The following is a 72,089-nucleotide window of genomic DNA, read 5'->3' as shown; positions in this document are numbered from 1 at the left end:
CATGTTCTCAGATTGTCTGAGTACAACAATCGCTTGAATCAAGTGGGAGTTGCTCTTCCAGATGAGATAGTGATGGTTCTCTAAAGTCACTACCATTAAGCTGCTAAAGCTTCGTGATGAACTACAACATATCAAGGATAGATATGATGATTCTTGAGTGATTCGCAATGTTTGACACTGCGAAAGTAGAAATCAAGAAGGAGCATCAATTGTTGATGGTTAGTAAAACCCCTAGTTTCTAAAGGGGCAAGGGTTAGAAGGGATACTTCATGAAACGGCAAACCAGTTGCTGCTCTAATGAAGAAACCCAAGATTGAACCCAAACCTGAGACTAACTGCTTCTGTTACGAGGGGAACGGTCACTGAGGCGGAGCTACCCTAGATACTTGATAGATAAGAAGGCTGGCAAAGTCGACAGAAGTATATTTGATATACATGATATTGATGTGTGCTTTACTAGTACTCCCAGTAGCACGATGGTATTGGATACCGGTTCGGTTGCTAAGTGATTAGTAACTCGAAATAATAGCTATGGTATAAACGGAGACTAGCTAAAGGCGAGGTGACGATAAGTGTTGGAAGTGTTTCCAAGGTTGATGTGATCAAACATCGCACGGTCCCTCTATCATCGGGATTGGTGGTAAAACCTAAATAATTATTATTTGGTGTTTGCGTTGAGCATGAACATGATTGGATCGTGTTTATTACAATACGATTATTCATTTAAAGAGAATAAAAGTTATTTTATTTGCTTGAATAATTAGCCTCAATGGTTTATTGAATCTCAATCGTAGTGTTACACATGTTCATAATATTGGTGCCAAAGATACAAAGTAATAACGATAGTACCATTTAGTTGTGGCACTGCTACTTGAGTCATGTTGGTATAAAATGCATGAAGAAGCTCCATGCTGATGGATCTTTGTACTCACTCATTTTTGAAACGTTTGAGACATGCAAACCATACATGTTGGTATAAATGTATGAAGAAGCTCCATAGAAATGGATCGTTTGGACTCACTTGATTTTGAATCACTTGAGACATGCAAAACATGCCACATGAAACAAGAGAGTAACTTGTTGAGAGTAATGCATTTTTGATGTGTGCAGTCCAATGAGTGCTAAGGCACGCAGTGGATATCGTTATGTTCTTACTTCACTGATGATTTGAGTAGATACAGGAGTATTTACTTGATGAATCACAAGTCTGAAATATTGAAAAGTTCAAAGCAATTTCAGAGTGAAGATCGTCGTGACAAGAGGATAAACTGTTTACGATATGATCATAGAGATGAATATCTGAGTTACGAGTTTTTCGTACGCAGTTAAGACAAAGTGAAAATTGTTTCGCAGTTCATGCCACCTGGAACACCATAGTGTGATGATGTGTCTGGACGTCATAACCTATTTGATATGGTGCATACTATGATGTCTCTTATCTAATTACCACTATCGTTTATGGTTCTACATTAGAGACAATCGCATTCACTTTAAATAGGGCACCGCGTATTTCCGTTGAGATGACATAGTATAGACTATGGTTTAGAGAAGCCTAAGTTGTTGTTTCTTGAAAGTTTGGGGCTGCGATGCTTATGTGAAAAAGTTTCAGTCTGATAAGCTCAAACCCAAAGCGGATAAATGCATCTTCATAGGATATCCAAAACAGTTGGATACATCTCCTATCTTAGATCCGGAAGCAAAGTGTTTATTTCTAGAAACGGGTCCTTTCTCGAGGAAAGGTTTCCCTCGAAAGAATTGAGTGGGAGGGTGGTGGAACTTGATGAGGTTAGTGAACCATCACTTCAACCAGTGTGTAGCAGGGCGCAGGAAGATGTTCCTGTGGCGCCTACACCAATTGAAGTGGAAGCTGATGATGGTGATCATTAGAGCTTCGGATCAAGTTACTACAAACCTCGTAGGTCGACAAAGGTTGCATACTACTACAGAGTGGTACGGTAACCCTGTCTTGGAGGTCATGTTGTTGAACAATAATGAACCTACGAGTTATGGAGAAGCAATGGTGGGCCCGGATTCCGACAAATGGCTGGTGGCCATGAAATCCGAGAGAGGATCCATGTATATAACAAAGTGTAGACTTTGGAAGAACTACTTGATGGTAGTAAGACTATTAAGTAATGATGGATCTTTAAAAGAAAACAGACGATAATGGTAACTATTCACCATTAGAGAAAAGCTCGACTTGTCGCAAAGATGTTTTCGACAAGATCAAAGAGTTGACTATGATGAGACTTTCTCACTCGTAGCGATGCTAAAAGTCTGTTGGAATTATGTTAGTAGTTGCTGCATTATTTGTGAAATATTGCACATAGGAAGCCAAAACATTGTTTCCTCGACGGTTTCCTTGAGGAAAGATTGTATGTGATACAATCAGAAGGTTTTGTCGATCCTAAGGATACTAACAAGTATGCAAGCTCCAGCGATCCTTTTATGGACTGGTGCAAGCATCTCGGAGTTGGAATATACGCTTTGATGAGATGATCAAAGCTTTTGGGTTTGTGCAAGGTTTATGAGAAACTTGTATTTCCAAAGAAGTGAGTGGGAGCACTATAGAGTTTCTGATAAGTATATGTGGTTGACATATTGTTGAGCGGAAGTAATGTAGAATTTTTGTAATGCATAAAGGTTGTTTGAAAGGGTTTTTTCAAAAGAAGACATGGATAGAGCTACCTAAACATTGAGCGTCAACATCTATGGAGATAGATAAAAAATGCTAAACAGAACTTTCAAATGAAATGCGTGCCTTGACAAGTTTTTGAAGGAGTTCAAAATAGATCAGCAAAGAAGGAGTTCTTGGCTGTGTTGTAAGGTGTGAATATGAGTAAGACTCAGAAGCCCGACCACGACAGAAGAAAGAGAAAGGACGAAGGTCATCCCCTATGCCTTAGCCATAGACTATACGGTATGCCATGTTGTGTAGCGCACCTGATGTGTGCCTTGCCACAAGTCTGTTAAGAGGTACGGAGAGTGATCCAGGATTGAATCACTTAACAGCGGTCAAAGTTATCCTTAGTAACTAATAGACTAAGGAATTTTTCTCGATTATGGAGGTGGTTGAAGAGTTCGTCGTAAAGGGTTACGTTGATGCAAGCTTTGACATTAATCCGAATAACTATGAGTAGTAAAACGGATTCGTATAGTAGAGTATATATTTGGAGTATTTCCGAATAGCACGTAGTAGCAGCATCTATAAGATGACATAAAGATTTGTAAAGCACACACGGATCTGAAAGATTCAGAACCGTTGACTAAAACCTCTCTCACGAGCAAGACGTGTTCAGACCCCAGAACTATATGGGTGTTGGATTCGCTAAAATCAAAATGGTGATGTGAACTAGATTATTGACTCTAGTGCAAGTGGGAGACTGTTGAAATATGCCCTAGAGGCAATAATAAATTAGTTATTATTATATTTCCTTGTTCATAATAATCGTTTATTATCCATGCTAGAATTGTATTGATTGGAAACTCAAATACATGTGTGGATACATAGACAACACACTGTCCCTAGTGAGCCTCTAGTTGACTAGTTCCTTGATCGAAGATGGTCAAGGTTTCCTGGCCATAGGAAAGTGTTGTCACTTGATAACGGGACCACATCATTAGGAGAATCATGTGATGGACAAGACCCAAACTATGAACGTAGCATATTGATCGTGACGTTTTATTGCTATTTGTTTTCTGCGTGTCAAGTATTTGTTCCTATGACCATGAGATCATATAACCCACTGGCACCGGAGGAATACCTTGTGTGCATCAAACGTCGCAACGTAACTGGGTGACTATAAAGGTGCCCTACATGTATCTCCGAAGGTGTCCGTTGAGTTAATATGGATCAAGACTAGGATTTGTCACTCCGTTTGACGGAAAGGTATCTCGGGGCCCACTCGGTAATACAACATCACACACAAGCCTTGCAAGCAATGTGACTAAGTGTAAGTCACGGGATCTTGTATTACGGAACGAGTAAAGAGACTTGCCGGTAACGAGATTGAAATAGGTATGCGGATACCGACGATCAAATCTCGGGCAAGTAACATACCGAAGGACAAAGGGAATGACATACGGGATTATATAAACCCTTGACACTAAGGTTCAACCGATAAGATCTTCGGAGAATATGTAGGATCCTATATGGGCATCCAGGTCCCGCTATTGGATATTGACCGAGGAGTGTCTCGGGTCATGTCTACATAGTTCTCGAACACGCAGGGTCTGCACACTTAAGGTTCGGTGACGTTTCGGTATAGTTGAGTTATAGGTGTTGGTAACCGAAAGTTGTTCGGAGTCCCAGATGAGATCCAGGACGTCACGAGGAGCTCCGGAATGGTCCGGAGGTAAAGATTGATATATAGGAAGTCCTGTTTTGGTCACCGGAAAAGTTTCTCGCTCATCGGTAGTGTACCGGGAGTGCGGGAGGGGTGCCGGGGACCATCAGGAGGGGTGTCATGCCCCAAGGGGTCTCATGGGCTATGGGAAGAGATAAACCAGCCCCTAGTGGGCTGGAATAAGTTGCCACTAAGGCCCATAAGGTTTGAGAAGGAAAAAACACAAGGTGGAAAGAGTTTCCAAGTGGAAAGGTGGAATCCTACTCCAAGTAGGATTGGGGTAGGACTCCTTTACCTCCAATTTCGGCCAAACCTTGAGGGTTTGAGGCTGACTCCTCCCCTCCCTCCTTCCTATATATACTAAAGGTATTGAGGGTTTTTGAGACACAACTTTGCCACGTGCTGCTCGACCCTATACCACGCAATTTTTCCTCTAGATCATATATGTGCGGAGCTCGGGCGGAGCCCTGCAGGATTAGATCGTCACCACCACCGGAGCGCCGTCACGCTGCCGGAGAACTCTTCTACCTCTCTGCCCCCTATTGCTGGATCAAGAAGGTGGAGATCGTCATCGAACTGTACGTGTGTTGAACGCGGAGGTGCCGTCCGTTCGGCACTAGATCGGAACGGATCGTGAGATGGATCGCAAGACGGTTCGTGCAACGGATCGCGAGACGGTTCATGGGGCGGATCACGGGACGGATCGTGGGATAGATCGTGGGACGGTTCGTGGGGCGGTTCGTGGGGCGGTTCGAGGGACGTGAAGACGTTCCACTACATCAACCGCGTTTCTTAACGCTTCCTGCTGTGCGATCTACAAGGGTACGTAGATCCAAATCTCCTCTCGTAGATGGACATCACCATGATAGGTCTTCGTGCGCGTAGGGAATTTTTTGTTTCCCATGCGACGTTCCCCAACAATTTAGTCCCGGTTTCTATAACCAACCGAGACTAAATATGTCCCTATATAAGCCCTTCGTCCAGACCGATCCCATTTCTCTGTTTCTCCATTCCCCTCTCTGTTCTTCCCCTTAGCTCGAGCTTATCCTTCATTTTTTGCCAAGATTTCAAAGATTTGAGGCACCCCATCTCTCCAAGTGTTCACAAAGGTTAGCAACTTTGTCCTTTCATCCCTCATTTGTAGATTAGCTCGTGCAATGTTCTCTAAGTATAGTGATTTGTGGGTTTTAATTTTGGAGTAATTTTGTGGGAGTTTATTTGATTTATATGCAATCTGATCTCAAATTAACTTCTTAGTTTGCATATGTGTAGGTGTGGTTTACTTAGTACCTTCCCGTCCCCGTCCTAACCACCGTCGATCGCCCGGACCGTCCCATCGTCGGCACCACCTTGGTGAGCCTCTTGTTATTATCCTTTTTATAAAAAAAACTTATTTGTATGTTTTACATAGTTTTCTTACTTGTATGATTGTTTGTTATACATAGTGCCATGGTCTTGATATCCGCCCCCGTCGGTCCTCGTCCAGTTTATGATTCAGATGTGGTATAATCTCTTTTATAACTATTTGTTGCATTTCGTGTTTATGACAATTATGCCCATCAAGTTGACATAGATATTTTTATCTAGGAGGTATGTGAACCAGAAATTGCAACCGACCCTCTTATCGAGAAGTTAAATTTAGTTGAAAAAGAAAACAAGTATTTGAAAGAAAAAATGAAAAGAATTGAAGAAGAGAATATGAAATTGGAGTTCTATGTTGCCGATGTCGTCGATGATCACAAGATCAAGATGGATGCAATGCGCTTGAAGATTAGAAAGATTAGAAAATATGTCGTTAATAAAGAGACTTGGTATCACTATGATGTTGGATCAATTGTTACCTTAGTTGCAATCTTGATCACATTTGCTATTGCATTTAAATGCTTTAGCTAGGTACTCTTGTATGTTGTTTTATGAGAATAAGTGTGTATGAACTTTATGTATGAACTTGTACTAATTTGGTCTTTTCGGTCTTGTGTAATGAAGATGAACCATGAATGGATGTACGATGACCGACGCTCTCCCCGGTTTATTAATGGCGTGCAGGGTTTTCTACGTGCAACTGAGGCAAACTAGCGGGATGGTTTTATGTGATGTCTGTAAGAATGATAGCACTTACTCTAAGTCAAGAGTCATTCACGTCCACCTGTTTACATCTGGTTTCATGTCCGGCTATAACTGTTAGACCAAGCATGGAGAAAGAGGAGTTCTAATGGAAGAGAATGAAGAAGAAGAGGATGATGACAACTATCATGTGTTCCCTGAATATGATGGTACTACAGTGGGGGAAGAAGCTGAAGAAGAGGCACCAGTTGAGTCCGTTGATGATCTTGGTCGGGCCATTGTTGATACGAAGATAAACTGCGCAAGTGAAAAGGAGAAGTTGAAGTTGCAGCGCAGGTTAGAGGATCACAATAAATTGTTGTACCCAAATTGCGAAGATGACATGAAGAAGCTGGGTACCACACTGGAATTGCTCCAATGGAAGGCAGAGAATGGTTTATCTGACAAGGGATTTGAAAAGTTCCTGAAAATGTTAAAGAAGATGCTTCCAAAGAACAATGAATTGCCCGACAGTACGTACGAAGCAAAGAAGGCTACCTGCCCTCTAGGATTAGAGGTGTAGAAGATACATGCATGCCCTAATGACTGCATCCTCTACCGCGGTAAGGAGTATGAGAATTTGAATGCATGCCCGGGATGTGGTGCATTGTGCTATAAGATCAGTCGCGATGACCCTGGTGATGATGTTGAGGGTCAGCGCCCCAGGAAGACGATTCCTGTCAAGGTTATGTGGTATGCTTCTATAATACCACAGTTGAAACGTTTGTTCCAAAACAAAGAGCATGCCAAGTTGATGCGATGGCACAAAGAAGATCGTAAGAAAGACGAAAAGTTGAGAGTACCCGCTGATGGGTCGCAGTGAAGGAAAATTGAGAGAAAGTGGGGGACTTTTTAGATGACGCAAGGAACATATGGTTTGCCTTTAAGTGCAGATGGCATTAATCCTTTTGGGAAGAAGAGCGGCAATCATAGCACTTGGCATGTGACTCTATGCATCTATAACCTTCCTCCTTGGTTGTGCATGAAGTGGAAGTTCATTATGATGATAATGCTTATCCAAGGCCCCAAGCAACCAAGCAACGACATTGATGTGTACCTAAGGCCATTAGTTGAAGAACTTTTACAGTTGTGAGATAAAAAAAGGTGTACGTGTGCGGGATGAGCACAAACAACAGGAATTTGACCTACGAGCATTGTTGTTTGTAACCATCAGTGATTGGCTTACTCTTAGTAACCTTTCACGACAGACAAACAAGGGATACCACGCATGCACGCGCTGTTTAGATGATATCAAAAGTATATATTTGGATAAATGTAAGAAGAATGTGTATGTGAGACATCGTCGATTTCTTCCGATCAAGCATCTCTTAGAAAAGAGGGCAAGCATTTCAAAGGTGGGGCGGATCACCGGAAGAAGCCTGACCACCGTACTGGTGATCATATACTTCATATGGTCAAGTATATAAAAGTAATCTTTGGAAAGGGTCCTCATGGACAATCTGTTCCGAATGACGTTGACGGTCACGCACCCATGTGGAAGAAAAAAATCTATATTTTGGGTCCTACCTTATTGGACACACCTAGAGGTCCGTTGTGCAATCGACGTGATGCACGTGACGAAGAGCGTGAACCTTCTAGGCTTCTTAGGCGTGTATGGAAGACAGAAGATACACCGGAGGCACAGGAGGACCAGCAACATATGCACAAAAAAGACGACATGCATCCAAAGCAGTATGAAGATCCTCCTAGCTATTCTCTTACCAAAGAAGAGAAGGAAATCTTCTTTGAATGTTTGCTCGGTATGAAGGTCCCTGATATGTCTCCAACGTATCTATAATTTTTGATTGTTCCATGCTATTATATTATCAACTTTGGATGTTTTATATGCATCAATATGTTATTTTATATTATTTTTGGGACTAACCTATTGACCTAGAGCCTAGTGCCAGTTTCTGTTTTTTCCTTGTTTTTGACCTTTTTCAGATAGGAATATCAAAGGGAGTCCGAATGGAATAAAACTTTCGCGATGGTTTTTTTGGACCAAAAGAGACCCCCGAAGCTTTGGAAGAAGGCCAGAAGAGCCACGAGGGAATCACGAGCCCGGTAGGCGCGCCCTACCCCCCGGGAGGGCCTAGCAGGCTCGTGACCTCCTCGTGGGCCCAACTGACGTAATTCCACCGCCATAAATTCCTATAAATACAGAAACCCCCCAAAAGAAACCTAGATCGGGAGTTCCACCGCCGCAAGCCTCTGTAGAAACCAAAAACCAATAGGGAGCCCGTTCCGGCACCCTGCTGAAGGGGGAAACCATATCCGGTGGCCATCTTCATCATCCCGGCGATCTCCATGACGAGGAGGGAGTAGTTCACCCTCGGGGCTGAGGGTATGTATGTTGGAAATATGCCGTAGAGGCAATAATAAATTAGTTATTATTATATTTCTTTGTTCATGATAATCGTTTATTATCCATGCTATAATTGTATTGATTGGAAACACAGTGCATGTGTGGATACATAGACAAAACACTGTCCCTAGTAAGCCTCTAGTTGACTAGCTCATTGATCAAAGATGGTCAAGGTTTCCTGACCATAGGCAAGTGTTGTCACTTGATAATGGGATCACATCATTAGGAGAATCATGTGATGGACTAGACCCAAACTAATAGACATAGCATGTTGATCGTGTCATTTTGTTGCTACTGTTTTCTACGTGTCAAGTATTTGTTCCTATGACCATGAGATCATATAACTCACTAACACCGGAGGAATGCTTCGTGTGTATCAAACGTCGCAACGTAACTGGTTGACAATAAAGATGCTCTACAGGTATCTCCGAAGGTGTTCGTTGAGTTAGTATGGATCGAGACTGGGATTTGTCACTCCGTGTGACGGAGAGGTATCTCGGGGGCCACTCGGTAATACAACATCACACACAAGCCTTGCAAGCGATGTGACTTAGTGTAAGTTGCGGGATTTTGTATTACGGAACGAGTAAAGAGACTTGCCGGTAAACGAGATTGAAATAGGTATGCGGATACTGACGATCGAATCTCGGGCAAGTAACATACCGAAGGACAAAGGGAATGACATACGGGATTATATGAATCCTTGGCACTGAGGTTCAAACGATAAGATCTTCGTAGAATATGTAGGATCCAATATGGGCATCTAGGTCCCGCTATTGGATATTGACCGAGGAGTCACTCGGGTCATGTCTACATAGTTCTCGAACCCGCAGGGTCTGCACACTTAAGGTTCGACGTTGTTTTATGCGTATTTGAGTTATATGGTTGGTTACCAAATGTTGTTCGGAGTCCCGGATGAGATCACGGACGTCACGAGGGTTTCCAGAATGGTCCGGAAACGAAGATTGATATATAGGATGACTTCATTTGGTTACCGGAAGGTTTTCGGGCATTACCGGTAATGTACCGGGAATGACGAATGGGTTCCGGATCTTCACCGGGAGGGGGGACCACCCACCCGGGAGGGCCCAAGGACCTTGGGGGTGGCGCACCAAGTAGGTGGGGTCAGCCCAAGGCTGCCTTGCGCAAGAGAAAGAAAAACCAAAAGAAGAGAAAGAAAAAAAAAGGAAAGGTGGGAAAAGAGAGAAGGACTCCACCTTCCAATCCTAGTTGGACTAGGATTGGAGGAGGACTCCTCCTCCCCTTCGTGTGCAGCCCTTGGGGCTCCTTGAGCCTCAAGGTAAGCCTCCCCTCCCTCCTCCTATATATATGGAGCAATTAGGGCTGATTTGAGACAACTTTTCAAGGCAGCCCGACCACATACCTCCACGGTTTTACCTCTAGATCGCGTTTCTGCGGAGCTCGGGCGGAGCCCTGCTGAGATTAGATCACCACCAACCTCCGGAGCACCGTCACGCTGCCGGAGAACTCATCTACCTCTCCGTATCTCTTGCTGGATCAAGAAGGCCGAGATCATCATCGAGCTGTACGTGTGCTGACGCGGAGGTGCCGTCCGTTCGGCACTAGATCGTGGGACGGATCGCGGGACGGTTCGTGGGACGGTTCGCGGGGCGGATCGAGGGACGTGAGGACGTTCCACTACATCAACCGCATTCACTAACGCTTCTGTTGTGCGATCTACAAGGGTACGTAGATCGGAAATCCCCTCTCGTAGATGGACATCACCATGATAGGTCTTCGTGCGCGTAGGAAATTTTTTGTTTCCCATGCGACGTTCCCCAACAGTGGCATCATGAGCTACGTTCATGCGTAGATGTCTTCTCGAGTAGAACACAAAAGTTTTTGTGGGCGGTGATGTGCGTTTTGCTGCCCTCCTTAGTCTTTTCTTGATTCCGCGGTATTGTTGGATCGAAGCGGCTCGGGCCGACATTACTCGTACGCTTACGAGAGACTGGTTTCATCGCTACGAGTAACTCAGTTGCTCAAAGATGACCGGCGAGTGTCAGTTTCTCCAACTTTAGTTGAATCGGATTTGATCGAGGAGGTCCTTGGATGAGGTTAAATAGCAATTCATATATCTCCGTTGTGGTGTTTGCGTAAGTAAGATGCGATCCTACTAGATACCCATGGTCACCATGTAAAACATGCAACAACAATTAGAGGATGTCTAACTTGTTTTTGCAGGGTATGCTTGTGATGTGATATGGCCAACGATGTGATGTGATATATTGGATGTATGAGATGATCATGTTGTAATAGTTAATATCGACTTCCACGTCGATCGTATGGTAACCGGCAGGAGCCATAGGGTTGTCTTTAAACTAACGTTTGTGCTTGCAGATGCGTTTACTATATTGCTAGGACGTAGCTTTAGTAGTAATAGCATGAGTAGCACGACAACCCCGATGGCGACACGTTGATGGAGATCATGGTGTGACGCCGGTGACAAGAAGATCGTGCCGGTGCTTTGGTGATGGAGATCAAGAAGTGCATGATGATGGCCATATCATGTCACTTATGAATTGCATGTGATGTTAATACTTTATGCACCTTATCTTGCTTAGAATGACGGTAGCATTATGAGGTGATCTCTCACTAAAATTTCAAGACGAAATTGTGTTCTCCCCGACTGTGCACCGTTGCGACAGTTCTTCGTTTTGAGACACCACGTGATGATCGGGTGTGATAGACTCAACGTTCACATACAACGGGTGCAGAACAGTTGCACACGCGGAACACTCGGGTTAACCTTGACGAGCCTAGCATGTGCAGACATGGCCTCGGAACACATGAGACCGAAAGGTCGAGCATGAATCGTATAGTTGATATGATTAGCATAGAGATGCTTACCACTGAAACTATTCTCGACTCACGTGATGATCGGACTTGAGATAGTGTATTTGGATCATGTACCACTCAAATGACTAGAGAGATGTACTTTTTGAGTGGGAGTTCTTAAGTAATATGATTAATTGAACTAATTGTCATGAACATAGTCTAATGGTCTTTGCGAATTACGATGTAGCTTGCGTTATAGCTCTACTATTTTTATATGTTCCTAGAGAAAATTTAGTTGAAAGTTGATAGTAGCAAACTTTGCAGAGGATTGTCCTCGTTGCTGCGCAGAAGGCTTATGTCCTTAATGCACCACACGGTGTGCTGCACCTCGAGCGTCGTGTGTGGATGCTGTGAACATCCGACATACACGTTTCTGATGACTACACGATAGTTTAGTAACAAATTCTTAAAGTCTTAGAAGCAAGGCGCCGAAGACGTTTTGAAACGTCACGGAACATAAGAGATGTTCTAAAGAGATGAAATTGTAATTTCATGCTTGTGCCCTTGTTAAGAGGTACGAGACCTCTGACAAGATTCTTTGTCCACAAAGTAAGGGAGAAAAGCTCAATCGTTGAGCGTGTGCTCAGATTATCTGAGTACGATAATCGCTTGAATCAAGTGGGAGTTAATCTTCCAGATGAGATAGTGATGGTTCTCCAAAGTCACTGCCACCAAGCTGTGAGAGCTTCGTGATGAACTATAACATATCAAGGATAGATACAATGATCCTTGAGCGATTCGCAATGTTTGACACTGCGAAAGTAGAAATCAAGAAGGAGCATCAATAGTTGATGGTTAGTAAAACCACTGAGTTTCGAGAAAGGCAAGGGCTGGAAGGGATACTTCGTGAAACGGCAAAGCAGTTGCTGCACTAATGAAGAGACCCCAGATTAAACCCAAGCCCGGGACTGAGTGCTTCTGTTATGAGGGGAACGGTCACTGAGGCAGAGCAACTCTAGCTACTTGGTAGATAAGAAGGCTGGCAAAAGTCGAAAGAAGTATATTTGATATACATGATGTTGATGTGTACTTTACTAATACTCCTAGTAGCACGAGGGTATTGGATACCGGTTCGGTTGCTAAGTGATTAGTAACACGAAATGAAAGCTACGGCATAAACGGAGACTAGATAAAGGCGAGGTGACGATACGTGTTAGAAGTGTTTCCAAGGTTGATATGATCAAACGTCGCACGCTCCCTCTACCATCGGGATTGGTGTTAAACCTAAATAATTGTTATTTGGTGCTTGCGTTAAGCATGAACATGATTGGATCGTGTTTATTGCAATACGATTATTCATTTAAAGAGAATAATGGTTACTCTATTTGCTTGAATAATCACCTTCAATGGTTTATTGAATCTCGATCGTAGTGTTACACATGTTCATGATATTGGTGCCAAAAGATACGAGGTAATGATGATAGTACCACTTACTTGTGGCACTGCCGCTTGGGTCATGTTGGTATAAATTGCATGAATAGGCTCCATGCAGATGGATCTTTATGCTCACTTGATTTTGAATCACTAGTGACATGCAAATCATACCACATGAGCAAGGCCTTGTTTTCATTGAGATGAAAACAAGATAAGTAACTTGTTGGAAGTGATACATTTTGATGTATGCAGTCCAATAGGTGCTGAGGCACGCAGTGGATATCATTATGTTCTTACTTCAATGACGATTTGAGCGGATACAAGAGTATTTACTTAATGAATCACAAGTCTGAAATATTGAAAGGTTCAATTCTGTTTCAGGAGTGAAGTTCGTCGTAACAAGAGGATAAACTGTCTACGATATGATCATAGAAATGAATATCTGAGTTACGAGTTTTGCTACGCAGTTAAGACAATGTGGAAATTGTTTCGCAGTTCATGCCACCTGGAACATCATAGTGTGATGATGTGTCTGAACGTCATAGCCACGCACTATTTGGTATGGTGCATGCTATGATGTCTCTTATCGAATTACCACTATCGTTTATGGGTTATGCATTAGAGACAACCGCATTCACTTTAAATAGGGCACCGCGTATTTCCGTTGAGATGACACAGTATAGATTGAGGTTTAGAGAAATCTAAACTGTCGTTTCTTGAAAGTTTGGGGCTTCGACACTTATGTGAAAAAGTTTCAGTCTGATAAGCTCGAACCCAAAGCGGATAAATGCATCTTCATAGGATATCCAAAACAGTTGGGTACATCTCCTATCTCAGATCCGAAAGCAAAGTGTTTGTTTCTAGAAACGGATCCTTTCTTGAGGAAAGGTTTCTCTCGAAAACATTGAGTGGGAGGGTGATAGAACTTGATGAGGTTATTGAACCATCACTTCAACCAGTGTGTAGCAGGGCGTAGGAAGTTGTTCCTGTGGCGCCTACACCAATTGAAGTGAAAGCTGATGATGGTGATCAGCGAGCATCGGATCAAGTTACTACAAACCTCGTAGGTTGACAAGGTCGCGTACTACTGCAGAGTGGTACGGTAACCCTGTCTTGGAGGTCATGTTGTTGAGCAACAGTGAACCTACGAGTTATGAAGAAAGCAATGGTGGGCCCGGATTCCGACAAATGGCTGGAGGCCATGAAATTTGAGAGAGGATCCATGTATGAAAACAAAGTGTAGGCTTTGGAAGAACTACTTGATGGTCATAGGACTATTGAGTAAAGATGGATCTATAAAAGGAAGACAGACGACGATGGTGATAAGTCACTATTAAGAAAAGCTCGACTTGTCGCAAAGATGTTTCTGACATGATCAAACAGTTGACTATGATGAGACTTTCTTACTTGTAGCGATGCTAAAAGTCTGTTAGAATTATGTTAGTAGTTGCTGCATTATTTATGAAATATTGCACATAGGATGTCAAAACATTGTTTCCTCGACGGTTTCCTTGAGCAAACATTGTATGTGATACAACCAGGAGGTTTTGTCGATCCTAAAGATACTAACAAGTATGCAAGCTCCAGCGATCCTTCAATGGACTGGTGCAAGCATCTCGGAGTTGGAATATACACTTTGATGAGATGATCAAAGATTTTGGGTTTGTACAAGGTTTATGAGAAACTTGTATTTCCAAAGAAGTGAGTGGGAGCACTATAGAATTTCTGATAAGTATATGTGGTTGTCATATTGTTGATCAGAAATAATGTAGAATTTCCGTGAAGCATAAAAGGTTGTTTGAAAGGAGTTTTTCAAAGGAATACCTGGATTGAGCTACTTGAACATTGAGCATCAAGATCTATGGAGATAGATCAAAACGCTTAATAGAAGTTTCAACAAGATGCATGCCTTGACAAGTTTTTGAAGGAATTCGAAATAGATCAGCAAAGAAGGAGTTCTTGACTGTGTTGTAAGGTGTGAATTTGAGTAAGACTCAAAACCCGACCACGACAGAATAAAGAGAATAGACGAAGGTCATCTTCTATGCCTTAGCCGTAGACTCTAAAGTATGCCATGCTGAGTACCGCACCTGATGTGTGCCTTGCAGCAAGTGTGTTAAGAGGTACACAGAGTGATCCGGGATTGAATCACTGATCAACGGTCAAAGTTATCCTTAGTAACTAAATAGACTAAGCAATTTTTCTCGATTATGGAGGTGGTCAAAGAGTTCGTCGTAAAGGGTTACGTCGATGCAAGCTTTGACACTAATCCGAATAACTATGAGTAGTGAAACGGATTCGTATAGTAGAGTAGATATTTGGAGCATTTCCGAATAGCACGTAGTAGCAGCATCTATAAGATGACATAAAGATTTGTAAAGAATGCACAGATCTGAAAGTTTCAGAACCGTTGACTAAAACCTCTCTCACGAGCAAGACGTGATCAGACCCCAGAACTATATGGGTGTTGGATTCGTTGGAATCACATGGTGATGTGAACTAGATTATTGACTCTAGTGCAAGTGGGAGACTGTTGGAAATATGCCGTAGAGGCAATAATAAATTAGTTATTATTATATTTCTTTGTTCATGATAATCGTTTATTATCCATGCTATAATTGTATTGATTGGAAACACAGTGCATGTGTGGATACATAGACAAAACACTGTCCCTAGTAAGCCTCTAGTTGACTAGCTCATTGATCAAAGATGGTCAAGGTTTCCTGACCATAGGCAAGTGTTGTCACTTGATAACGGGATCACATCATTAGGAGAATCATGTGATGGACTAGACCCAAACTAATAGACATAGCATGTTGATCGTGTCATTTTGTTGCTACTGTTTTCTACGTGTCAAGTATTTGTTCCTATGACCATGAGATCATATAACTCACTAACACCGGAGGAATGCTTCGTGTGTATCAAACGTCGCAACGTAACTGGTTGACTATAAAGATGCTCTACAGGTATCTCCGAAGGTGTTCGTTGAGTTAGTATGGATCGAGACTGGGATTTGTCACTTCGTGTGACGGAGAGGTATCTCGGGGCCCACTCGGTAATACAACATCACACACAAGCCTTGCAAGCGATGTGACTTAGTGTAAGTTGCGGGATTTTGTATTACGGAACGAGTAAAGAGACTTGCTGGTAAACGAGATTGAAATAGGTATGCGGATACTGACGATCGAATCTCGGGCAAGTAACATACCGAAGGACAAAGGGAGTGACATACGGGATTATATGAATCCTTGGCACTGAGGTTCAAACGATAAGATCTTCGTAGAATATGTAGGATCCAATCTGGGCATCGAGGTCCCGCTATTGGATATTGACCGAGGAGTCACTCGGGTCATGTCTACATAGTTCTCGAACCCGCAGGGTCTGCACACTTAAGGTTCGACGTTGTTTTATGCGTATTTGAGTTATATGGTTGGTTACCGAATGTTGTTCGGAGTCCCGGATGAGATCACGGACGTGACGAGGGTTTCCGGAATGGTCCGGAAACAAAGATTGATATATAGGATGACTTCATTTGGTTACCGGAAGGTTTTCGGGCATTACCGGTAATGTACCGGGAATGACGAATGGGTTCCGGATCTTCACCGGGAGGGGGGACCACCCACCCGGGAGGGCCCAAGGACCTTGGGGGTGGCGCACCAAGTAGGTGGGGTCAGCCCAAGGCTGCCTTGCGCAAGAGAAAGAAAAACCAAAAGAAGAGAAAGAAAAAAAAGGAAAGGTGGGAAAAGAGAGAAGGACTCCACCTTCCAATCCTAGTTGGACTAGGACTGGAGGAGGACTCCTCCTTCCCTTGGTGCGCAGCCCTTGGTGCTCCTTGAGCCTCAAGGTAAGACTCCCCTCCCTCCTCCTATATATATGGAGCAATTAGGGCTGATTTGAGACAACTTTTCAAGGCAGCCCGACTACATACCTCCACGGTTTTACCTCTAGATCGCGTTTATGCGGAGCTCGGGCGGAGCCCTGCTGAGATTAGATCATCACCAACCTCCGGAGCGCCGTCACGCTGCTGGAGAACTCATCTACCTCCCCGTCTCTCTTGCTGGATCAAGAAGGCCGAGATCATCGTCGAGCTGTACGTGTGCTGAACGCGGAGGTGCCGTCCGTTCGGCACTAGATCGCGGGACGGACCGCGGGACGGTTCGTGGGACGGTTCGCGGGGCGGATCGAGGGACGTGAGGATGTTCCACTACATCAACCGCGTTCACTAACGCTTCTGCTGTGCGATCTACAAGGGTACGTAGATCGGAAATCCCCTCTCGTAGATGGACATCACCATGATAGGTCTTCGTGCGCGTAGGAAAATTTTTGTTTCCCATGCGACGTTCCCCAACAATGTACCAGTAGCTATGTGTTTGATCTCTCTCTCTCGTGCTCTTGAGATGTCTTGATCTCGATGTACCGCGGACTTTGCTACTATAGTTGGATCTTATGATGTTCTTCCCCCTCTCCCTTCCTGTAATGAATTGAGTTTCCCTTTTGAAGTTATCTTATCAGATTGAGTCTTTAAGAACACTTGATGTATGTCTTGCACGTGTATATCTGTGGTGACAATGGGATATTCATGTGAGTACTTGATGTATGTTTTGGTGATCAACTTACGGGTTTCGTGACCTCGGGAACCTATGCATATGGGTTGGCACACGTTTTGACTCTCCGGTAGAAACTTCGGGGCACTCTTTGAAGTTCTATGTGTTGGTTGAATAGATGATTCTGAGATTGTGTGATGCATATCGTATAATCATGCCCACGGATACTTGAGGTGACAGTGGAGTATCTAGGTAACATTAGGGTCTTGGTTGATATGTGTCTTAAGGTGTTATTCTAGTACGAACTCTATGATGGATCGAACTGAAAGAATAGCTTCGTGTAATTTTACTACGGTCTCTTGAATAGATTGATCAGAAAGAATGACTTTGTGGTGGTTTCGTACCCGACAATAATCTTCGTTTGTTCTTCGCTATTAGTGACTTTGGAGTGACTCTTTGTTGCATGTTGAGTGCTAGTTATATGATCCAATTATGTTATCGTTGTTGAGAGAACTTCACTAGTGAAAGTATGAACCCTAGGCCTTGTTTCCACGCATTGCAATACCGTTCGTGCTCAATTTTATTATTAATTACCTTGCTGTTTTTATATTTTCATATTACAAAAACCTATATCTACTATCCATATTGCACTTGTATCACCATCTCTTCGCCGAACTAGTTCACCTATACAACTTACCATTGTATTGGGTTTGTTGGGGACACAAGAGACTCTTTGTTATTTGGTTGCAGGGTTGCTTGAGAGAGACCATCTTCATCCTACGCCTCGCACGAATTGATAAACCTTAGGTCACCATCTTGACATCGAGAAGGCGGCCAGGCAGAGGCAGCTCGACATCGAGGCCCCAATGCCGCGGCCAAACAGAGGCAGCTCGACATCGAGGCCGCCAATGCCGCAACCAAAGCAAAGGAGGTGGCGCTGGCGATTATGAGCGTGGACTTGAGCAAGATGAACGGGAAGACAAGGAGCTGGTTCGTGACCCGACAGAAAGAGATGTTCGACGCCGATGGCCTGAACTAGGGCGTCAGATCGCCGTGGTGAGCCGGCCGCTGGCTGAGTTGTCGATGAAAAACCTATTCTTTTGGAGGCCGGCTGTGTTGCTGGCCGCTCGTTGTGTTGCCGACAAGGACATGTAGGATGGTTGTGCTGCCGGCGTGATCTAGGGCCCATTGCATGATCTATGGGCCGTGGCTATTCGAATGCTTGTGTTTGAAAATGAGACGGACAGGATGCGGCCAAGGATGCGTCCGCGCGTTGGACGCACGACCACCGCATCCCAGAAATGGTCCGGACACGATTCATCATTGGCCCAAACGGACATAATATGAACAAAACCAATGTGGATGGAGTTGGCCCAAGAGAAGTTTTCTTTTAGAGTAGAAAAGAATTGTGTCCGATTCTGCAAAGCAATAGAAAACGGACGTGCGTGCGGACGACGCCACCCGCCGACCACCGCACCACCGTCTTCTCTCTCTCCAGCCGAGCGGAGAAGAAGCCAGGCGGCGAGGGCGAAGCATCCACCCGCCCACGCACTTCCCCGTCCCGATCGATCAGGCCGCCGTCGCGCCTCCCACCCGATGCAGGACCAGGCCGGGGCCGCCTCCGGCTCCGGGGATCCGGACCCTCCGCCGCCGCCACCGGAGCACGCCGCCGGCGAGGGCGGCTCCTCCTCCGCCGCGGCCGCCAGGCTCCCCTCCCGCAACGCCTCCTCCAAGTACGACTTCGTCAAGGTCCGCCCCCCTCCCCGCCTCCCCCACCCGGGCCGAATCCCTCCTCGCCCTCCGCCGTCCCGGCTCATTTCTCTGCCGTGATTGCGCCGTCAGGTCAAGGTCTGGCTCGGGGAGAACGCCGACCACTACTACGTCCTCTCCAGGTTCCTCCTCAGCAGGATGCTCACCGTCACCAAGGTCCACCCGTCCTCTCCCCCTCCATCACCTTAATCGTTGTTATCATTGCCATGTCTCTGTTTTTACTGATATCCCCGATGTTTAATCCGCGGTGTGGACTCCAAGTTGCATATTACGTCAAAAAGATCGATCGTTCAGCTAGCCACTTACAGCCGTCAGCTGTCTCTATGCCTTGTGCTGCTCCAGTTTGGTCCAAGAACTCGAGATTTTAAGACCAACTACCGGCGATGCCAAGTTATTTATTTTTCTACAAAAAAAAAATAAAAAAAAATGCCAAGCTATTTCCCTTGCCATTATCGAATGCAAACGAACAGTGAAAAATACGCTGTGCTTCCAACAACTTACAGTTCTAGTTTCGATATCAAAGTACCAACAAAAAGACTGTGCAAAATGTAAGCTAACAACTCTGCTCATCTTTCGCGCCTCCTTCTTCAGATTCCGAACCACGTCGCCATTAAGATTGCCCTTGAACTCAAGAAGTTGCTCGTCGACAACAGCCTTCTTGATGTGTACGTTTGTTCGCTCTTCACTGTATTTTTTCCTCTATGTCCTCTATTTGTTATGATGTAACCATGCTCTTTCCTTCGGTTCTGTTTTATGGTGTACCTAGTCATGCATGAATTCAAACAGTCTGCTAATTCTTCCTCTTAATTCTCTTGTTAATCATATCGTGTATCTACAGCACAATTTGCATCAGGCTCATCAAGCTATACTAATTGTCTTCGTCTGCATAGGTGTCCCTGTCTCAGTTTGACATATTATTTTAGAATAGCTCACTGTTCGAATTCTAATTTGTGTGTCATCATTCATCAATTCCTGATTTTTAGACTTATATGCTTGCAAATGTTTTGTGCAGTTCACAGAGTGACTTAGAGGCCAACCTTTTCAAGGTGACTACCTTGAACTTCATTTTAATAGACATGTTTGTTGTCTTGTTAACTTAAAAATACTAGTTTATTTACAGCTAATGGAGAAAAGGGGGTATGGAGAGGACTACATTAATCGGTATAAGATGATGACAAGGTGTGTTAGCTCTATCTTGAATAATATAATGTTTGGAACCTCACTAGAGTAGGCTCCCTCGGAGTTCTCTTCAATTGTACCTTATTAATAAGAATGAATTCCATAGTTTAAGGTGCTAACCTTATATTGTTGTTGTATTCGTGTCAAGTCTACTTTGTAAAAGTTTTACTTAAGTTGCATTTTGATAGCATGTTTATGCTCTATCTGTCCTTCACTGCAGATTCCATCATCAAAGAGTACCACTAGTAATTTTGGTGTGTGGAACTGCTTGCACTGGAAAATCAACAATTGCTACACAGCTAGCTCAAAGGCTCAACCTACCAAATGTCTTGCAGGTTTATTTTCTCTTGCCATTGTATGTGCCATATTTATGAGTTATGTTTGCTACCATTGTCACCTTGACTTCATTTCCTGATTATAACATGTAGACAGACATGGTCTATGAGTTGTTACGGACATCAACAGAGTGAGATTTTCCCTGGTCTCAGTTATTCTCTGCCATATGAGTTGTTTGTTGTTCCCTTGGTTCCCCATTCCAAAACTTGTAATCTGTGAACACATGCAGTGCCCCGCTAACTTCAGTACCTGTGTGGGCTCGGGATTTTAATTCACCTGAAGAACTTATCACCGAATTTTGCAGAGAATGCAGAGTTGTTCGCAAAGGTATGTGTTTTTTGTGTGGAAAAAAGGGTTTTGTATTGCACATGGAAGCTGCTTGCTTTGGATATAATTAGCTGCAGGAACTTATTTCTTTTTCTTTTTTGCGTACTGTTTGCATTTACTAGGTTTGGCTGGTGATTTGAAGAAAGCAATGAAAGATGGGAAGCCAATTATAATAGAGGTATGTTGTTGTGTCTTACATGTTTCTCCTGAAAACAGAAAAACGACCTTTATTGGTTGCACTGTGAAATTGAATTTGTGAAAATACCTCAGCTCTATATTGTTTTGTCATTGTAACTCCTTCAGCATGGTGTTCAAATACCTCTTGGATTTTATATTATTGAGAGGAAACTGTAGGTGATGCCGTAGCAGTAGGATTGGATAATATAGAGGACTTCGATCTGCACATTGAATACTAACTGGCGCAAGTCTTCAGTTCTTGTGTTTCTTAATTGTGCGGTGCCAATTAATGTGGTAGACATGTCATATGATGTTACGGCGACGTAATTTGGGATGGTTATCAAAAACTTTCACCAACCATTTTGCTTGCATTTCTCATCATCCAACTTCAACCATAACACTAACTGGCCTTTTGGATTTCCTTCTAGAAGGATGTACATTTGTCCATGTTAGTGTTCTGTGGGTATAATCATGCAAACATGAGCAGAGAATGCAATAATGAAGGGAGATGCCGGCAGCTTATGTGATATTTTCCCAAGCATGCCAACACAGCGACATCGTTATATGTTAAATGGAATTTTTTTGTTCACATACATGTGATACCCATACAAGTGATGGTGACACTGATGACTTCCTGATTAAAATAGGACTGCATCAGGGGTCAGCTTTGAGCCCTTATCTTTTCGCCTTGATGATGGATGAGGTTACAAGGGATATACAAGGAGATATCCCATGGTGTGTGCCCTTTGCGGACGATGTGGTGCTAGTCGATGATAGTCGGACGGGGGTCAACAGGAAGTTGGAGTTATGGAGGCAAACCTTGGAATCAAAAGGTTTTAGACTTAGTAGGACTAAGACCGAGTACATGAGGTGCGCTTTCAGTACTACTAAGCACGAGGAGGAGGGGGTGTTAGCCTTGATGGGCAGGTGGTACCTCAGAAGGACACCTTTCGTTATTTGGGGTCAATGTTGCAGAAGGATGGGGATATGGATGAAGATGTGAACCATCAAATTAAAGCCGGATGGATGAAGTGGCGCCAAGCTTTTGGCATTCTCTGTGACAAGAGGGTGCCACAAATGCTAAAAGGCAAGTTCTATAGGACGGCGGTTCGACCCGCAATGTTGTATGGCGCTGAGTGTTGGCCGACTAAAAGGCGACATGTGCAACAGCTAGGTGTGGCGGAGATGCGCATGTTGAGATGGATGTGTGGCCACACAAGGAAGGACCGAATCCGGAATGATGATATACGAGATAGAGTTGGGGTAGCGCCAATTGAAGAGAAGTTTGTCCAACATCGTCTGAGATGGTTTGGGCATATTCAACGCAGGCCTCCAGAAGCCCCAGTGCATAGCGGACGACTAAAGCATGCTGATAATGTCAAGAGAGGCCGGGGTAGACCGAACTTGACATGGGAAGAGTTCGTAAAGAGAGATATAAAGGATTGGAGCATCACCAAAGAACTAGCCATGGACAGGGGTTTGTGGAAGCTTGCTATCCATGTGCCAGAACCATGACTTGGTCGCAAGTTCTTATGGGTTTCACCATTTTTGTTGTTTGTTGTTGATACATGTGATATCATGTGATATCCTCTCTCCTGTGGCTTTTGCCTTTCATGCCCAGCCGTACCATCCATCACCCTAATCTCACTGCCTGCGTCTACCATGTTGCCGTCGGTAGCTTTCGAATGAATTGGAACAGATCACTACTTTCTATGGTTGTGTTCGTGTGTATGTGAGCTGTTTACTCTTCTGTCATTTTTTCCTTGAGAGTATTTATGCAAATTACTTGGCATGCATGCGAGTACCACCAGCAGGCGAGAGCATTATCCATGCCCATCTCTTAAGCCATTCATGAGTTCTCGAAATGGATGCCTCGAGAGGCAAGAACCTAGTGGTGCTCAGGCGCCCAGTTGATGAAGTTAGCCTGTAACGGCACAGGGGATTCTTGGATCACTTCTCTTTCTCCCCCTTCTGTGCGAGACAGAAAAAATATTGGGCTGGTAGTGGGGCCCAGTCTGACAAGGCCATTGGGCACCCGCATCCGTTTTTGGGGAAAAAAAAAGACATGGAAATAGCAGCTAACCAGTATGGAGACAGGCAAACTGGTGCATATTAATGCCATTCATAAACGGGAGTGACAACATGGAAGTCACAACTTCTTAATGGAGGAAACAAGAACAGAAATGTGTAAGAGCGGAAAAGCCCAAAATTACCCTTCTTTCCAAAGCAGTAAAGAATAGGAGGCGGGTCTGTGCTGCATTGGTTTAAGCTGTCTATTTTTGTTTCATCCGTCACAGATATGCATGGATCAATGTAAAGTGGCACACACACACACACATACATGTGTGTGTGTAAACATTACATAACGTGTGTATCAAAAATTCAAAATTGCTCGTTGACGGCACAACCCAGTCCTGTTTTTGCGGCATGGCAGAACTTCGCTGGCAATTAAATTTTTAGCACGTTTCACATTTGAGACTAATTAGTGATGTTTGACTAGTAGTACAAAGCAGAAGATGGATTTTGTTGGGGACTGGGTCAGGAGAGCTAGCCAAAAGATCCGTAGCGCCTGTATTTTATTAGCGTGGCCCACATGTGTAAATTATGTCTAATTTTGGCTGATGCCTTGACTTCAGGGAATACATTTGGATCCAAGCATTTACCTGATGGATGAGGAAAATGCAGATGATAATTCCAGAATAGAGAAAAAGGTTGAATCTGGAAATCCATCCATCGTTGCAGAAAAGAAAACAGAACAGCAATCAGAAAATGGTCTACCTGAGAACACAGTAAGTATTCTAAAGGAAGATATCATACAAGGCCAGGACTGCTTACCTGAGAGTAGGACCAATGAAGGGCTGTCTAGTGCTGACAGCCATGAAATTACTTCTGATTCTGAAGAGAAAATTCTCAAAGCTGAAGGTAAGTCAAATTACTCTGATAAATGTAATCCGTGTTGCTAATCTATGGTCAGTATGACACAACAGGTCTGAAATCTGCCAAAGTAAATATATTTCTTATTCTAGTTGGTGGACAAATATAATATCTGTTTGCAAGTGTGGAGCATGCCCTTAGAACAAAGATAATGGGGAAGTAAAGGATCAGATCCTATGACACTGTTGGTGGCCAGTCACTGTTCTTTTTGCTTTGTAGGCAATGCACATAAGGATTTGGATCAACAGAAGAACAACAGTGCCAAGAAAGACAAACCTGCTGCTGAACCGATAGTTGTTCCAATTGTGTTGAGGATGTCTGATTTTGATCACAAGGTGCGATGTCTACCTGGTTTATAAATTTTCATGTGTTCCATTTATATAATTTCTGGGTTGATACATCAAACCTACAGACCTACCTCCGTGAAAAGTTTGTTTTGCGTTTCTGACCTCTCCAAATAACCAAGTTGAAGGCCTACCTTTCTTCTGTTTCATACTGGTTCCTTCTCTGAAATTGTGCTTGCTTGAAATAGTCACATCGTTCCAGCTAGAATTTCTATAGTATATCCAGAACACGTATCTGGCTTCCATATTTAATATTTTCTGTATTTTACACTCATATTATTTGGCTTCTTAGTTTATTTCATTCTCGCTCAGATTTGCTTTGTTGGTTTGTTCAGGCATTGTTAGAGGAATGGATAGCCACTAGAGCTATCAGAGATAATTGCCTTCCTCAGGTATTCATGAAAAGCTTGAATACACAAGTAAATTCTTGTTTTGTCTTGATACTATCCTGTAAAATCATACTCCCTCCATCCAAATATATAGGGTCAATACTTTTTCAAGGTCGCCTTTGACCATTGATAAGATTAAATATATGAAACGAATTTGACGATATTCTTTGTGTAAGATGCATGTCGTATATTATTGTTTTAACGCGTGGTCAAATATAACCTCGAAAAACGTATTAGGCCCTATATATAATTATATATGGATAGAGGGAGTACAGTACAAGCAAAGTTTTTTTTTTCATGTATGCATGGTTGTTGTAATTGACATTAAATGAGTAGTCACATGAAAACTTGAAAAGAATGCTCCATGATGTCTACCAGCCGACTAGCAAGTGTGCTTTGTTCCTATTATCCTCGTTATGCAAAACGGTGCAGCATACTTTTCCCTATGCGACTTCAGGTAGCATCGTTTAATAAATATGAGATAATTGTACTGCGTTGACATTCCCCATTTTATTTTTACCATACCTTTAATGCCTAACATGAATGTCTGAATTTTGAAAGTGATACTCCTCAAACACCGAGTATCATATTTTCTTTTTCTTAGGAAAAAAATTGCAGGTTATGATCTGACTTTTAGGTTATGTTGTTCAGGATCATCGAAAGCTTATAAACAACCTCAAACTTATTCAGGATTATCTTTGCTCTTTTGAGTCGCAGGTAATTTTTCCTTCATTAGTCAAGTGTGAAATTTGTTTATTGGCAATTTTGACCCATTTGTTAAATTTTAAACTGCCATACAGCTCTCCAACAGAGTATTTGCCCATTAAAAGCATGAAATCTGCTAGTCATATTTTACTTTAAGACGTCAATATTTAACAAAAGCTACCCAAGGAGTCAAGGATCATGTTGTTTCTTGTATATGTATTTTCACCTGCGTTATGTCTTGTATTGAATCCGCCATCTTTTCTAGTTCAGTGTTTCATTGTTTGTTTTCTCTAACCTACTGTCTAAATCTGATCAGGGATTGACTGTTGTTGACATCTCAGCAAACTCGTTTCCTCAGACGTTAGATTGGCTTCATGGCTATCTTCTTCAGGTACCTGAGAAATCTAAGCAGATTCTGCTGTACCTTCATGCCAGTCATTTTATGCCCCATTTTCTATATTTTCTTAAAGGTTGCATTCCATCTTTTGTAAATTCTAAAATAATTCACTTCATAAATGCTGTCATGTCCAAAGGGAACTGCTTGTAGTGTAACATAGTAACATACTCAATTTTGCTAACACATATAGTCCTATCATCAGAAAGACCCAGCTACTTTGGGTTGATTAAAACATCACCTAGTTACCTAGTGACAGCATGGATGCTAAGAAAGGCTCTCAAATATTTTTGGCATAAGTATGTTGTGGTCATCAGTTCGACAGTTTTGCATCTGGTATTTCTTGACCTTGGACTACTATGTTTTTCTTGACAGTGCATTGAGCGCGGCCTTCTGGCTGCATGTTCAGAAGGCCCCAAGCAATAGGAAAGCCAGTTAACATGAGGTATCTGCTGTTTCACTTTAATAGATGGCATATTTCTGGAAAATACTTTGTTTTTCATTATTGACATGGTTGTTTGCTAAAAAGTTTCTCTTAAATACAACGTGCACTCACTAAAAACTGTTATAATTCGTTTACCAGCTGGTATTTGAGTGAGTTACTGGTGAATAGGTGTTACTAAAGTACAAAATAAAATAAAAATTATAGTTGTGTTGCCTCTTGAAATGGTATTTTATATAGATCATGAAGTTAGTACCATCAAATGTTGTAATTGGATGATATTTTTCATGTTGCAGGTCCTTCCAATGTTACTACTCCCTCCGATCCATATTAATCACTAAATCAGCGACAATTAATATGATAGGAGTAGATAAAATTTTCATATATTAAATTTCAGATTTCAATAATTCTGTCGAATTTGAGTGCTTAGGAAGTTAGATGTCATTTCCTTGTCTACAAATCATGGTGCCGAGGCACAAACCCTGCACAAGGCATAAGCATGCCCATGGATGGTTTGATGACGAACATACCATGTCCTCCAATAAAATAGAGGGTTATATAAGATTGCCGAGGGCAGAAAACTTGTTTGTAAGCGCGTAATGCAAATCTCGTTTACCACATTTCACCATAAAACGGAACATGGAATTGCTCTTCGGATGCTTCTCCCAACAGGATTGTGCCCAAGCCCTCGAATGTGATGTGATCACCAATTTGGAGGTCCACTTTTAGTGATTGTATCTCTCTCGTGTGACAGATTTTCAGTGCCGATCCAATTATCTTGATGGCTTAGAATCCTAGCAGAACTGAAAGGTATGTTATGGTTTCCTCTACTTTGAACCCCTCTGATTACCTTAAAACTTAACTTCACCGTGTGATTTTTTTTTTCCTAGTTTGTTACTTAGAGTACTCATAAGCACACAAGGCGGTCTCAGAGAGACTCGAACAGAAAGGTTCGGTATGGAGTCGTTATTATATGTAATGTGTATGGTCTCCCCTCGTCATGGGTTGTTTGCACTCGGCATAATAGAGTATAGTCTTCCTGAAAGTTTGGTATGTTTCATTTGTAATTGTTAGTAATTTGTGCAAATTATGAATCCATGACTGGGTTAATCATGGCCACATTATGACTCAGATTGAGAAATGAGGTGCAAATTGGAAGGTATGCTTTTGCTCTCTGGCATTCCTACTATAAATCCTAAATTCTTTGCTGAACTTAACAAATCAAGGGGGTAAAATCGGTGTCGGTAATCCTGAAGTGTTGTAGTACGTGACAACAGCTACAAAACATTTGTCTGAAATTGGCCGCCCCTGAGCCATCAGATCAATCGCCATCGTGCATTTGGCATTCCCTTTCTAACCTAAAAGTGTGTGCGCCACCATCCTTTGCTTCACAATAGCATTGCAACCTTGTTGTCCACCAACATCGCCGGCCTTCACTCTCACTAGTTGAAGCATCGGCGACGCTCTTGCAGTGGTTGCACATCGACAATGTTTTGTAGCGGGTGCAACATCAACAAAGTTAAGGAGGCATCGACAATGTGACATTGTTCCCCCAAAGAGTCGGCAATGCGACATTCCTGTAAGCACCGCGATGTTGCAACGACACCGACATGGCGACCGCTAGCCGCCTTGCAATACAATGTTCCACCGACAAGCAGCCTCAGCCGCCTTGCAATACAATGTTCCACCGACAAGCAGCCTCACAGGACCGTGGAGACTGACATCCAAACAAAAGCCATTCAAAACCACAAACAAAAGCCATTCAAAACCACAAGACTACACGTCAATCATCCAAAAGAAGTTGATAAATAAAAGTCATTTGCATTTATGTCCCTAAGTTGAACCACCTATTTAGATTTACCCCTAATTTCGAAGCATGTTCAAATTTGCTCCTCTGCCGTTAAGTGACCTTACAGAGTTGTCCTTCCATTCCGTTTTTGTTTCTGTCCAATCAAATTTGCCCCTCTGCCATTTGTTGGACATTTTTACCCTTGAAAAAAATAGAAATTAAAAGAGAAGAAAGGGAGTGCTTACGTTTTGGCCCAAGTGCACAGCGCCAGGCCCAACCCACCTTCCCCAACCGCCGTCTTCCTCAGCTCATCACTGCACGTGCCGGGGCGTACCATCGTCGGTCGTTGTTTGACAGCTGCCGCCGCAGTAGCTCGAGTAGGGCTACTTAGCGACACCCGTAGGCCCCTGAACAGCCCTATCTAACCTCCCCCTTCCCTCCTTCGCTCTCCTCCCTTCAGCCGCATCCCAGAACAGCCGTCGTCATGATCTTCGCCGTTGTTGCGGCCATCGTCCTCACAGACGGCTGGAAAGCTGTCCAGGAGACGTGCACGCCTCGACTTCGTCTACTCCTAGTAGCAGCTCGAGCAGGACCCCACAAACATGACCGGATCGACCACCGGAGTGCCATCGTCGATCCTTCGCCCCTGTGCTGCTAAACCACAAATCAATGTCTCCGTCGTGTTCTTGGTGCCCCTAAGATGTCGTCGAGTCCTCTTCTCGAATCCATCGAGCACCGTCGTCGGACGCCGCCTAGCTCGTCGTTGCGGTTGACTCCGACCACCCCTGCATGCTCTGTTGGTACCATTGGACGCGCTTCATCGCACTCGTCCAAACTGTACTCTCTATCAACTAGTTGGTCGTCGGAGTTGCGATTCCGACAATCGCCGTCTTGGCTTTGGTCACCGGAGCGCGCCGCCAGTCCAGGGCACAGTCAAGAGAGAGGGCGGGAGAGTGAGGATGGGATGCAGGGAGGGCTGTGACGCGTGGGGAGCTAGTGCCGGCGACGCACTGTCCAGGGCAGCGGACGCTCACCGGAAGTGTGACGCGTGGGGAGCTAGTCGGTGCTCGCCGGAGGTGAGACAAAGAGGTCGTGAGACAGGGGAAAGAGGCGGGAGGGATTTTTTTTCTTTATTTCTTTGTTTTGTTTGGGGCCCACATGTAGAGGGGTAAGAGAAAGAGTTTTTCCTTCTCCTTTTTTCTGACTAGGTTCTACATGTAAGTGACAAATGAAGGCAGGGGCAAAATGTCCAACAAATGCCCTGTAGATAGTCAAATCCCTTTGACCGAACGAAAACAGAAGTGCATTTCTATAAGGTCACTTAATGGCAGAGGGATAAATTTGAGCATGCTCTAAAATTAGGATAAATATGTGTAGAGATTCGATTTAGGGACACAAATGTAAAAGACCACAGAACCCAAACACAGGGGTAGAGATGGCGGCGACTACAACCACAGGGCGGAGGGATTAGGGTTCAAATTGGGTGTATTAAATCGAACCACATTAATCCAATAATACAGCCTGGACCACACGAGATTATGCGAATCCCGACAGATGCTGCCCCTCACAGCATCTCCCATAAAATATAGAACTTTAGGGTGCCCGCAACCTACTTAGTTCAATTAGCTAAATTTTTAAAAGTAAATATTAATTCAACTAAGGAGGGTTAGAGGATGCCCATTCAGTACCATAGAACTTACATATTTTATTGATTTAAATTCAATCGGTACTATAAAATCTAAGCATTTATTGATTAGCTTACTGCAAAATAAATGACTCAGCTTTATACTAACTTCGTACTAAGACCTAACTGTTTATTGCTTGCTCAGCGATTTAAAGACCCTTTCCAGCAACCAAAATCATGACAGGGCTACAACCACTAACAAATTACCAAGACAAGACAAAACACCTGATTTTCACAAACAATATGAAGAGTAATATTTGCATTAACTATGAAACATCTAATGGTTAAGACGGTTCGCTACAATCCTCATCACACAATATCCAGTTACAATACTATGATACAAAACAAATCTGCCAGCAAGTCAGACCGCTCATCGTCCCATTAGACAGGCCATGACAGGCAGCAACTATTTACAAGAAACTAGATGCATTAGTGGCCGCCATCAGAGCCATCATCCACTGCTTTTCCAGCGGCTCCACCGCATGACTTTGCCACCGACTCAAACAGCTGTTTAATCTCAGGCGCGCAGTGTGTGAAGGATCGGTTCCAAAAGTTGTAGCGCGGGTTCTAACAAAGTAATAATTTCGCATTCATGAGTGACATTGCGATGCTTGATTTCGCCAAACATAAAAAAGAAAAATACACGTGGAGAGCCTACCTTTATCAGCTCGATGAAGGTAATGAGTAATCCCCAGGGGTGAGGACGGTTCACTATCAGACGTTCCAAGAGAACCCTGGTTACCTGCTCCTGGATATGTTCCTGCAAATTCGAGTTCCAACTCCATTGTTAGTTAACATGCAAACACACTAGATTCAATCACTCACTTGCACCAAACAAGTTCGTAGCATTCAAGTTTTTTTTTTCTTTTAGGGGCATGGCATTGAGGCTATTGGAAAGATATGTTATGAGGTCAGTCGGATAAAAACAGCAAATACAAAATTTGGCGGAGGCTATCAAATAAGAATAAAATGTCCATTATACGAGGAGTAAAAAACTGAAACATATACCTGGGTAGCTTCGGCAAATAGATACAGTATGATGAAGGAGAAGTAGTGTGTGTGGCTATTCGGGTAGCGCAGTTGGTTAGCGATCGCATTCAAAAATAGGTAGCGCCCCTCTGTATCCAAGTTTGTTACAAGATATTTGAAAAATTCAGTGGCTGTTTCAATCTGAAAAATATCCATTGTACTATGATTAATCTGCTGTCCTGACGCAGCAGACGCATTAGCCTTGTTCACTTGCAGTTGTTGCACCGCCTGAAATGTTATTGTATTTCCAAATACCAGGTTAGAATATGACATATAACAAATAAAAGAAGAGAGAAAAAAAAGCATGCACAAAGACACGAAAAGAGGACAATCTCAAGTTTTTTGTAGGAAAGAACTGTTCTATGAACAAGTACTCAGAAGAAGCAATTCCTACTGTAATTTCACCTCATGACAAGAAAAAGATACTCACTTGGATGCCAATGTAGAGAACAAGTGAATTCATCAAAGGCACATTGTAGCGTGTCCCAGCAACATTAGCTTCATTCTGGGGCAGCAGCAACTTTTGCTTCAGATCACTCAAAAAGGATGAGCCTTCTGGTCTCTGCACAATACAGGTCAAGATTCAACAAAGCTGTAAAATAAAGGTCCCAGGCAACATGAGCAATTCAACATATATAAATAAATGCTATCACCTTAAGATACTCATCGACATCAGTCTTCATATGCTTTGACTTGAGGGCACCATCGACATCTGACATGATTCGTGGAGGTACTGAAATTTCAGCTAGCAGATCAATCTGCCACAGAAACAAGAGTCAGATATTGTCTGAAATTAAGAGAATCAAAGGAACTTTTATGTCTCCTAAGATAGACCTTCAAGTTAGGAGTAGATGGGTCTGGAAGTCTCATGTTGCGCGGAAAAGCACTAAGAATGACATTGCGCATTTGAATGCAACTGGAAGGGATCACGTCACAAAAACTGAAGTGATAGTCACACAGAAATTCAGGAAAGTCATGTAGTAGTACAAGAAGCACTCTCATAGTCCCTTTGTACATAAGGTGCACCTAAGTAAAACAAACACAAAGGATATAAGAACTGGATCATAATTACTTGAACAAGAAAAATGAGAAAAGTTATCAAAGAAGGGGGGAGGAGGGGGGATTAACTGGTTCTAAAAGGTCAGCAGTTCTCAAATACGGTTCCATGAATTTGAACAGATCAATAAGCAGCCGATGGAAAAAAGGCCACCCTTTTTGTGAATTGCCCTTCAGCAGTCTTGCCATGAAGGTTCTATGACTCACCAACTCAAGCCAAGCAAAGCTGCAATAGAACAGTGTTAAATCAGATAATAACAAAATATGACCAATACAGATTTCAAACATGGTACAACTCTAAGTGAATATTCGGGTTTAGCTGCAGTCAAAAAATCGAAACTCTATTACAGGATTTGGGTCTGACGATAACAAGTACACAGCAAGCAGTAGAAGCAGAAGCAACCATGCGCACATAATCCCAAGGGGGAGCTAGGATATACCGCAAGTTGAACTAACAACGAGGATTCAGAAATACCAGATGACTTAGCATGTAGTTGACATAGGATGAGAAAATTAATAAGTGAGCCAAAAATGATGGACAAACCTCAAACTAGGAATTCTCAGGGGTTGCAGTACATGGAATGCATTTGCAAATGCAGTCAAAACCTGATATACCAAACAAGGATGTTATATTGCTCTTGGTACAATAAATAATTAACTATACATAGTTAAAGGGATGTGTACCTGCAAATTAGTTCCATCATGATGAGGTTCAGATGTAATAAGGTCATTCAGCCAATTTATAAACAGACGAAAGTATGGTCGGGGGTTAAATGAAGCTTTCTTCTCTTCAGCTTCTTTCTGGATGATCCTAATTGTCAGTAACAGAATCTGGACAAGTTGAAAACAGTTTAACATCAGTACTTCCAAGTAATTGGCATGAAAGATTCCGTAACTTGAACTTCTGAATTTAGAATTTGAATATACATTCCTTAACTAGTCTAGGGGCAAAAGGGTTATCACTGGTTTCTAGATACGGACCTTGGGAAGAAGGCTGCCTTTGTTTGGTCCTATTTCCACTGAACAGTTCTGAAGAAAAATAATATAGAGCAATTAGTACCCAAGATAATAGAGAGCATTAATCTTCTATGCATGCCATCAAACTTGTGAGAAATAACTTCTATGTTTAATATTACTCCTTGTGGCTAGCTATAGAAAATGTGGATAAATTTGCTATAAGAAGCATACGAGTGATTTTGCCAAATAATCCATACTAAAACAACAACCAACAGTATACAGGACAAACAACAGCTCAATTGAGCTAAAGAAACAGAATGCTACATTACTCACAAAGGTACATATAATAAATCATTAAGAACTCATGTCCATTTCTTGAGGTATATGCATCAAATTATAAGGCATGTCACCGGAAACAAAATAAACAAAAGAGAAGTACACCCTCAGTAACGAAATATAAGAGCGCTTAGATCACTACTTTAGTGATCTAAATGCTCTTATATTTCTTTACGGAGGGAGTACATGACAGGCAAATAAATTAATCAACTGCATTCTGGTCCTATAAAGCCCATTTATTTCTGGTTTCATTAGCAGAAACATTATTCACATGCCAGTTCTTGCTCACGAACATAACAAGTTGAAAGCCAAAAAAAGATTTGGTCCTTTAACAACTCCAAAGTAATAAGAAAGATGTGTACAAAGTAACTTTATTGATACCTTTAGCACCGCAGACACAAGCTTCGAATATGAATCAATGGGGAAATATGATATATGTGATGACTGTGGGGACAATCCACCAGGAGCAGTAATTTGCTCAGAGACTAGAGAGTGTGCAACAGCAAGTTCCTGATTGATTCGAAATTAGCATGAAAGTAATAAAAAAGAATATATAATATACAATCTACGAGTAGAATAATCACCGTGAGAATTCGAAAGAAACGCTCAGTAAATTCGTCTCCCTTCAGCAGGCCAATATGTTGCAACTGCAGAACATAACGACTATACGCCGCATCACAAGCACTTGGATGATCACATACTTGACACCACTCAGAAAATAGGTGTGCGACCTATGAATCAACCAACATAATGCATCAACTTCCTAGCATATACAACTCAGTCCGATAAAGTAAAGATTTATATATTATCTTAACTATACTAAAATTATTTCATGAAAAACATCAATGTAACATATTTGTTGTCATGGATGTGGCTAGTCACTATAGAATAAAATTATGGCAACAAAACCAGATGACCGGTCAAACTTAAATATATACTATTGTTAGGCGCTACTGAAGTCAACTAGCAAATAAGGGGATATCAGAAACAAATAAGCATCTGAAGCATACACAAAGCAAAGAAAAAGCTTACGATTCTATCTTCAAGATTCACATAAATCAAAACAAAATTCTAGTAAATATTCAGAATTCAAAGTTTATGCTACTAAACAAGTTTCACAAAGATACCTGGTCTTGAAAAGCAACAGAATCAGCTACAATGGGGTCGTTAACACTGTTTTCCTCTTTGTTTGCTCGGCTAGGTAGAACCTACAAAATTACAAGAGCGATATACAATTGTGTCACTGACTGTGTTTTGAGAACAGAAGTTCCTATAAGGTACGAGACACACTAGTCAATGTGAACAATGACAAGATCATTAATAAATGTGGCCTAACCTTTTTATCCTTCGATTGTCTAAGTCTGTCATCCTTCCCAAAAGCAAAACCAGGAGCATTGTTGGCATTATTCCTTGCAATCTCAGTCAACTGTTGCAAAAAATCAGGTGAACCTGGCCTCCTTGAAATCTGCAAACCAAAAGTTGTTTCTGTTATAGTATATGTGGATTGCACTAGCCCTTTCCATCAGTTCGGGCTTTTGGTTGCGTTGGCTAGTGCATGAAGCTTAACATGGTATCAGAGCCCTAGGTTTTTTTTTCGCACGCGCAACTCGTGCTTCTTCTCTCTTGCCGACACTCGCGCCTGCAGCTTCTGCCCGTGTCCCTGTCTACATCGGGCTCGTGCTCTGCCCCGTTCCACGCCGCCCCGTCGCCTGATCTCCGTCGCCCCGCGCCCTCACCGGTCTTCAGCCGCACCAGTGCCCTCGCCACGGTCCTCCGCCGCGCCACAATTTATTTAAAAATTTGCTGGTAGCCCCCTTTGTGTCCACGTAGAGACCTCTTGAGTCATACGTGAGTTTCGCGCGCCGTCGCTCTCTTCCGGTTACACGTGTTGACTTGTCTTCCCCGTCAAACGTGAGAGGGGGTGTTATAGTATATGTGGATTGCACTAGCCCTTTCCATCAGTTCGGACTTTTGGTTGCGTTGGCTAGTGCATGAAGCTTAACAGTTTCTACCTTTGATAGCGCATCAAGAACTGAATATATAGAGCAGCTTAGACAATCAGTGTTACCTTTGATAGCGCATCAAGAACATCATAAAGTTCTGAGATACTAGCAGAGTCCTGAGTAATCAATGTCTGGACAAGTGACGTGGCAAATTCTGTTGCAACCTCTGAGAAGGAGAAAGGAAACATTTGGCAACCCAATCAATAGATAAAAATTATATACCTTTTAAAGATAAGAAGAAACAGAGGGAGTACTATAGATTACAAAACAGAACACTTCAACTTACTATTTCTTCCACCGTCAATTAGCTTTGCTAAATGAATAGTGTACTCCCTGATATCCAGCAAATCAGAACGAATAAGAGTAACGATAATTTCACTATGAAACTTCTTCTCGTCGTCCAAATAGATTACCTGCGCACAAATAGTTGACAAGATAATTAAAAAAATGTGTGTGAAGTCCCCAACCTCAGAACTACAGAACGATCACAGCAAACCAAGAGCACAGTTGATAAACTCCATTCCAAAGAAGAAATATCAATGAGGTGATCTCTCCAACACAACGAGGATTCAAGTACGTGGCATAAACCTCTGTGCAAGTGCTAATATCAAAATGGAAATAAGGGTCGTAATCTGTATTGTTGGTACGTTGTTTGTAACACTGAATATTATTGGCAAAAGGACAATTCACACTCAATGAAAAATTCTAATATAGCAGAATCAACCTTGGCTATATAGCAAGGCATGCTGCATCTTTCAGGAAAGCTGCAACTTTACCCGACATATTGCACGCAAATGCAACTAAATAAAGGAAGCATAACAAATTTAAACATAGCATTCAGATGAAATTAAGGCTCAAGGATGAATATGAGTGGCATAGCCCTTTCGATCAACAACAACGAACTACAATGACGTAGCACAACAAGAATGAATTATATGGAATACCAGGAAAACGAAAAGGTAACTAAAACAAAGGGTATATATATACCATAAAGAAACATACCCAATTCATTAGCTCTTTGACAACAAGGTTGCATACGTCCCGTATCGCAACTAAAGTTGCTAAAGAACACATGACATAACCACTATTTGATGAGTTGTCATATAAACTTTTGAAAACCTGAGACCACAGACACCAAGAAAAAAAGGTCAGAAGAACAATTAACAGAGTATTACGAATAATTGCCTTAACAAAATGAACAAGATTTACCTTTTGTGCAACAGCTAATGCAGCCTCATCCCGGTTAACACATTTGAGTAATATATCAGGAACTTCCGCAATAACAGACTGAACAAGACAATACAATGAAGGACAAGTTAGTAACAATTAGATAAAATATATGAGTTGATTTACTAAACAATGAACCAAAGCAGAGTGTGATAACTTAGATCAATGAGCTGTTCGGTTCACAGCAGATATTGCCCAAAAACACAGTGGTGCACCACACTCATTAGTTTACACTTATTAGTTGCTACATTGGAGGATGACATATTGTTTCTCTTGCCACAGTATTCACACATTGGTTTTTGTTCACAACACATGACTACAGTACCAGTGGCAGAGGCCACACTTTGCCTAAAACAGAAGCACTAAATTCCTACAGAGGAAGCTTAGCATGTGTAGTAGAAGTAATGACGGTTTACTGACCTGGATTTCCACATCTTTACCATCCTTGGCAATCAAGACTTCCAGCTGGAGGATAACAACAAATCATTAAGCAAAACAAAATGTTACCTAAGCAAAACAGAGATAGGAGATTCTGCAGAAATTAAGAGTTATTGGAGTTGGCTAAATATGACTGCAGACAGCTCTGCATAATCACAAAGACATGCAAACAATGTGCCACTGACATGTGGGCCTTGGGCCCACTTGACAACGCCACATGCGATGGTACATCTTGAAACGTAACTATCCTAAATATTTATCTCTAATGTTAAATAAATGGGTGTTGGAGGTGGCTCCGCACCCACCTCCCTTTTCAACTTTGTAAAAAATCTCTAAAAAAAATTACACAGTAACTAACAGAAACATAATGGAGCTCCTCCATACCCAACAAACCAACTTAATAACCTACTAAGATGTCTCCAACTAAAATAAAGCATGACACAGGTGACAAAGAAGCACGAAGTGTAGACATGACACCTACCTAGGCAGAACCGGACTAGTGAGCCGGTAGAAATGGATTAACTTGATCCATTATATACTTGTATGTATCCGTAGCAAAGAACAGGGCTACTTTGGTTAGAAACTAAGATATACAATCAGATGTATATTCAACAAAAACTTATGATGATAATAAATTAATACAGAACATATGATGACAAGTCCTAAAACTCAATAAAGTAACTGACACACATGGCTAAAATGTTTTAAACATATAAAGGTAGCCCTTTGAAAACATTAAGAGACACTAGTTCCTTGCATAAGGTGTTTTCTGTTATTACCCACACATATGTTAAATATAAAATTAGTATTCATTCTGATAGATAGCAGCCGGTAAATCATAAAGAATTTTGAAGGATAGTTCATGCGTTTCTGATTATCAGTTCACATATATATCTCCAAATGTCATTACCTTTTGCGAAACTTGTTCGTATCTTTCCATAGCATCACTAGTGCTCAAAGGATCTGGTAAAGCAGACCCTAGATTGTCAGAAACTGTAGCTGGAGGTGGCATCATAGCATTTAAATCCTGGTACATTATTGAAATAGGATTTAGAAGTCTGTCATATATCATGTATGCATGAAATGAAGAGGATAAGTTATGTCGGTCGTGACCGTTATTCCTCCCACAGGAAGGTCATTAGACATCAATGGAGGAGATGTCGATGCATCGCCAATGGTTCCACCAAGCCAGCCAGAAGAGTCACTGGTCCCAACTTGAGCAGGAGAATCACTACAAGGCACAAGATATTCATAGATCTATTGATAGCAGCTCGAGCAAACAACATTTCAAAACCAAAAGGTACCAAGGTATGCGTACCTAGAAAGTGGTGCAGCGCCAGGAATCAATTCCTCATACACCAGCTCTGTAGGCTGAGTTAATGCAAGTGGAGCTGTTTGATTAGACAAGAAAGCACTGGAAGCTGGAGCTAAACTTGGGCTGTAAGCACGAGGTACGCCAAAATTGCTCGAGACAGCAGCTGTACCAGATGAACCAGAACCTGCAGCACCAACACTTTGGCCATGGCTCTGCCATACATGAACAAACTCCTGAAATCAACAAAGCAAGATACAGCTAATCACTTGTATAGTACAGAAACATAACGCATTAATTCCAAATGACAATTTGAAGTCCTGGTGCTACACCTCATATACTCGTTGTTGGGCAGGAGACTCTGCCTTAGTATGGAGCACTTCAGGTACAGGGGCAAATGGACCTTGAGCATAAGTAAAAGAGTCATAATATGCAGGACCAGCTGCCTCTCTTTTCTTCCTTTGTTGTGAAAAGGATTGAGTTATTTCACCCTCAATCGAATCAACAGCCTGCAAAATGGCGTACATGTCATGAGGCTAACGAGTGAACTTCACCAACTCCGCCAATGTAGTTCAATGTTGGCAAAATGCTAAATGGGACATGCTCAAGGGTGATTAGAAAAAGAGAACAGGCAGTTCTACAGTTTGAAAGCAAATCATTGGTAGATGTTGGGATGCAAATTGCTGAACTAGACTATAGAAGATCACATAATGCATGGATATGTGTTGCTGTCTTGCTGAGTAGGACAATGGACATGATAGCATGTCAAGGAGGTACCTTGCGCGTAGCTACCGACTCGATACTTGCACAACCAAGATCCAAATTGTCGTTGATCAGAATATGGATTACTTGATCACCAGTTTCACTGTTGCTGGTAAGGTTTTGAATAAGGCTTCGAAGATGAGATTTTAGTGCAACACGGAGCGGTTCCTACACCGGAGGGAAAAGGAAATAATATAATAGGTTGCACAAAAGATTAAAACAATAAAGAACAAACAACCACAAGACAAAACCACAGACGAACATCAGTGCTTATAGGGCTTAAAAACAAGCAAGAGGTACCTTGCAAGTAACATGGGCTAGACTTCCAGCTAATGTCCCAACCATCAAACGAGCAGAACGATTTGCGGCACTGTAATCAGATTCCGTTGAATAATCCTTCAGGAAGTAAATTATCATTATCATCAGTAACATAACAATAATTTCACTATGACACAAAACTTTCAGAATGAATACAAGAAAGGGAACCTTCAGAATAATTTCTTTCGTAGTTTTGCTTGCTATTGAGACACTTCTTTCAATGACCGGGAGTATTATCTCTTTGATAGCCTTATCCAGAGCCACCCCCATGATTCTATGGAATAACAGGAGTTCAGCTAGTCAGTAAAATCCAAATAGCATCAGATATTTATGTTTAGAAGCATCAAACATACTTGCTGAACTGCAACTGTGAGCCAAGAGATAAAAGTTTTGAACTTATTTTGAAGCGTATCTCATCATGTGGAATCAGCGACAAAAGCTGCAAACAACAGATGAGAAATTGCAGAATAACATATAATATCTAGTAATCCAGCAAAAGATGGGAGAAAATGGTAGCATGGCAAACCTGAGTGAGAGAGAGTGGCGATGGCGATGCCGATAGTGATACTAATGGTGTTTGTGAAGGTGGGACCTGGGTCAAGGTGTGAGAGGGGACTTGCTCAGGCATCATTAGAGCAATTTTATCATCCTCCGACATACTGTTAGGAGGGAGGCGAACAGGAGCAGTATACTGCATGCATAAAAAATGTTTAAAATATAATAAAACAAGAATGCACCCTCCAACGTTATTGAATTGATAATGCTTGTCCAAGCCAACCTGATTTAGCATAGGTGGAAGGCTGAGGGTACGAGAAGTGCTATTGACCTCAGGTTGCAGGTCTACATGTTTTACTGTGGGGTTGATGCCTGAAGAGACCTCTGCAGACACTTGGGTTTGAGATGAAGCAACATCTTTGTTTGAAAAATCTGGGTTTCCCTCAACTTCACGTCCTCGATCTTTAAGAAGGGAAGTTGGTTTTACATCTTTCATGTCGACGCCGAGGTTCTTAAACAGGACCTAAAATCCCACATAATAACAGTTATACAGTGTAACAGTAGAACAAAAGCTACAGAGTCAACAAGACAGTCCAACCAAAAAAGTTGACAACCTCAATGTCAAATTTTAGATTCATCTTCAGGTTTGGCAGATTATAGATCTCAGCAAGTAGACTAAGAATTCCCATCGTCCACGGATTTGGAGGACGATATGCTATACTTGAATGGCAAGGTTCGAGAATCTGCAGAGCAAGCACCGGTCATGACATCAGGCAGCTCGTTTTATACAAATGAGAGTGCTGCAAGTACATACCTTTGAAGTGAATGGAATTACAGCAATCATAAGTCCTCTCTCATAAGCCTGAAATAATAGTTTCAAAAGATTGTCAAGCAGAATTGCTTAATACCACGTGGCAGAATCACTCCACCAATACATGCACGCATACATAGGTAAAATGCAAGTTCTATAGAAACAAATGAGACCCAAAATTGGCCGAACGGTCTGTAGAAGGAAGAGAACTCAGAAATTGAACTCAGCAAAGAATATTTTGGCAGAAGAAGCATGCAGCGACTGAAATCTAAAATGCAGAAATCTGGTACAAAACAGGTACCTCCACAATAAGAGATTTCGGGTCAATTTCCTTAGCTCTTAATGTCTGGTTCCTTCCGATGGTAAATTTTCCCAACCAACTACCCAAATTTTTTAGCAAGGAGCGTTCCTCAGAACTAGATTTGATAAGATCTGATCTTAACAAAACCTGCATAAAAAAAAATCTTAAGGTTCAACAAACTTGTTTTCATTATCAAGGCCAAAAAGTAGACAAATTAGAGTAAACACGACCTTGCAGTTTTCATACGTAGCTTTCAGCATCTCCTTACTCAAGGATCTTGAGTTAAGTTTGTCAAAGAATTTCAAGTACAAATCATGAAAATTCGGCTCGATGCTTGCCCTGCAAAAATGGACATGCAATTAGTGCTTCAACATTAGAAAAACTGGTGCAGAAAAGAGAGGAAACAAATGGGTATGGTACCTTTTCATGACCATGTATTGGGCAAACCATGGATAATATTGTTCCTGAAGCACTTCACTAAATTCTTTCGCCTTGGCTTCCATATTAGAGGTGGATATATTGTTAATCATAAACAAGATCTTGTCCTGAACTTCAGATGGAGGAGTCTAAATAGAGAAGTAAATCAATTAGCCCAACCACATTGTGTATTCTCCCAGAAGAGCACACGCCAAGGAAAACAATAGTAGTACTAACCTCAATAGGACTATCTCTTTGCTCCGCTGCTGCTACAAGCGTCTCAATATTTAAAGCATTTCCAAATCCTGTAGTGTAGGAATGTTGCCGTGGCAAAACTATAGAAGGACCAAAAAATAATTCATGGAGTGGTTAGCATAGAGATTATAGAAGAAGTAAATTGTAATCACCACTTTTCACGTGAAAATAACAAGCAATCAAGTCACCTGTCGAGGTAATTCGAGGGCGCAGAAAATTAGTGGAATGAGCAGTATTTGACATGCTTGTAGAGTGAGCTAATGAAGAGGGTGGAACAGTTGTCTGCAATTGAATATTTTGTTAGTGGTCAAAGAGGGGCAGTTACTGGTGTCCAAATTACACAAATAACAGAAAAGAAAGGTAAGATCAGAAACCAGCACTGCATCGTATCTCACTTGTGGAAATATGAACAGGCAAGGTAACAGGAAATCATATAGAGAATCTCCAATACCTACAGATTCATTAGAAAAATACCTTTAGATTAACGGCTGAATCAGCAGATGCCGGCGGAACTGAAGGTTGACTAGGTAAAATGCTCTTAGTCTGAGAGGTGCCGATGGAGACCTTGGATCTGTCCCCAAGGACACTCGGTTGCCTTTGCTGCAACGGATAAGGTGTCCTTCCTAGCTGAGTTGGAGATGTACCCATTAACTGCCATGATGGTTCAGATGCCTAAATAAATCCAACCATGTCAATGAGGAAAAGGGATTAGGTTGCAGTAAAACATATCAAAACAGTAAGCAAGTGGCAGGATCTTATTATCCTAACAAAATGCCAAGCATATATTCCTTATGGCCAATCCACCACCAGTTCCAATTCAACAGTTGCCCCAAAGATTAGTTACCCTGTTCTTTTAAGTTTTTGTGATGAGTTACCTCCATGGTTTCAATAGATGACGATCCAGAAACAAGCTGCTCCGTAGAAAGGAAGTTGCCAGAGTTGGGCTCATTTTGACTTGATGAAATTCTGGCAAGTGCTCGCTCAATTGCAGAGACCATTTCAGCATGAGTAGCTCGAAGATGCGAAATCTGCAATATGTGATTGCAGTACTGTGGCCACTCTATTACACGATCCATGAACTGTTCCAGTGCTGTCGTGCCAAACATAAACATCTGCGTCCAAATAACACGATCAGGAATACAGATTGCACAGATCAGTGAAATATATGTGGACACCAAAAACAGATTTGAGCTACCTTTGAATCAACAGACTTGCGCAAGGCATCAAGAACAGCACGTAGAGCAATCCCAAGTCCAAGGTGAGCCACAAGTTGATGTTTAATAAGGGATCCTGTTTTAGAAGATGGAATTGGATTAGACAACAGCACAATTGAGTGGAGCAGATGATGACTTTTGCCCCTCAGCTGAATATGTTCCATGCAAGCAGCCAAGCCCTTGATTTAAGGCATATAGACTACTAATGGACTATTATAATCTTAATTCAAATCTTGATGTAGCAGAAATGAACAGAGTGTGGAACACTATTGCTGTGACAAATTGTATGTTACAGGCAACTAAACACAAATCTGTGAAGAACTAACGTAGAACATGTGGGCATCTCACAGTCAGGGAGTTATCATAACCCCCATAAAAACACAATGCAACCCAAACTTGGCAAAGTAAGATAAGGTCTTGCTGGAAGAACGTGTGAATTGTTCTAACCAAATCCAACACAGTAAAAGCCTAAAGCACAGCAACCCTTACGAGCTGTAATTTCCAAGACTGGATAGTGGATCTGTACTTGTGTGGAAAAAGATTCTGTAAATTAAGTCCTGCTAAGCCACGAGCAGTTTAAGCAACAAGACATAGAACCAGAAAACAGTGCTTTAATGAGAAATATAATAAATGGCTTATGAAGGTGTAGCAAAGTGGAGATATACTTACCAAATAGCACGGCAGCTAGTTTAAGCTGCTTATCTGGATACTTCGTAAAGAACTTGTATTCCTCAAACAGATTTGAGATCATACAATTAAAAATCGATTGCTCCCTGGAAATCCATAACATTCATGTAATCAATTTGTCAACAACGGAACAACTATAAGCGCAGGAAAAACTTTGTTATACAGAGTTGGAGAACAAACATAGCATACTAGTTAGTGGCTTGTGTTTATTATTTGATGCAACTTTGCAAAGAAACTTTGGAGACAATACATGCTGTCAGTGATTCAATCATAGAAGTTCTGAAAAGACTCAATTTTGCATGGGCAGTCTAACCGAAGCTGAACTGAACAAGTTAAAATAACACTCAATCATAGAACTTCTGAAAACATTCAATTTTGCGTGGGCAGTCTAACCGAAGCTGAACTGAACAAGTTAAAATAACAATAATTTCTAGAAAGCCAGATAACCAGAAGACGGGATGGTGTATTTAAATCATGTCCTATGCTGTAAAAGAGACCAATAATATTGTATTTCCACTCTTGAGACAACTATAATCTTGAATATCCAACACTTCAGCTTATTACCATCAGTTGATTCTAAGTTCCTTGTGCATACTTTTTTTTTGCAGTGTTTCTATGTGACTATATAAACCACAAGTTGAGTAACAGGCAAATAACATGTAATTTTCAGATTCTCAGAAATGCACCTCTTGTCTGGTGATTCTTTGAAGCGGGCGAGCATTTGTATCATCACATCAATGTTTATCTGTCCAGAAAACATCTGATGGAAATACGCGTTTGCTTCTACTTCAACGTCATCTGAACCTCCCTCCGAGGTAGGGTTATCCCTTACTAAACCCTGGTTTCTCGAATCATACAGAGCATACAATTCCCTTAGTTCATCCGAGAGTTGGTTGGATAAGAGCTGTCCCAAGTGAGACTGGAGAACCTGCAAATGCAAGTGACAATATTGACGACTGACAGAAAGAGCCAATAACAAATTGCAGAAGCACAATAACCAAGAATGACACGAACCTTTATAACGGGAGGACAAGCCTCCCAATACATATCCACAACACTAGCTTGAGGTTGTTCCATGGTACCCTCTACCTCATAAGAAGTGGCGTTCATAGCTTCTTTCAAAAAATTAACGCATTCCTGGGAGTCACAAAGCTCAGAAGTGTAAATAGGGGAAACTAAAACTTTGGACATCAACAGTCTCATTATACTCATGTTAAGAAAACAGTTTAAATATACACATTTGACCACAATGCTTTGAATCACACTTCAACAAATACATGCATCATCAAGACAGTAGTTTAGGGCAAAATCATGCATATTACCTCGACAAAACCGTCCTTGTATACAGTTAACTTCTCAGTGAGCCATTTCTCAAGATGGCTATGATCTTTCCTACAAGCAGCAGCCGCCAATCTAATGCTAAATGCAAATGGAGTGGACTCGAGGACAGCAGATAGGATCTGTTTCAATTGGAAATGAAATTTGAATGGATGAAACACAAAATGACAAAATATTGAGATAACATTACAACATTATAGTTTCAAATGGTGCCAGTAACCAAATATTCTATATCAGAAGTGTACGGGGTGATTGTTGTGCAAGGTACACCAGCAACATTTATTGTTCCTTCCTTCAGGAAAAGCTTACTATTTGTTGTAGTTGTAAAGAGCCTAACATTACCCCTAACTTCCAGGAATAAAATGAGCATTGAAGAAGTTGCAAAAAAAATGTCTTTGATTTTGACAACTATCAATATTTCTGTGTCTATACAGACCTTCAGGTCGTGACACACACCAACAATTCTCAGAAGACAGCTTGGATCAGAATGAGCATCAACAAATCCTCGAAGAGTGAGGCATGGGTTAATATGCCAGAGATGATTCAACACATTTCTCTTTGTGGCATCCTTCAGAAGAGCAGGAAAAGCACATGATAGCACTTCAAATTGGAGGAGATTATAGGCAGTCTGCATAGCAGAGCATGAGAGTTAACAATAGTAAAATGATTAAAATTGGATGTAGTTTGTTAAGCAGGACTAGAAGCCATACATTAATGTGTCCAAGACCAACAAGTAGGAGTTCGGGGCAATGTCCCAAAGGAAACTCGAGCATGGATCGCACCGACACAGTGTGTCCAACTTCAGCAAGCTGGCATAAAACCTCTAGAAGGTCAAGGCAAGACCAAGCATGATTACCTGGAGTAAGACTTGCAAAGTCCGGAAGTGCCTAAAAGAAATTGCAACTGTTAGATGTATGAATTGTACGTGGTCTTGTCATGAGTAAAGCCACATGTTACGAAAATAGTACCAGCAGCCTTGAACTATGTGCAAATGTAAAAATAGTAGCAGGGGCAGAGATTGCATGCTTTAAAAATGATATCTGGCCTTCTGTGTTTGTCCACATTGACCCACAAACAGCATGAAGTGGAAAGGGATCCTGTATTATTCAAGAAATTTGTCAGCCAAGCATGTGTGTCTGTTGAAATGCCTGAAAATGAGCACATATATGCTTACCTTGCAAGCACGGCCGTATATATTCATCAGTAAACAGAAAGCTGCTTCATCAGGAATACTAAATCCCTCATGATCAAGGTTTTCCATAACATGCACCCAATTAGTACTTGGGACCTACATGGGAAAGAACGACCAAGTTATTAGAATGCAAAAGCGTGAAGCGAAGAACAAGAATACAGCATGACGATGAGTAAGCCCTCACCAATTCGTTGATTGAATCCACAAGAACATCCGTGTTCCATGTAGTTAACTGAGGTGACTCACTCAAGTGGGTATTCCGAATAGCAGATACAAAGGTTGCATAAGTGTTATGGGCCTCTCCGAGACTATTTTGAGTGCCAATAACTGCCCCGAGCAACTTAGATATTGCCACATCATCAAGAGGCTGAAAAGTGGATAGTATTTCCTTACACTGTGTGCTGTCAACAGTGCATCCATAACCCAACTCAATTACGATATCCGCCATACTTATTTCTTTCCCAATTTCAGAAAGAAGTGACTCGAAGTCATCATTTGTGTTATCTAAGTACATCTCCAAATGTCTGCACGACGCAGAAAATAAGGGGGTAATACAAGTAAGCAATTGGACATGGGGTGAACCAAAACATAAAGATTTTGGTTAGTGAAAGATTAAACACCTTGAAGGATTTATTGACTGAGCATCATACTGCTCCTTGGGGATGGGAGCAAAAAAAGGACTCTGTCCAACTTCTAGAAGAGAAGCAATGTTACTAAAAGTATCCATATGCTTTGTCAGGCCATCGGTCTGGTGAAGGAAGACGACAATTTCATGAATTTGGTCGTTTGGTATCGATTGATTAGGATTCAAACACAACTCCTCAATTTGAGCAATTGCAAATTGTTGCCCTGGAATGATGAAAATAATGTAGATGTCAACGAACAACTGAAAATAGAAGAGGCAACCCTGACACACTCAACACAGAGTTTAACTTCACCACCTAGTGTTTACCTTTCAGCTTCATGCCTGAATTATCAGAATCTGACAGTGCAAGACCGATACCGACTTTCTCGGCTGCTGAGAGTTCCAGTACACTCGACAGAGTCTCAAGGAGGCCATCTGTAGCAGTTTTTATCTGCATCAGTGCCTCACAGAAACAAGTGCTGAAGTAAGTTTTATCCAGACAATATCTGAAAGTGGAGGATAAAAGATCATGCTTCAACTGCAAGTTTTTGGCCTCCCTGTCATTCAACAGCACTTCATCCAAACAGACTTGGAGCATCAAAAGACATCCATCATGACCATAATCAACTAACTGAAAAGGTGGAAAGATAAACATATCAGAAAACCTGTACCGAACTCAGATTTAATTGGTACTTTGCTTGTATGCGGAAATGGTTGAAGCAATAAATTTCTCTCATAAATTGCCGGGTTGTGCACAAAGGTTGCGAGTTGCTTGTGGGCATGCCGATACCACCCGCCAACAAGACCGCGCCTAGTCTGCAATTGAGAACATTCCCACGAGACGGTATCGGCATGTCTCCACTCTCAGCCCACGTGCTGCATCGCCAAATGTCATTCCCAATCACCAAATCCTTCTACATACGTTGAATGGACATATGGGCCCTGCAATTTGCGCAGCAAGCATACACATGACGGGTTCGACTAGCTCGATTAGGACGGAGCATCCAAGCGTGGGTAATGAATTCCCAGTCCATTTTAATTACTTTGTAATTAAGTAGAGTGGAAAAGGTATGTTGTCGTCTTGTGGCGCGCAGCGTTACTGATACGGTCAGGATTCCGCGAAACGGCCTCTCAGAATCAGCAGCACGCCGTGTACAAGGCGGACTACTGGACCGCTTCCGTGCTTACGGATTGCCGGGAACTGTAAGCTCGGGCAAACATGCCCTGGCACGCTCTGGCCTGGAGGCAGGCCATGCCCCTGCATATACATAGATGAAGTAGACAATCGACCTATTCCTGGCCCACATGACGCGGTACACAGCTACGCATCACCGATTCGGAATCTAGGTCACCCAACCCCAGAATGCAGTATAACGATCCTGCGGACGCACCGCCGCTGTGGCGAGTAATAAGATTAGCTGATACGAACCGCGGCGGGTTAGATCCGGGCGGGCGAGGGGCTTAATCCGACGCGACGGACTGGGCGACGGGCGGTGGGGAGGCGGCGGGGGGCGGGTCTAGGGTTTTCACCTGGCAGAGCTCGCGGCTGACGGAGTCGCGGTCGGCGTCGGTGGCGCCCTGCAGCACCAGCCGCACCTCGGCGGCGACGCCGGGGTGGTTGAGCGGCACCATCTCGCCGGCGGGCAGCGCCGCGGCGGGCGGTGGGGCGGGGCTGGGCGGGGGCGGGGGCGGGGCGGGGGCGGGGGCGGGGGTCGGCTGATGGCCTTCGCTGTTGGGTCTCCGAGGGCGAGCCAAGGCGAGGGCAGCGTTCGCGTCTTACGCAGATGGCGGAGGGCCCTCGTGTTGTTTATTATTATAGTCGGTCGGTCTATCCCGATCGATCCATCGATCCATCGGTCGGTCGAGGCCGCCACGCCGGGTTTGCGTCGATGCATCTGTCCCTGGCCGTCCGTCGGGGGATCGACGGCCGCTGCTGCCCAACCGATTTTAGCTTCCTCTACAGATATGCATGCATAGATGGGTTCGAGGGCCTTCTTTGGCTTGTGTTTGTGTGTGCATTCATTGTGTATGAAAAGAGTTTGGTGTGTTTGTCTTTTGAGTACAAACTTCCAAATGGGTAGGGTTTTATGTAAGGGCAGCGCTGGGCATCACACTACAGATACTTTGTTTCCTATCACGCTTGATCGGGTGCATGTGATTTGTCTGATCTAGTAGTTGTTAGTCATCCATCAAGATTTGTTGGGTTGGTTGTTAATAGACCCGCACGAGAGTCGTTCGGTTGGTTTCTTAATTGATATTGCTCCCGCATATCACGTGCACTATTGTCGTTTATCTCTCTTCATATGTCGTTTCTTTCAACTAAGCTTTTCCGTCGAACTTTGCTTCCTTCAGCTAGTTTTTTTTAACATAACAAGGGTCCCGAATGACCCAGACTTATATTAGATAATCATGCAACATTTTACATGAGGACCCAACAGAAAAGGAAAGTTACAACATAGTCCGGACATTTTGTAGAAAGGACCCCAGAAGACAAAACTGAGACGCCATCGAGTCCTTGTCGCCGGCTTCGAACCTGGCTCGATCCCAGCGACGCCAGGAATGAGACCACTCGGGGCAGAGGAATGGCTACAGCACCGCCAGCAAAGCACCGGAGGGAAACAAAGAAAGTACCACGACGAAGCACCGGAAAAGATGCCTCCCTTTTGGCTCAATGGTCGGGAGGAAATCATGGAGCCGGTCTTCATCGTCGGAACTCCGTGTGGTTTTACTTCGACCATAAGATACAGCAGCACAAGGATGAAATCCTCAGGGGGCTCAGATCTGCACCAAATCCCCCTGCCAGATGCTGCAAAGATTGGGCTCCAAAAACTCACATAGATGAATCGGTGGCTTAGCCCCATCCCTCCCTCCTTTTCCTGTCCACCTTCATGGTGGCTCAAAGAGAAGCAAGGAAGGATGAGACCAAGCACCGGATCTGAGGATCCAGCGAGCTTATTGGGGGGAGGAACGCCGGCAAGAACTCCTTTCGCCTCTGGCTCCAACCACCGGAGCACCGCGAATCCTAGCATCACTGCCACCAGCCATTGGATGCATCTCGCGTGCACCACACGCAAGATCCCCTTCGGCATAACACCAGTCCTAAAAATGGCCAAACTACTATTCTGTATAGGAGCAACGGAGCTCTTCTCCCCATCCATATCCGGCCGACAGCGCCGTCTGACAGGAGAGGGGCCCGAGCCGGGTGTTGGGTAACGTAGTAATAATTCAAAATTTTCCTACGTGTCACCAAGATCAATCTAGGAGATGTTAGCAATGAGAGAGGGAGAGCATCTTCATACCGTTGAAGATCGCTAAGCGGAAGCGTTACAATGAACGCGGTTGATGGAGTCGTACTCGCGACGATTCAAATCGCGAAAGATCCGATCCAAGCACCGAACGAACGGTGCCTCCGTGTTCAACACACGTACATCCCGGGGATGTCTCCTTCTTGATCCAGCAAGGGGGAGGAGAAGTTGAGGGAGAGCTTCGGTAGCACGACGCGCGTGGTGGCGATGGAGCTTGTAGTTCTCCGACAGGGCTTCGCCAAGCGCCGCGGAGGAGGAGAAGTGGAGGGGTAGGGACGCGCCAAGAGGGGAGGGTTCAAGTGTGTGCGCAGCCCTCAAACCCCTCCTCTATTTATAGGAGGAAGGCAGAGGGGGTCGGTCACCCTAGGAAACCCTAGGAGGGGGCAGCGGCGGCCAAGGAGGTGGCTTGCCTCCCACACTGGTGGGAGGCAACCCCACGCCCTAGGGTTTCAGCCTGGGTGTTGGAAATATGCCCTAGAGGCAATAATAAATTAGTTATTATTATATTTCTTTGTTCATGATAATCGTTTATTATCCATGCTATAATTGTATTGATTGGAAACACAGTGCATGTGTGGATACATAGACAAAACACTGTCCCTAGTAAGCCTCTAGTTGACTAGCTCGTTGATCAAAGATGGTCAAGGTTTCCTGACCATAGGCAAGTGTTGTCACTTGATAACGGGATCACATCATTAGGAGAATCATGTGATGGACTAGACCCAAACTAATAGACGTAGCATGTTGATCGTGTCATTTTGTTGCTACTGTTTTCTGTGTGTCAAGTATTTGTTCCTATGACCATGAGATCATATAACTCACTGACACCGGAGGAATGCTTTGTGTGTATCAAACGTCGCAACGTAACTGGGTGACTATAAAGATGCTCTACAGGTATCTCCGAAGGTGTTCGTTGAGTTAGTATGGATCGAGACTGGGATTTGTCACTCCGTGTGACGGAGAGGTATCTCGGGGCCCACTCGGTAATACAACATCACACACAAGCCTTGCAAGCAATATGACTTAGTGTAAGTTGCGGGATCTTGTATTACGGAACGAGTAAAGAGACTTGCCGGTAAACGAGATTGAAATAGGTATGCGGATACTGACGATCGAATCTCGGGCAAGTAACATACCGGAGGACAAAGGGAATGACATACGGGATTATATGAATCCTTGGCACTGAGGTTCAAACGATAAGATCTTCGTAGAATATGTAGGATCCAATATGGGCATCCAGGTCCTGCTATTGGATATTGACCGAGGAGTCACTCGGGTCATGTCTACATAGTTCTCGAGCCCGCAGGGTCTGCACACTTAAGGTTCGACGTTGTTTTATGCGTATTTGAGTTATATGGTTGGTTACCGAATGTTGTTCGGAGTCCCGGACGCCACGAGGGTTTCCGGAATGGTCCGGAAACGAAGATTGATATATAGTATGACCTCATTTGATTACCGGAAGGTTTTTGGAGTTACCGGGAATGTACCGAGAATGACGAATGGGTTCCGAGTGTTCACCAGGGGGGCAGCCCACCCCGGGGAAGCCCATAGGCCTTGGGGGTGGCGCACCAGCCCTTGGTGGGCTGGTGGGACAGCCCAAGAAGGCCCTATGCGCCATAGATAGAAAATCAAAGAGAAAAGAAAAAAAAGGAGGTGGGAAAGGAGAGAAGGACTCCACCTTCCAATCCTAGTTGGACTAGTATTGGAGAAGGACTCATCCTCCCTTGGTGGCGCAGCCCTTGGGGCTCCTTGAGCCTCAAGGCAATCCTCCCCTCACCTCCTCCTATATAAATGGAGCTATTAGGGCTGATTTGAGACAACTTTTGCCACGGCAGCCCGACCACATACCTCCACGGTTTTACCTCTAGTTCGCGTTTCTACGGAGCTCGGGCGGAGCCCTGCTGAGATTAGATCACCACCAACCTCCGGAGCGCCGTCACGCTACCGGAGAACTCATCTACCTCTCTGTCTCTCTTGCTGGATCAAGAAGGCCGAGATCATCGTCGAGCTGTACGTGTGCTGAACGCGGAGGTGCCGTCCGTTTGGCACTAGATTGGGACGGATCGCGGGACGGATCGCGGGACGGTTCATGGGACGGTTCGCGGGACGGATCGCGGGACGGTTCATGGGACGGTTCACGGGGCGGATCGAGGGACGTGAGGACGTTCCACTACATCAACCGCGTTTCTTAACGCTTCTGCTGTGCGATCTACAAGGGTACGTAGATCGGAAATCCCCTCTCGTAGATGGACATCACCATGATAGGTCTTCGTGCGCGTAGGAATTTTTTTTTGTTTCCCATGCGACGTTCCCCAACACTAGGCGCCTTGGGCCCCTTTGGTGGTGCGCACCAGCCCACGAGGGAGCTAGTTGTTGGGAACGTAGTAATAATTCAAAATAATTCCTACGTGTCACCAAGATCAATCTAGGAGAAGCTAGCAACGAGTGAGGGAGAGCATCTTCATACCGTTGAAGATCGTGTTGAGGATCGTAGTAATTTAAAGAAAATCCTACGCCATGAAAGGATCTATCTATGGAGAAAACAGCAACAAGGGAGGTTGTAGAGCATCTTCATACTTTCAAAGATCGCTAAGTGGAAGCGTTGCTAGAACACGGTTGATGGACTCATACTCGCACGCGATTCAGATCGCGGTGGATTCCGATCTATGCACCAAACGATGGTGCCTCCGCGTTCAACACACGTACAACCCGGTGACGTCTCCTCCTTCTTGATCCAGCAAGGAGAGAGAAGAAGTTGAGGGAGAGATCCAGCAGCACGACGACGTGATGACGGTGGAGCTATGTGGTTCTCCGACAGGGCTTCGCCAAGCGTTGCGGAGGAGGAAAAAGAGAGAGGTAGGGCTGCGCCTTGGGTTAGATCAATTGTGTGTCTCAAAAGGGCCAAAACCTCAAGTATATATAGGAGGAGGGAGAGGGAGGGCTGTCTTGGCCCCTCCTCCAAGGAGGATAGGTTCGGCCGAACTAGGGGAGGAGTCCACCACTAGTAGAAAAAGGGCATTTTGTCCCGGTTCGTAAGGGCCTTCTGTCCCGGTTTTGGAACCGGGACAAAAAGGTCGTTACTAATTGTAACGCCCCAGACACACCCGCCGACGGTCGTTACTCCTGGCGGGATCTAGACTAGCCCCACATATCAATGCTAGTCTTTTCTACGCACTTTGTCCTCACTCATGCGCACCCAGGATCAACTTCTCGGTCGGTCACCCATCCTAGAACTACTTCAAGCCAAGCACGCTTAACCTGGGAGTTCTGTTCGAATGGGCTCCCGAAAAAAAGGAATTCCTTATTGATATGAGTAGTCTATCATCCCTAATAAGCCAGGCTATCACACTAATGCCCTTGGCCTTTAGTCCCGGTTCTTACACGAACCGGGACAGATGGCCTCCACGTGGCCGCTGCGGCCAGGCCAGGCAGGGGGGCCTTTAGTCCCGGTTGGTGACACCAACCGGGACCAAAAGGCATCCATGCGTCACCACCTGGCTGGAGCTGAGTTTTTTTTGAAAGGGGCTGGTTTAGGGGTTAATTTAGGTTGTTATTAGCTAGCTAATAGAGAAAAGTGTCCTCTCTTATATATCTCCGTGCTTGGTTTACCAACGCTACTGCTATGTCTAACGTTAACACGGCTTAGATTGAAAAGTGTCCTCTCTTATACATCTATGTGCTTGGTTTACCAACGCTATTGCTACTGTTATGCCTAACGTTAACACGGCTTAGAAAAGTGTCCTCTGTTATATATCTCCGTGCTTGGTCATCCGTCGTGCTTTGTCGAACATATTTACAAAATGTAGACACGAGTTACATGCACATATATGCATCTTTTTTACACTATATCATTTCATATCATTTCCGTCGAATGGCAATAGTATTCTAAGTGATCATCTAACAACTCATCATCAACTTAATCATATACCAAGTTATCATATGATACACATAAAATAAAACAGAGAAACATCATAATATATATATAGTCATCATATGCATCATGCATCCTAATTAATCGATCATGTCAAGTAATAATATAAACTAGAATAACTTGTCTCTCATAAGACCTAGTCATAGCTCTTAGATATAATGTCATAAAACAGAATAAGACCTATGGCTCCATGATGAATCACAGAGATCCAATGGTCTCCAGCTTGTGGCTTGCGAACCTTCTTTATTTCTCTCCATGCTTCAATTTAGAGTCTTTTTTATCTTGATTTGAAGTTAATCAAGTATGGAGCATAGAACTCAGCCCTCAGCGGGCTTCTAATTCTCATTTGACCTTCTAGGTCCATTAACGGAGGCACTACATCATGTGGCAGTTGTTGTTGAAGAACATAATAATAACCTAGTTAGCAATGTAATCAACGCCATTTATGCAATAATGGAGTGTATTTAATTAGGAAACTCTTACCAAGACATTTCGGCGAATGTCATCTGGACTCAACCTATGCACTAGTGGCATGTAAAATGAATAATTTTGGCCAATTCCAAAATGATACGGGAAGGTATCCCTAGAAGCCAGAACACCAGCAACAAGAAAGTGGAGAAGATCATCCTTCTCCTCCCAAGTTAGATGTGATCCATACATGTAGCGTGTCGTGTCAATTAATTTCCGTAATTCAGTCGAAGCAACGAAATAAGCTGTAATTATAATTTAACAAATTTAGTATATGGCTAGGCTATCTAAATATAAATGCAAATTACGATCATTCAAAGGATAATTTGGGTTGTTGTTGTTGTTTGTACAACATGTAACATGAGACAATTATAACTATGGCCCGATAACTAGGAACCTGCAACGTGTGGTCAAAGTTTTAATAGACGATGAACACCACATGACATGTAAATTGCGAGAGGAAAACAGGTTGACTACACCAACTATTTCTAAATATAAATGCAAATTACTTGACAAATATGGTTGAGAAACTCACATGGAGGTAAAACAGGAAGCATATCATCGACAACCACCCAAATGTCGATGTTGTCTGGCATATTATCTTGAGGACGAAGATCGAAGGTGATTTCCATTCCCTTCTGAAATCCATATGCCTTGCAAAGATCTTCCCACTTTGGGCACCCAAATTCTGTTTGAAAAACTGAATTAAATACTTGGATAACAAATGTGTGACCATGTATAGTCCTCAGCTTAGTACTCCTCGTCTCAATTCTCTCGTGGTCTTCGAAACCGAGCCTCTCCAACACATATCTTCTTGCATGGCAAGGGAGGCACATATCGCCGTTCTCGTCAAGCTTCATGCTGAAGAACCTATCGTCTCGCAGGTGAGGCATGTCGCACATACCCGAGAGTCGCGGCAATATTCACACTCCCAATATCCATCGTCAGACATTTCCTGTTTTAATGTTGTAAATGTGTGTAAACAACAATATAGTCATGACACACTATATATATCGAAAGAATTGAACATCTATATATAATAACTCTTCATGCTCGCATCATGCATCATCATATATAATAACAAGTCCTACTAATTAATCATCATCATACAACTTCTACTCGTTATTAATAACAAGTCATACGATCATCATCCTCATAGTCATCGAACCAACCCTACTTAATTGTTCTTAGCACATGATCATCGGTATTAGGTAGGACCAATAAGTAAAACCAAATCGTAAAATAAAGTAGTATTCAAATTAGCATGCATTCAATTATAAGCAAAACTACATCATCTCTTGTGTTCGTACATCGTCAAATATTATCACTAATACTCCTCGAATACTATCATACATATAGCATCACTAATACAGCTAGAACCGTAGCACCCGACGGGTATCGTCGCGGGCGGTGGACACCCAAAGAGAAGGAACTATCACAGGATCATAGCTCCAGTGAGATCCCTGAAGAACCTGCCAGGTATTGTCGAACCTGCCCTCCAATGCAATCATGTAGCGACGGACGTGCTCGTCCTCCTTGCTGACACGGTGACGTATCACCTCCGCGGTGTCCGAAAGCCTCGGCACCGTCACTAGCCTACGCGCCCGCCACCAAACAAGTATCGGGTCAACAACGGGCTGGCTCCTCATCAACCTACGCCCCCCGAAAGGTAGCACCTCCCAATACCAGCTGGGCAGAGCCCAGTCCCAGACAGGGCCCCTCTGATCAAGCAGTTGTCCTCCGCCGAGTCGACGAGGATGATGCGGGATAGGCATCGTAAAATGAACTAAAAAAATAAACTAGTTCTATTAATTTTCTTGCTAAAAATAAACTACTTCTATATATAGTAAAATAAAGTAGTTTTATTAAATCAACTAGTTCAACTACTAAGCACTTACTATAAATAAATAAAATAAAGTAGTTCTTACTAAAAATAAACTACTTCTATATATAGTAAAATTTAATAAAGTAGTTTTATTAAATCAACTAGTTCAACTACTAAGCACTTACTATAAACTATTAATATGTGCACGTGCAACACACGTCTAAAATGTTGACCAAATGAGACCACATCAATATAAAACAATGATCCCAAGTATGTATGAATTAAATAGATACACGATATTTGTGATGTTGCTCAAGTTATATTTTCAAAACCGAGACATCATTATAGGCATGCTGTTGCATATAAAAAATAGTGATTGATCCTCCAAATCCCTATGGTAAAATAGATTGAGTCACTCGACAAGCTAATTCTAGCGTGATACCTAATACAACATGATTCACTGCAACTACTATTTACACTATTCAATATCCTATATTGTAGATTACTCCCTCTATTCCTGACTGTGGCACACATGTTTCTCCACGGACTCAGTAAAACTCATCATTTCGTGTGATTCATTCGGATTGAAAGGGACATTGTCAAATAGGCATATGAATACATTTCTCAGAAACTAAAATCATTAAGCAGGTCCACCATTCTAAAAGAACTTGCAATTAGAAGTTTAAAAACAGTCTTTGATGTAAATACACAAGAGATTAGAATCTACAATGTTTGAAGTGGTAATTCCGAAAGGAGTCAGAGTTCTCCTTGCAACCAGAAACGTATAAAGAAAATGAGAACTACATAATTTTTCTATGGTCAACATTCAGAAGATTAATGCATGGCAAAACTACAATACATCTATAGAAGATCTCCATTGATCATGGAGACGCACAACCAACATACTGCTAAATGATAATATGCACTAAACAAAAGTTGGTAGAATATGAGGAAGCTACCTACATACAACCACACAATGAGGAAGCTACCTACATGCAAATGAAAAACACTAGTCGCATTTTGCTACCTGCAAGCACTGGTACACATGATTTATCTCACCACTGATTTGAAAACCAAAGATGGCACGCACGTATGCATCAGCCGGCTGGCACCGGATCTAGAGGAGGAGAGGGAGGAGTGGCGGCGGCGGATCTCACCGTGGGAGGAGGGCCGGGCTGCTCGTCGACGGGCAGATGAAGGAGGCGCATGCAGCCGGCGTAGGTGGCGGTGATGACGAGGACGGCTTCGACGGGGCAGAGGGACAACGGCGTCGACAGGGCAGGGGCAGCAGGGGCGGCGGCGTCGAGATCGAATGGAGAGAGGGGAGAGATCAAAATTTCTAAACTGCCACTTATATAGCCCCACCTTTAGTCCCGGTTGGTGTTACCAACCGGGACTAAAGGTCTCTTTTCAACAACCCAAAGGGTGGGAAGCAGAGGCCTTTGGTCCCGGTTGGTGGCACCAACCGGGACTAATGGAGGCATTGGTCCCGGTTGGTGTTACCAACCGGGACTAAAGGTCTCTTTTCAGCAGCCCGAAGGGCGGGAAGTGATACGTCCATTTTGCATCATGTTTTCATGTTGATATTTATCGCTTATTTGGTTGTTATTTCACTTCACGGTACAATTCTTATGCCTTTTCTCTCTTATTTTGCAAGGTTTACATGAAGAGGGAGAATGCCGGCAACTGGAATTCTGACCTGAAAGTGGAGCAAAGTTGAGATACCTATTCCGCGCAACTCCAAACGCCGTGAAGATCAACGGGGATTTTTTTTCCAATTTATCAAAAATACTGGGCCGAAGAAGTGCCAGAGGGGCACCAGGGGGTGCCCACGAAGCCTGCACGGCGCAACCACCCCCCAGGCCGCGCCATGGGGGCTTGTGGGCAGCCCACTGGCCCACTCGCCCCCCTCTTTTGCTATATGGAGGGTTTCGTCCAGGAAAAATAATCAAGGAGGAGCTTTTTCGTGGTTTCGCCACCGCCACGAGGCGGAACTTGAGCAGAACCAATCTAGAGCTCCGGCAGGACGATCCTGCCGGGGAAACTTCCCTCCCGGAGGGGGAAATCGTCGCCATCGTCATCACCAACACTCCTCTCATCGGAGGGGACTCGTCACCATCAACATCTTCATCAGCACCATCTCATCTCCAAACCCTAGTTCATCACTTGTAACCAATCTCCGTCTCGCGACTCCGATTGGTACTTGTAAGGTTGCTAGTAGTGTTGATTACTCTTTGTAGTTGATGCTAGTTGGATTATTTGGTGGAAGAGTTTATGTTCAGATCCTTGATGCTACTCATTACCTCTCTGATCATGAATATGATTATGCTTTGTGAGTAGTTACTTTTGTTCCTGAGGACATGGGATAAGTCATGCTAATAGTAGTCATGTGAATTTGGTATTCGTTCGGTATTTTGATATGTTGTATGTTGTTTTTTCCTCTAGTGGTGTTATGTGAACGTCGACTACATAACACTTCACCATTATTTGGGCCTATAGGAAGGCATTGGGAAGTAGTAAGTAGATGATGGGTTGCTAGAGTGACAGAAACTTAAACCCTAGTTTATGCGTTACTTCGTAAGGGGCTGATTTGGATCCACTAGTTTAATGCTATGGTTAGACTTTGTCTTAATTCTTCTTTCGTAGTTGCGGATGCTTGCGAGAGGGGTTAATCATAAGTGGGATGCTTGTCCAAGTAAGGGCAGTACCCAAGCGTCGGTCCACCCACATATCAAACTATCAAAGTAACGAACACGAATCATATGAACATGATGAAACTAGCATGACAGAAATTCCCGTGTGTCCTCGGGAGCGTTTTTCCTCCTATAAGACTTTTTCCAGGCTTGTCCCTTGCTACAAAAGGGATTGGGCCACTTTGCTGCACCGTTGCTACTTTTGTTACTTGTTGCTTGCTACGAATCATCTCACCACACAATCACTTGTTACCTACAATTTCAGTGCTCGCAGAATTTACCTTGCTGAAAACCACTTGTTAGATCCTTCTGCTCCTCGTTGGGTTCGAGACTCTTACTTATCGAAAGGACTACGATTGATCCCCTATACTTGTGGGTCATCAGGAAGCAGAGGCCTTTGGTCCCGGTTGGTGGCACCAACCGGTACCAATGCCTTGCACTCGCGCGGTGCTATGTTTAGTCCCACCTCGCTAGCTGAGAGGGGCTCAGAGTAGTTTATAAGCCCTGTAGAACCAACCACTTCGAGCTTCTCTGTACTGCAGGCTTACGGGCCTAAAATTACTATATGTGCTTGTGGGCCTATTAGGCCTACTGCGGGCCTGCATCCTGGCCCTAGTAATGGGTTCCTAATCGTATGCAGGCCGTGGTGGCCGTGTAGATGGCACTTTTTTCATTTTTTTCCAGTTTTTTTGCTTTCTTTTTTGTTTCTACCTACTTATTTATTTTCTTTTATGATAATTCTTTTTGTTATTAAAGTTTGTAACAAAATTCTAATTACTTATTTATTTTCTTTTATGATAATTCTTTTTGCTTTTAATGTTTTGAACAGAAAATACTTTGATAATTTTAGTTGCATAAATTCTATATAATTTTAGTTTCAATAATACTAGAAGTTTATAAAAGCTTTTTAGTTGATTCCTTTAGTACCAGTTCTAAGGTTGTTACAAAGGCATTTTATTTGGTACATGTTCTTTTTGCTTTCTTTTTTGTTTCTAGATTACTTATTTATTGTCTTTTATGATAATTATTTTTGCTATTAAAGTTTGTAACAAAATTCTAATTACTTATTCGTTTTATTTTATGATAATTTTTTTTGCTTTTAATGTTTTGAACAGAAAATATTTTCATAATTTTAGTTGCATAAATTCTATATAATTTTAGTTGAAAGACCATGAAAGTGAAAAGCATTTGAAATGAACTCTGAAAAGGTTCCAAGTTGGCATGCATGTGTGAGAAAGTTGAGAGGGTTACGGCAAAAACTGGATGCACTTCGTGTACAAAACGGACAATCTCTTTCGAAGTATTAGGGTTTCATACGGAAACTCGTCTGTTACAAAGGGATTTCATTTTTTGAACTTATTTGAACTCCATAGTTTTTTTGTGTTCAAAATGCACCATTCAAAACCACATCATCAATTTACAACCCTTTCTGACTTCATTTTTTATTTTTCATGCATTTACTGATTATTTTAGCTATAAGACCATGAAATTGAAAAGCATTTGAAATAAACTGTGAAAAGGTTCCAAGTTGGCATGGTATCATCATTTCACCCACATAGCATGTGCGAGAAAGTTGAGAGGGTTACGACAAAAACTGGATGCACTTCGTGTACAAAACGGACAATCTCTTTCGAAGTATCATGATTTCATACAGAAACTCGTCTGTTACAAAGGGAATTCATTTTTTTGAACTTATTTGAACTCCACAGTTTTTCTGTGTTCAAAATGCACCATTAAAAGCCACATCATCAATTTACAACCCTTTCTGACTCCATTTGTTATTTTTCATGCATTTATTGATTATTTTGAGCTATAAGACCATGAAATTGAAAAGCATTTGAAATGAACTCTGAAAAGGTTCCAAGTTGGCATGGTATCATCATTTCACCCACATAGCATGCGCGAGAAAGTTGAGAGGGTTACGATAAAAACTGGATGCACTTCGTGTACAAAACGGACAATCTCTTTTGAAGTATTGATACGTCTCCGTCGTATCTACTTTTCCGAACTCTTTTGCCCTTGCTTTGGACTCTAATTTGCATGATTTGAATGGAACTAACCCAGACTAACGCTGTTTTCAGCAGAATTGTTATGGTGTTGTTTTTCCGCAGAAATAAAAGTTCTCGGAATGACCTAAAATTTACGAATAATTTTTCTGGAATTTATGAAAAATACTGACGCAAGAATCAGTGGAGGATGTGGAGCGTGGTGCCCACAATCCCACCAGGCGCGCCCCCCTGGCCGCGCCTGGCGGGCTTGACGCTCCACCGCCTCCAAATCCAGCTCTATTTAGTCCATCTCGCCCAGAAAAAAAATCAAGGAGAAGAGTTCATCGCGTTTTACGATACGGAGGCGCCGCCACCTCTTGTTCTTCATCTGGAGGGCAGATCTAGAGTCCGTTTTGGGCTCCGGAGAGGGGAGATCGTCGCCATCGTCATCATCAACCTTCCTTCATCGCCAATTCTATGATGCTCTTCACCGTTCGTGAGTAATCTCATCGTAGGCTTGCTGGACGGTGATGGGTTGGATGAGATCTATCATGTAATCGAGTTAGTTTTGACGGGGATTGATCCCTAGTATCCACTATGTTCTGAGATTGATGTTGCTACTACTTTGCCATGCTTAATGCTTGTCACTAGGGCCCGAGTGCCATGATTTCAGATCTGAACCTATTATGTTGTCGCCAATATATGTGTGTTTTAGATCCTATGTTGTAGTCACCTACTATGTGTTATGACCCGGCAACCCCGGAGTGACAATAGCCGGAATCACTCCTGGAGATGACCATAGTATGAGGAGTTCATGTATTCACCAAGTGTTAATGCGTTGGTCCGATTCTTTATTAAAAGGAGAACCTTAATATCCCATAGTTTCCATTAGGACCCCTCTGCCACGGGAGGGATGGAAAATAGATGTCATGCAAGTTCTTTTCCCTAAGCACGTATGACTACATACGGAATACATGCCTACATTAGATTGACGAACTGGAGCTAGTTACATATCTCTCCGTGTTATAACTGTTGCATGATGAATCACATCCGGCATAATCACCCATCACCGATCCAATGCCTACGAGTCTTTTACTACTGGTCATTGCTACGTTACTTTGCCGCTACCGCTATTACTTTGTTGCTACTGGTTACTGTTGTTACTGGTGCTATCACCCTACTTTTCTACTGATACTTTGCTGCAGACACTAAATCTTTGAGGTGTGGTTGAATTGACAACTCAGCTGCTAATACTTGAGAATATTCTTTCGCTTCCCCTTGAGTCGAATCAATAAATTTGGGTTGAATACTCTACCCTCGAAAACTGTTGCGATCCCCTATACTTATGGATTATCAAGACCTTTTTCTGGCGCCGTTGCCGGGGAAGCACAACTATATTCTCTGAGTCACTTGGGATTTACGTTTGCTGGTCACTGTGAGGAATCCGATAGATCCAAGAACTAAAGTCTTGCCCTCAACTACAAGGACAAGTAAGGAACTGCCATCTAGCTCTGCACTTGATTCACCTTCAGTTATGAGTAAGTTTGCGACACCACCACCTGCTAGAAATGTTGATATGTCGTATGTGCTTGATGATGCTACTTCTGCTGCCCATGATGCTTATGATGATGCTATGCTTGATACTATTTTGCCTGATGATGCTATGCTTGATACTGCTTTGCCTAATGATGCTATGCTTGATACTGCTTTGCCACTAGGTGCATTCCTTGATGCACAAATTGCTAGAGTTGCTGCTAGATGTGATGATACTTCTGTAACTGCTTATACTATTGAAGTAGAACCTGCTATTTTGCCTACTAGAACTAGCTCTCCTAGAAATGAGGAAAAGATCCGCCACTACTATATTAAACTATCAAACTATCAAAGTAACGAGCGCGAATCAAACTTGTAACCAATCTCCGTCTCGCGACTCCGATTGGTACTTGTAAGGTTGCTAGTAGTGTTGATTACTCTTTGTAGTTGATGCTAGTTGGATTATTTGGTGGAAGAGTTTATGTTCAGATCCTTGATGCTACTCATTACCTCTCTGATCATGAATATGATTATGCTTTGTGAGTAGTTACTTTTGTTCCTGAGGACATGGGATAAGTCATGCTAATAGTAGTCATGTGAATTTGGTATTCGTTCGGTATTTTGATATGTTGTATGTTGTTTTTTCCTCTAGTGGTGTTATGTGAACGTCGACTACATAACACTTCACCATTATTTGGGCCTATAGGAAGGCATTGGGAAGTAGTAAGTAGATGATGGGTTGCTAGAGTGACAGAAGCTTAAACCCTAGTTTATACGTTACTTCGTAAGGGGCTGATTTGGATCCACTAGTTTAATGCTATGGTTAGACTTTGTCTTAATTCTTCTTTCATAGTTGTGGATGCTTGCGAGAGGGGTTAATCATAAGTGGGATGCTTGTCCAAGTAAGGGCAGTACCCAAGCGTCGGTCCACCCACATATCAAACTATCAAAGTAACGAACGCGAATCATATGAACATGATGAAACTAGCATGATAGAAATTCTCGTGTGTCCTCGGGAGCGTTCTTCCTCCTATAAGACTTTGTCCAGGCTTGTCCCTTGCTACAAAAGGGATTGGGCCACTTTGCTGCACCGTTGCTACTTTTGTTACTTGTTGCTTGCTACGAATCATCTCACCACACAATCACTTGTTACCGATAATTTCAGTGCTTGTAGATATTTCCTTGCCGAAAACCACTTGTCAGATCCTTCTGCTCCTCGTTGGGTCGACACTCTTACTTATCGAAAGGACTACGATTGGTCCCCTATACTTGTGGGTCATCAAGACTCTTTTCTGGCGCTGTTTCCAGGGAGTGAAGCGCCTTTGGTAAGTGGAACTTGGTAAGGAAACATTCATATAGTGTGCTGAAATTTATTGTCACTTGTCACTATGGATACTAATCCTTTGAGGGGCTTGTTCGAGGTATCTTCACCTCGAACGGAAGCACAAATAGTTGCTCCTCAACCTGCTGCACCTACTGAAAATATTTGCTTTGAATTTCCTTTGGGTATGCTTGAGAAACTGCTGGCTAATCCTTTTATAGAAGATGGAACATCACATCCAGACTTGCATCTAATCTATGTAGATGAAGTTTGTGGTTTATTTAACCTTGCAGGTTTGCCCGAGGATGAGGTCAAGAAGAAGGTCTTTCTTTTATCTTTGAAGGATAAGGCGTTGACATGGTATAGGCTATGTGATGATACTGGATCATGGGACTACAATCGGTTGAAATTGGAATTTCATCAAAAGTTTTATCCTATGCATTTAGTACATCGTGATCCGAATTATATTTATAATTTTTGGCCTCGTGACATAGAAAGCATCGCTCAAGCTTGGGGGAGGCTTAAATCAATGTTATATTCATGCCCCAATCATGAGCTCTCGAGAAAAATTATCATTCAGAACTTCTATGCTCGGCTTTCTCATGATGATAGCACCATGCTTGACACTTCTTGTACCAGTTCTTTTATGAAGAGAGATATTGACTTCAAATGGAATTTATTGGAGAGAGTTAAACGCAACCCTGAAGATTGGGAGCTTGAAGAAGGTAAGGTGTCAGGTATGAATTTTACGTTTGATTGCGTTAAATCCTTTGTTGAGACAAATACTTTTTGTGACTTTAGCGCTAAGTATGGACTTGACTCTGAGATAGTAGCTTCACTGTGTGAATCCTTTGCTGCTCATATTGATCTCCCCAAAGTGAAGTGGTTTAAATATCCTCCTCCTTTAGAAGTCAATGTAGTTAAACCCAATCCAGTTGAAGAGAAAGTTATTGCCTATAATGATCCTGTTGTTCCCAGTGCTTACATTGAGGAACCACCTTTCCCTGTTAGAATAAAGGATCATTCTAAAGCTTCAACTGTGATACATAGAGGCTATATTAGAACACCTACACCCCCTGAGCAAATTAGAGTTGAACATAGCATTGCTATCATCAAATATATTCTGTCCGACGATGTTGAGGGACATAATATTCACTTATGTGAAGATGCTGCTAGAATTGCTAAACCTCACGCTAGAGACAAACATAGGCATGTTGTTGGCATGCCTGTTGTTTATGTTAAGATAGGAGATCATTGTTATCATGGCTTATGTGACGTGGGTGCTAGTGTTAGTGCAATACCTCAATCCTTATATGATGAAATCAAAGACGAGATTGCACCTGTTGAGATAGAGCCTATTGATGTCACTATTCAGCTTGCCAATAGAGATACTATCTGCCATGTGGGAATTGTTAGGGATGTTGAAGTCTTGTGTGGTAAAACGAAGTATCCTGCTGATTTCCTTGTTCTTGCTACCGCACAAGATAGCTTTTGTCCCATCATATTTGGTAGACCTTTTCTCAATACTGTTAATGCTCATATTGATTGTGAGAAGCAAATTGTCACTGTTGGCTTTGAAGGTGTGTCACATGAGTTCAATTTGTCTAAGTTTGGTAGATAACCTCATGAAAAGGAGTTGCCTAGTGCTGCTGGCTATGCCTATAGGTATTTCCTTGGCAAATATGCAAAGGATTCCCCCGCGGCCTTGGAGCCTTGCATTGGTGTTCCCTTGAAGAGGAAAGGGTGATGTAGCACAACGGCGGTAAGTATTTCCCTCGGTTTGAGAACCAAGGTATCGATCCAGTAGGAGGATCGCGTCAAGTCACAAGTACCTGCACAAACACAAAGAGCTTGCACCCAACGCTATGAAGGGGTTGTCAATCCCTTACAGATTGTTTGCAAAGTGAGAACTGAAAGCAAAAGGTAAACAAAGCAAAGTAAAAGTGAAAGCGGAGATGGTAATTGTGAGTAGACCCGGGGGCCGTAGTGTTCACTAGTGGCTTCTCTCATGAAAGCAAGTAGACTGTGGGTGAACGAATTACTGTCGAGCAATTGATAGAACCGCGCAAAATCATGATGTTATCTATGGCAATGATCATACATATAGGCATCACGTCCAAAACAAGTAGACCGATACTTTCTGCATCTACTACTATTACTCGACACGTCGACCGCTATCCAGCATGTATCTAGTGTATTGAGTTCATAAGAACAGAGTAACGCCTTAAGCAAGATGACATGATGTAGATGGACAATCTCAAATCTATGATGAAAGCCCATCTTGTTACCCTTGATGGTGATGTCAGCTGTGCTACCCTGACAACGGCGCCAGGAAAACTTCTGCTGCAGCTACGCCTTACGGGACTTCCTAGGCAAGTATGCAAAGGATTTCCCCGTGGACTTGGAGCCTTGCGTTGGTGTTCCCTTGAGGCGGAAAGGGTGATGTAGCGCAGCGGTGGTAAGTATTTCCGTGGATCCCCTGATTTTTTGCTGTATTTTAGGGAATATATAGGCAAAAGATCTAGGTCAGGGGGCGCTGAGGGAGGCCACGCCATGCCACCGCCGCCTCCCCCTGGTGGCGGAGTGGGGGCTTGTGGGCTCCCTGGAGCCCTCCTGGCTTGGCCCACAGCCCCCTGATCTTCTTCCGTTCGGGAAAAAATCATTTCAGGGATTTTATTCCGTTTGGACTTCGTTCCAAAATCAGATCTGAAAAGAGCCAAAAACACGGAAAAAACATGAACTGGCACTTGGCACTGAATCAATAAGTTAGTCCCAAAAAAGATATAAAAGGTATATAAAACATCCAAAATTGACAAGATAACAACATGAAACCATAAAAAATTATAGATACGTTTGAGACGTATCACCTACTAGGGATGAAACTATTGCCTTAGCTTCTATTGTCGTACCTCCTACTGGTCCCTTAGAGCAATACTTGCTTGAGCATGAAAATGATATGCATATGGATGAAAGGGATGAGATAGATAGAGTTGTCTTAGAACAATATCCTATCCTTAAGAATAACTTGCCTGTTGAACTGCTTGGGGATCCACCCCCAAAGGGTGATCCTGTGTTCGAGCTTAAACAGTTGCCTGATACTCTTAAGTATGCTTATCTTGATGAAAAAGAGATATATCCTGTTATTATTAGTGCTAGCCTCTCAGAGCATGAAGAAAAGAAGTTACTAAAAACTCCGAGGAAGCACCGTGCTGCTATTGGATATACTCTTGATGATCTTAAGGGCATTAGTCCTACTCTATGCCAGCACAAGATTAAAACTGATCCTAACTTCAAACCAGTTGCTGATCATCAAAGGAGATTGAATCCTAAGATGATAGAGGCAGTAAGACAAGAAATACTAAAGCTCCTGGAAGCAGGTATTATCTATCCTGTTGCTCGTAGCAATTGGGTGAGTCCGGTGCATTGCGTCCCTAAGAAGGGAGGCATGATACGTCTCAAACGTATCTATAATTTTTGATGGTTTCATGCTGTTATCTTGTCATATTTGGTTGTTTTATGTACCTTTTATATCTTTTTTGGGACTAACTTATTAATTCAGTGCCAAGTGCCAGTTCCTGTTTTTCTGTGCTTTTGGCTCTTTTCAGATCTGATTTTGGAACGGAGTCCAAACGGAATAAAATCCCCGAAATGATTTTTTCCCTAACGGAAGAAGATTAGGGGGCCTGTGGGCCAAGCCAGGAGGGCTCCAGGGAGCCCACAAGCCCCCACTCCGCCACCAGGGGGGAGGCGGCGGTGGCAGGGCTTGTGGCCTCCCTGAGCGCCCCTAACCTAGATCTTTGGCCTATATATTCCCTAAAATACGGCAAAAAATCAGGGGATCCACGAAAATACTTTTCCGCCGCCGCAAGCTTCCGTTTCCGCGAGATCTCATCTGGAGACCCTTCCCGGCGCCCTGCCGGAGGTGACTTTGGAGTTGGAGGGCTTCTTCATCATCATCATCACCCCTCCAATGACTCGTGAGTAGTTCACTTCAGACCTACGGGTCCGTAGTTAGTAGCTAGTGTTGGAATTATGCCCTAGAGGCAATAATAAATGTATAGTTATTATTATAATTCCTGTATCAAGATAATAGTTTATTATCCATGCTATAATTGTATTGAATGAAGACTCATTTACATGTGTGGATACATAGACAAAACACCGTCCCTAGCATGCCTCTAGTTGGCTAGCCAGTTGATCAATGATAGTCAGTGTCTTCTGATTATGAACAAGGTGTTGTTGCTTGATAACTGGATCACGTCATTGGAAGAATCACGTGATGGACTAGACCCAAACTAATAGACGTAGCATGTTGATCGTGTCATTTTGTTGCTACTGTTTTCTGCGTGTCAAGTATTTATTCCTATGACCATGAGATCATATAACTTACTGACACCGGAGGAATGCTTTGTGTGTATCAAACGTCGCAACGTAACTGGGTGACTATAAAGATACTCTATAGGTATCTCCGAAGGTGTTAGTTGAGTTAGTATGGATCAAGACTGGGATTTGTCACTCCGTGTGACGGAGAGGTATCTCGGGGCCCACTCGATAATGCAACATCACACACAAGCCTTGCAAGCAATGTAACTTAGTGTAAGTTGCGGGATCTTGTATTACGGAACGAGTAAAGAGACTTGCCGGTAAACGAGATTGAAATAGGTATGCGGATACTGACGATCGAATCTCGGGCAAGTAACATACCGAAGGACAAAGGGAATGACATACGGGATTATACGAATCCTTGGCACCGAGGTTCAAACGATAAGATCTTCGTAGAATATGTAGGATCCAATATGGGCATCCAGGTCCCGCTATTGGATATTGACCGAGGAGTCTCTCGGGTCATGTCTACATAGTTCTCGAACCCGCAGGGTCTGCACACTTAAGGTTCGATGTTGTTTTATGCGTATTTGAGTTATATGATTGGTTACCGAATGTTGTTCGGAGTTCCGGATGAGATCACGGACGTCAAGAGGGTTTCCGGAATGGTCCGGAAACGAAGATTGATATATAGGATGACCTCATTTGATTACCGGAAGGTTTTCGGAGTTACCGGGAATGTACCGGGAATGACGAATGGGTTCCGGGAGTTCACCGGGGGGGGGGGGGCAACCCACCCCGGGGAAGCCCATAGGCATTTGGGGAGCCACACCAGCCCTTAGTGGGCTGGTGGGACAGCCCACAAGTGCCCAATGCGCCAAGAGAAGAAAAATCAAGAGGAAAGAAAAAAAAAAGGAAGGAGGTGGGAAGGAAGGGGGACTCCTCCCACCAAACCAAGTCCAACTCGGTTTGGGGGGGGGGAGTCCTCCCCCCTTTGGCTCGGCCGACTCCTTGGGGGTCCTTGAACCCCAAGGCAAGGCCCCCCTCCCTCCTCCTATATATATGGAGCAATTAGGGCTGATTTGAGACGACTTTCTCACGGCTGCCCGACCACATACCTCCACGGTTTTTCCTCTAGATCGCGTTTCTGCGGAGCTCGGGCGGAGCCCTGCTGAGACAAGATCATCACCAACCTCCGGAGCGCCGTCACGCTGCCGGAGAACTCTTCTACCTCTCCGTCTCTCTTGCTGGATCAAGAAGGCCGAGATCATCGTCGAGCTGTACGTGTGCTGAACGCGGAGGTGCCGTCCGTTCGGTACTAGATCGTGGGACTGATCGCGGGATTGTTCGCGGGGCGGATCGAGGGACGTGAGGACGTTCCACTACATCAACCGTGTTCTCTAACGCTTCTGCTGTACGGTCTACAAGGGTACGTAGATCACTCATCCCCTCTCGTAGATGGACATCACCATGATAGGTCTTCGTGCGCGTAGGAAATTTTTTGTTTCCCATGCGACGTTCCCCAACAGCTAGATGGCTTCTTCTCTCTCTTGGATCTTCAATACAAAGTTCTCCATGATCTTCATGGAGATCTATCCGATGTAATCTTCTTTGGCGGTGTGTTTGTCGAGATCCGATGAATTGTGGATTTGTGATCAGATTATCTATGATATATATTTGAGTCTTTGCTGATTTCTTATATGCATGATTTGATATCCTTGTAAGTCTCTCCGAGTCTTGGGTTTTGTTTGGCCAACTAGATCTATGATTCTTGCAATGGGAGAAGTGCTTGGTTTTGGGTTCTTACCATGTGGTGACCTTTCCAAGTGACAGTAGGGGCAGCAAGGCACACATTAAGTAGTTGCCATCAAGGGTAACAAGATGGGTTGTGTCGTTGATATGAGATTTTCCATCTACATCATGTCATCTTGCTTAAGGCGTTACTCTGTTCTTTTGGACTTAATACACTAGATGCATGCTGGATAGCGGTCGACGTGTGGAGTAATAGTAGTAGATGCAGACAATATCGGTCTACTTGTTTTGGACGTGATTCCTATAGATATAATGATTGCCATAGATGACGTCACGACTTTGCGCGGTTCTATCAATTGATCGACAGTAATTTGTTCACCCACCGTCTACTTGCTTTCATGAGAGAAGCCACTAGTAAACACTACGGTCCTCGGGTCTATTCACATCTATCGTTTCCACTTTCGCTTTTACTTTTCTTTGTTGCTTTCAGTTCTCACTTGGCGAACAATCTATAAGGGATTGACAACCCCTTCATAGCGTTGGGAGCAAGCTTTTGTGTTTGTGCAGGATCTTGTGATACTCCTCCACTGGATCGATACCTTGGTTCTCAAACTGAGGGAAATACTTACCACCGCTGTGCTACATCACCCTTTCCGCTTCGAGGGAACACCAACGCAAGGTTCCAAGGCCACGGGGGAAATCCTTTGCATATTTGCCTAGGAAGTCCCTTAAGGCGTATCCGTAGCAGAAGGATTCCTGGTGCCGTCGACACGACTATTCCTGGCGTCGTTACCAGGAAGCACAACTGACATCAAGGCATTACCGTTGTCCCTAATGATAAGGATGAATTGATCCCTCAGAGGATTATTACTGGCTATAGGATGGTGATTGATTTTAGGAAATTGAATAAAGCCACTAGGAAAGATCATTACCCTTTGCCTTTTATCGACCAAATCCTAGAAAGATTGTCTAAACACACACACTTCTGCTTTCTAGACGGTTATTCTGGTTTCACCCAAATACCAGTTGCACAATCTGATTAGGAGAAACCCACTTTCACCTTCCTTTCGGTACCTTTGCTTACAGACGTATGCCTTTTGGCTTATGTAATGCACCTGCCACCTTTCAAATATGTATGATGGCTATATTCTCTGACTTTTGTGAAAAGATTGTTGAGGTTTTCATGGATGACTTCTCCGTTTACGGGTCTTCCTTTGATGATTGGCTCAGCAACCTTGATCGGGTCTTGCAGAGATGTAAAGACACCAATCTTGTCTTGAATTGGGAGAAGTGCCACTTTATGGTTAATGAAGGCATCGTCTTAGGACATAAAATTTCTGAAAGAGGTATTGAAGTCGATAAGGCTAAGGTTGATGCAATCGAGAAAATGCCATACCCCACAAGTATCAAAGGTATAAGAAGTTTCCTTGGTCATGCTGGTTTCTATAGAAGGTTCATTAAAGACTTCTCTAAGATTTCTAGGCCTCTTACCAATCTCTTGCAAAAGGATATTCCTTTTGTCTTTGACGATGATTGTGAGGAAGCCTTTGAAATACTTAAGAGGGCTTTGATAACTGCACCTATTGTTCAACCACCTGATTCGAACTTACCTTTTGAAATCATGTGTGATGCTAGCGATTATGCTGTTGGTGCTGTTCGAGGGCAAAGAGTTGATAAGAAGTTGAATGTTATTCACTATGCTAGTAAAACTCTAGACAATGCCCAAAGAAACTATGCCTACACAAAAGGAATTTTTAGCAGTCGTGTTTGCATGTGAAAAGTTCAGGTCTTACATAGTTGACTCCAAAGTCACTATCCACACTGATCATGCTGCTATTAAGTACCTCATGGAGAAGAACGATGCTAAACCTAGACTTTTCAGATGGGTTCTCTTGCTAGAGGAATTTGATTTGCACGTTGTCGACAGAAAGGGTGTTGATAACCCCGTAGCAGATAACTTGTCTAGGTTGGAGAACATTCTTGATGACCCACAACCTATTGATGATAGCTTTCCCGGTGAGCAATTGAATGTCATCAATGCTTCACGTAGTGCACCGTGGTATGCTGATTATGCAAACTATATCGTTGCCAAATATATACCACCTAGTTTCACATA

General features: G+C 42.9%; 2 protein-coding genes across 6 annotated transcripts; one reads left to right on the top strand and one right to left on the bottom strand.

Moving 5' to 3' along the window:
- The first annotated feature begins 19,010 nt into the window (after nucleotides 1-19,010).
- LOC123449981 lies at nucleotides 19,011-27,750 on the top strand. 5 transcript variants are annotated; one of them, XM_045127372.1, is made up of 17 exons: nucleotides 19,013-19,340; nucleotides 19,434-19,517; nucleotides 19,953-20,026; nucleotides 20,374-20,407; nucleotides 20,482-20,540; nucleotides 20,761-20,875; nucleotides 20,969-21,006; nucleotides 21,106-21,203; nucleotides 21,326-21,381; nucleotides 24,017-24,302; nucleotides 24,534-24,649; nucleotides 24,994-25,050; nucleotides 25,699-25,764; nucleotides 26,069-26,143; nucleotides 26,522-26,591; nucleotides 26,885-27,398; nucleotides 27,493-27,750. In XM_045127372.1, the coding sequence occupies exons 1-15, from the start codon at nucleotides 19,188-19,190 to the stop codon at nucleotides 26,570-26,572; spliced, it is 1,362 nt and encodes a 453-aa protein (XP_044983307.1). In that variant the 5' UTR covers nucleotides 19,013-19,187; the 3' UTR covers nucleotides 26,573-26,591; nucleotides 26,885-27,398; nucleotides 27,493-27,750. The 5 variants fall into 5 exon arrangements, with proteins under 5 accessions (XP_044983308.1, XP_044983307.1, XP_044983303.1 ...); XM_045127368.1 differs by having other exon boundaries at nucleotides 27,479-27,750; XM_045127370.1 differs by having other exon boundaries at nucleotides 19,014-19,340; nucleotides 27,343-27,398.
- A 2,540-nt stretch (nucleotides 27,751-30,290) lies between these two features.
- LOC123449980 (CCR4-NOT transcription complex subunit 1-like) lies at nucleotides 30,291-48,482 on the bottom strand. Its single transcript, XM_045127367.1, has 51 exons — nucleotides 48,365-48,482; nucleotides 47,162-47,465; nucleotides 46,830-47,058; nucleotides 46,394-46,733; nucleotides 46,192-46,305; nucleotides 45,986-46,114; nucleotides 45,728-45,904; nucleotides 45,454-45,645; nucleotides 45,002-45,139; nucleotides 44,694-44,816; nucleotides 44,366-44,607; nucleotides 43,662-43,765; nucleotides 42,974-43,068; nucleotides 42,654-42,890; nucleotides 42,253-42,450; nucleotides 41,967-42,060; nucleotides 41,761-41,858; nucleotides 41,527-41,672; nucleotides 41,337-41,445; nucleotides 41,107-41,253; nucleotides 40,809-40,856; nucleotides 40,609-40,737; nucleotides 40,278-40,517; nucleotides 40,026-40,190; nucleotides 39,853-39,938; nucleotides 39,668-39,773; nucleotides 39,482-39,577; nucleotides 39,197-39,349; nucleotides 38,752-38,928; nucleotides 38,426-38,655; nucleotides 38,221-38,338; nucleotides 38,018-38,134; nucleotides 37,090-37,134; nucleotides 36,652-36,729; nucleotides 36,445-36,561; nucleotides 35,729-35,855; nucleotides 35,508-35,608; nucleotides 34,776-34,904; nucleotides 34,567-34,647; nucleotides 34,024-34,170; nucleotides 33,821-33,949; nucleotides 33,128-33,175; nucleotides 32,831-32,977; nucleotides 32,691-32,752; nucleotides 32,219-32,372; nucleotides 31,925-32,116; nucleotides 31,744-31,848; nucleotides 31,521-31,652; nucleotides 31,070-31,318; nucleotides 30,720-30,821; nucleotides 30,291-30,628 (listed from the first exon to the last, which is right to left on the bottom strand). The coding sequence occupies exons 1-51, from the start codon at nucleotides 48,464-48,466 to the stop codon at nucleotides 30,491-30,493; spliced, it is 7,266 nt and encodes a 2,421-aa protein (XP_044983302.1). The 5' UTR covers nucleotides 48,467-48,482; the 3' UTR covers nucleotides 30,291-30,490.
- Nucleotides 48,483-72,089: the final 23,607 nt, after the last annotated feature.

The sequence above is a fragment of the Hordeum vulgare genome, chromosome 4H, assembly GCF_904849725.1.
Source record: "Hordeum vulgare subsp. vulgare chromosome 4H, MorexV3_pseudomolecules_assembly, whole genome shotgun sequence".
NCBI classification, from domain to species: domain Eukaryota; kingdom Viridiplantae; phylum Streptophyta; class Magnoliopsida; order Poales; family Poaceae; genus Hordeum; species Hordeum vulgare.
The sequence above is the reverse complement of the archived record's forward strand: the minus strand, read 5'-3'. Positions and strand labels throughout refer to the sequence as shown.

Coding starts and splice junctions, on each gene's coding strand:
- LOC123449981 (XM_045127372.1), top strand. CDS start 19,188: ATGCAGGACCAGGCCGGGGCCGCCTCCGGCTCCGGGGATCCGGACCCT. Junction 19,518..19,952: donor GGATGCTCACCGTCACCAAG/GTCCACCCGTCC, acceptor CTCCTTCTTCAG/ATTCCGAACCACGTCGCCAT. Junction 21,382..24,016: donor GGAAGCCAATTATAATAGAG/GTATGTTGTTGT, acceptor CCTTGACTTCAG/GGAATACATTTGGATCCAAG.
- LOC123449980 (XM_045127367.1), bottom strand. CDS start 48,466: ATGGTGCCGCTCAACCACCCCGGCGTCGCCGCCGAGGTGCGGCTGGTG. Junction 45,140..45,453: donor GTGTGTGTCACGACCTGAAG/GTCTGTATAGAC, acceptor CAATTGAAACAG/ATCCTATCTGCTGTCCTCGA. Junction 33,950..34,023: donor GTTTCTTTCGAATTCTCACG/GTGATTATTCTA, acceptor CGAATCAATCAG/GAACTTGCTGTTGCACACTC.